General features: G+C 46.7%; 4 protein-coding genes across 4 annotated transcripts in view; 3 read left to right on the forward strand and 1 right to left on the reverse strand.

Annotated features, from left to right (window-relative positions):
• Positions 1–5,367: 5,367 nt before the first annotated feature.
• LOC311122995 (retinol dehydrogenase 10-A) lies at positions 5,368–25,770 on the reverse strand. Its single transcript, XM_084197291.1, has 6 exons — positions 25,380–25,770; positions 24,205–24,440; positions 9,388–9,486; positions 6,658–6,803; positions 5,877–6,008; positions 5,368–5,745 (listed from the first exon to the last, which is right to left on the reverse strand). Exons 1-6 carry the CDS (start codon positions 25,678–25,680, stop codon positions 5,622–5,624), a joined length of 1,038 nt encoding a protein of 345 aa, XP_084053417.1. The 5' UTR covers positions 25,681–25,770; the 3' UTR covers positions 5,368–5,621.
• A 1,311-nt stretch (positions 25,771–27,081) lies between these two features.
• LOC311122998 (large ribosomal subunit protein uL30-like) lies at positions 27,082–31,845 on the forward strand. The gene is made up of 7 exons (XM_084197296.1): positions 27,082–27,133; positions 27,668–27,767; positions 28,195–28,361; positions 28,914–29,051; positions 29,748–29,857; positions 30,611–30,829; positions 31,793–31,845. The coding sequence occupies exons 1-6, from the start codon at positions 27,120–27,122 to the stop codon at positions 30,817–30,819; spliced, it is 738 nt and encodes a 245-aa protein (XP_084053422.1). The 5' UTR covers positions 27,082–27,119; the 3' UTR covers positions 30,820–30,829; positions 31,793–31,845.
• Positions 31,846–35,318: 3,473 nt separating this feature from the next.
• Positions 35,319–58,482, forward strand: LOC311122991 (serine/threonine-protein phosphatase 6 regulatory ankyrin repeat subunit A-like; the record flags this gene model as incomplete). The annotated part of the gene is made up of 10 exons (XM_084197287.1): positions 35,319–35,385; positions 55,633–55,720; positions 55,943–56,060; positions 56,362–56,581; positions 57,005–57,176; positions 57,380–57,525; positions 57,651–57,733; positions 57,828–57,910; positions 58,036–58,127; positions 58,333–58,482. 10 exons carry the CDS (start codon positions 35,319–35,321, stop codon positions 58,458–58,460), a joined length of 1,197 nt encoding a protein of 398 aa, XP_084053413.1. The 3' UTR covers positions 58,461–58,482.
• An 11,762-nt stretch (positions 58,483–70,244) lies between these two features.
• Positions 70,245–71,696, forward strand: part of LOC311122992 (uncharacterized protein) — a gene marked incomplete at its 3' end in the record, with an annotated part of 2,747 nt that continues 1,295 nt past the window's right edge. The window contains exons 1-2 of the mRNA XM_084197288.1: positions 70,245–71,004; positions 71,254–71,462. Coding sequence (XP_084053414.1) covers positions 70,332–71,004; positions 71,254–71,462 — 882 coding nt within the window. The 5' untranslated portion in view covers positions 70,245–70,331. The remainder of the gene's footprint in view (positions 71,005–71,253; positions 71,463–71,696) is intronic.

A 71,696-nucleotide genomic window follows, 5' to 3' on the forward strand; every position in this document is an offset into this window, starting at 1 on the left:
CCCCAGGGCAGCTGTCTAGGCCCCTTACTGTTTTCCATCTTTACTAACGACATGCCACTGGCTTTGAGTAAAGCCAGTGTGTCTATGTATGCGGATGACTCAACACTATACACATCAGCTACTACAGCAACTGAAATAACTGCAACACTTAACAAAGAGTTGCAGTTAGTTTCGGAATGGGTGGCAAGGAATAAGTTAGTCCTAAATATTTCCAAAACTAAAAGCATTGTATTTGGGTCAAATCATTCACTAAACCCTAAACCTCAAATCAAATCAAATCAAATCAAATTTTATTGGTCACATGCGCCGAATACAACAGGTGCAGACATTACAGTGAAATGCTTACTTACAGCCCTTAACCAACAGTGCATTTATTTTTAACAAAAAAAGTAAAAATAAAACAACAACAAAAAAAGTGTTGAGAAAAAAAAAAGCAGAAGTAAAATAAAGTGACAGTAGGGAGGCTATATATACAGGGGGGTACCGTTGCAGAGTCAATGTGCGGGGGCACCGGCTAGTTGAGGTAGTTGAGGTAATATGTACATGTGGGTAGAGTTAAAGTGACTATGCATAAATAATTAACAGAGTAGCAAAAGCGTAAAAAGGATGGGGTGGGGGGGCAGTGCAAATAGTCCGGGTAGCCATGATTAGCTGTTCAGGAGTCTTATGGCTTGGGGGTAGAAGCTGTTGAGAAGTTTTTTGGACCTAGACTTGGCACTCCGGTACCGCTTGCCGTGCGGTAGCAGAGAGAACAGTCTATGACTAGGGTGGCGGGAGTCTTTGACAATTTTGAGGGCCTTCCTCTGACACCGCCTGGTATAGAGGTCCTGGATGGCAGGAAGCTTGGCCCCAGTGATGTACTGGGCCGTACGCACTACCCTCTGTAGTGCCTTGCGGTCGGAGGCCAAGCAGTTGCCATACCAGGCGGTGATGCAACCAGTCAGGATGTTCTCGATGGTGCAGCTGTAGAATTTTTTGAGGATCTGAGGACCCATGCCAAATCTTTTCAGTCTCCTGAGGGGGAATAGGCTTTGTCGTGCCCTCTTCACGACTGTCTTGGTGTGTTTGGACCATGATAGTTCGTTGGTGATGTGGACACCAAGGAACTTGAAGCTCTCAACCTGTTCCACTACAGCCCCGTCGATGAGAATGGGGGCGTGCTCAGTCCTCTTTTTTTTCCTGTAGTCCACATTCCTCAACTACATCTCGTAATGAATAATGTGGAAATTGAGTAAGTTGAGGAGACTAAACTGCTTGGAGTAACCCTGGATTGTAAACTGTCATGGTTAAAGCATATTGATACAACAGTAGCTAAGATGAGAAGAAAGTATGTCCATAATTAAGTGCTGCTCTGCCTTCTTAACAACACTATCAACAAGGCAGGTCCTACAGGCCCTAGTTTTGTTGCACCTAGACTACTGTTCAGAAGTGTGGTCAGGTGCCACAAAGAGAGACTTGGGAAAATTGCAGTTGGCTCAGAACAGGGCAGCACGGCCAGCCCTTAAAAGTACACAGAGAGCTAACATTAATTACATGCATGTCAGTCTCTCCTGGCTTAGAGTGGAAGAGAGATTGACTTCATCACTGCTTGTTTTTGTAAGAGGTGTTGACAAGCTGAATGTACCGAGCTGTCTGTTTGGAATACTGCCACACAGCTCGGACACCCATGCATACCCCACAAGACATGCCACCAGAGGTCTCTTCACAGTCCCCAAGTCCAGAACAGACTATGGGAGGCGCACAGTACTACATAGAGCCATGACTACATGTAACTCTATTCCACATCAGGTAACTGATGCAAGCAGTAGAATCAGATTTTAAAAAACAGGTAAAAATACACCTTATGGAACAACGGGGACTGTGAAGAGACGCACACAAAAGTATAGACACATGCATACACACACGTTGTGACATTGTTGTATGGTGGTATTAAACATTTTGTATTGTAGATAGGTAGTGGTTTAATAATGTTATATGATGTACTGTTTTATATTTTGTTTTATATGTAATGTAAGTGTTTTAATATGTTTGGACCCCAGGAAGAGTTGCTGCTGCCTTGGCAGCAGCTAATGGGGATCCCTAATAAATACAAATATCCTGAGATACAGAATTAATGATTTAATGACAAACTTGTTTTTTTATTGATCATTATTAAGGTAGGTAACAAGACAAACTTGAAAGAGAATCGTTACTGGACACCGTGTTTATTTCGAACATTTGACAAGACAATACTAACTTTTTTGTCTTAAGATGTTGGCAAAGTGGCCAAAGTAGCTGATTTGTGTCAAAAGTTGCATTTGAATGGAATGGTGGAATTGATGGTGTCACAAATTATAAAAGATAACAAAAAATTGTATACGAGCAACTTAATCCAGACCTGTTTAAACATTTTAAAGTTTGAATGACGTTTCTAGCTTAAACGGTGTAAGAGGATTAGCGTTCCAAATAATAATCGCAGGTCGCAGTTGTAAATGAGAACTTGTTCTCAACTGGCTTACCTGGTTAAATAAAGGTGAAATAAAATAAAATAAAATATTTATAATAACTATAAGTCAGATGTATGTTGCAGATTTAAAGTGGGGACTCTTGCTTCGCAAGCCACATTAATTACTTTTTTGCCATGTAGCAGTAGAGCTAACTACTGGAATTACACTACTTCTTTTCCAAAAATAAAATAATATGGGTGAAATAGGCAATCATTTCCTTTATTTTTAGGCATCAGACCTGCCTAATTCTCACTTGAAACCAGTTGTTTGTGTGTAATAGGCTAAATTACACATATGACCCAAAAGGGATCCGTCTTGCAATTTGTAGTGTATGACATTTCAGATTTACAGATTATTTTTCGAAGTAATTTGGATGTAGCTAACTACTTTTTCAAAGTAACTTTAGTTAAGTAAACTATATTTTTCTTAGGGGTAGCTTAAATTCTTTGTGTGAAGTAATTGGTAGCTTGTAAACTCTTTTCAGAGTAGCTTTCCCCAACACTGGTTATCAATAGCATCATAGACTTGCTGTGACGATAGAATGGTGTTAACTATCAAAGTCCAACTAAGGCCGGGATTCAATCCGATCACGCTTTGTCGGCTATGCTCCTTTTAAAAGGCAATGTCCACGCACTTGCCAAGACCACATTCATGGTAAAACGCTGCATATGTCAGCTCAATCAAAAATGACCTTTAAAAAAAAATGTCAAGCGCGCTTTAACGTGGATCTACTGCTGATCGGATTGAATCCCGGTGTAAATCAAACTAAGAAATCAGGTCAGGTTAGATTAAAATGAGCCAAAAGGAAACACACACCACATAATAATCTAAATCACTTTATTAATTTAAGTTAGGTACAGACACTAAACAATGGAACCACATTTGCTCCACTAAAGAGCAGTCTTTAAGAAAAAAAATACAAAAAGAGGCTTATGTCGTACTGTTAACTAAGAGGTAGAGAATTAAGGTTCATCGCTGGAGGAATGTAGTTGTAATAAAATACATACAACTCTGCAGTCGTGTTCTTCCCTAAAATAGATCAAATATCCAAACAAATATCAAATACAGTGGAGACTAGGGTTGCAAAATTACAGTAACTTTCCTAAAATTCCCAGAAATCCTGGTTGGAGGATTCAGGATTTCCTGCCCCCCCCCCCATCTTGATTCCTGGAATCTTTTAACCAGGATTTCTGGAGAGAAAAAAAATCTGGGAATTTTAGGAAAGTTACCGGAAATGTTCAATCCTAGTGAAAAGTCATTTCCATGGAGGGAATTGTGGGTAATGTAGTACTGTACTCACAAACAGCTCAACCAACGTTTACATTTTCACTGTCACTGGACGCAAGTAGTGGAGGACGATGGAGAGAGGGAGACTACTGGAGGTCTGAACTAAGATGTGAAAACAGACGGTGGTGTTTCTAGATCAGCTAGCTACAGTTTCTCCGCTCACAGATCATTCACTGATAGATAAAGGGCTGGTCATTGGTTGGATTGGAAGTATGTCTTATGATGGAGAAAATGATAAAGTAATCACTATATATTCCAATCAATCAATCCTCATATCAGAGTACAGCAGGGTATTGATCCTGCAGGCTGATTGATCCCATCACTCAGACTTCAACCAGAGGAACTGAGGTTGCAAAATTCCAGTACCTTTCCGCAGGTTGAAGTTTGTCATGAATCTTGCCCTGGAGGCAGAACTGAGCCAATTTCGCTAGATGTGGCAAGTTAGCGTATTTTGTCATGAATCTTGTTCTGGAGGCAGATCTGCAGAGTGGTCACTATCTGGCACAGCCACAAAATCTGATTTTAACCCTAACCATAAAACCAAAAAGCACATTTTTATTTTCATGAATGTTTACAATATAGCCAATTTTGACTTTGCAGCTGGCCCATCTAGCGGAAATTGCTCAGTTCTGCCTCAAGGACAAGACACATCCCAATAAACGTCAACTTGCCTAGATGGGCCAGCTGCAAAGTCAAAATTTGCTATATTGTAAACATTCACGAAAACAAAAATGTGCTTTTTGGTCTAATTTAAGGTTAGGCATTAGGGTTATCAGTATGGTCAAGGTTAGAAATCTGATTTTATGACTTTGTGGCTGATTCATGACATAGAAACCTGTGATTCCAGGAATCTTCCAACCAGGGTTTCTGGAAAACCTGGGAATTTTGCAAAATTACTGGAATTTGGCAACCCTAACTTGAACTCAGACGGGAGGATACATACAACTGACTTGGCTGACTTCCATATGCCTTATATTTACATTACATCTGGACGTTCTGAAATGTGTCACCCAATTGGATAAGCCTCAGGTAGGCCAGCCAATATTCTAACTGATTTTCTGTACCACTATTCTAACAGGAGGGAAATAGAGCATTCAGCTGGAAAGCCAAATATAAATATTCTCTAAAAAAAAGCATTACATGATCTACAATTCAGTGATTTGCTGTTTGGATTTTCCATGGTGACAAAAAAAGTCAATAAAAAAACGGAATGTTGTAAACTTAGGATAACGTTACGAGGAACAGTTTGAAATAAATGGAATATCTTCAAATGATCTGCGGAATTAAAATACATCAGGCAAGCTAAGATCGCTACAGTATGATTGGATAACCATTAGGGGCATCATCATGTTGTGATTGGGGTTGCCGGGTAGTGTAATTCTGGAAATGCCATGTTGAACCGTAGTTTCGACACAGAGACTTGGCCATGTAGAGAAAGTCAGTTATTACAGTGCATGTCTACAAATTTAAAAAAAACTAAAAGTGACAAGATTTTACTGTACAGTAACATACTGTATATTTCCACAAAGACACTAAATAAAAAGCTGGTGACTACATTATGTAAATAGTTAATTATTGAATACCTTTTTTTTTTCTCCATATGATTTCAAAAAAACTATTGACACAGTATATAGATGGTTGGTTTCTTTAAAACAAACCTTAGAAAGAAAACAAATTCAAAAAGAAAGAAATCCTTTGTGTAGAACACAGCTGTCATCGTCCCAGAGGAACAATATGGTCAGCATTTGTATCTGCCTAATGCAAGTGCACCAGTCTAGATTCAGTCTTTTAGTTTTCTTCATCCATGCACCCTGTGGTCATGTGCCCTCCCGGTGCCGACAGCGCCCCCTAGATGTCCTCCTTGGCCTCGTTGTTGTTCATCAGCTCCTTCCTCTGGGCTAGGAAGGGGTACATGCACTTATCAGCACCCAGGAACCGGTACATACACACGATGGCCTCGAAGGGCAGGATGCTGCAGAGAGGAGAGAGAGAGAGAGAGAACAAAAAAGGTCAGGGGTCAGAGTTTAGATCCGCACAGCTCATTCCCAACACGCTGTAGAAAGGAGAGACGTGAGTTCATTCACAGAAAGGAGGAGGACTGACCTTTTCATGATGTTGACCATGTATACGATGCGTGGCGTGCAGATCATAGCCTGATCGGTGAGAATGGCCCTCATAGACTGTGTCACACAGAACTCTGGCTTCAGGGGAGGCAGGAAGGGCTCAATCTCTTTCCTGTAGAGACAGGAAGTGACATAACAGTTAGAGACAAACCCGAACAAGGGCAGATCAGAATACACACTCACACGGGGGAAAAGATATCCAGGGTGCTATTCGGTGGCGCGCAACGTACAGCGTTTAGGTTGTAAACAACAGACAATCGTGTCTGATCATTTCTTTCCATAGAAGCTCCTGGAATAGGGAGGGGGGGGGGGGGGGGGGGGGGGGGGCATTGAAACTGAAGAGGGGAGCAGCATCCAGGGTGCACCTGTTAGCGGAGGGAGGGTATTCCTTGTGAAAGTGGAGCTCTGTGAAGCTCTCATTGTTTAGCTGAAACACTGACATTAGCATACAGTCCAGGCACTAGTCAATGCAATAGAACAGTACGCCACTAACCTAAAGGGCAGCTCTCTCGCTGTAGAGGACAGTCCCATTACGCAACGGGGTGGACATTGAATAAAAATGCTGCACTGTTAGTTGTAGATTCCCTGCTGCATTTGATTTAAATTATTAACCTAAGTATATTTGAATAGCAATTTAACGCTAACGGATCATGTCGGGATTGATTGGTTGGTGGACGGATTGGAAATATATTGGATCATGATTGATTTGATTGAAAACGTCAATGGATCATGGTCTGATTGATTGATTGATGATGTCTCACCTTATCCTGCAGCCTTTGAACATGCCTGTATCCACCAGGTAGGGACACACCAGCGTCATCTTAATGCCGTCCTTATCAGAAGCCTTGATCTCGTGGCTCAGCGACTCGTGGAAGCCGATGGCCCCAAACTTACTGGCGCAGTAATCCTATAGGGGTCATGAGAGAAAAAAGGGTGTCCCTGTTAAATCCTGTGTAGCGACCATACTGGAGTAATGACACAACCATAGAATTACACTGAATAGAATGGGCGTCACCATTTTAGGTCAATGACGCCATAATTGGTGGACTGGCAGCCATTCTGAGTGTCCATATGGGTTTACTAGTCAAATTGCCATGGTCAGAGGTTCCAAGCATGTTCTCATTCCATCTCTATGGACACACCAGGTACCCCCTTTTAAAACCCTGCAGCAACAGCTTGGCTTCCATTGGTGGTGCAAGTGGATGTCTGGCTAGGTTCTTCCCATTTGGCACAAACTGGTTGAATCAACGTTGTTTCCATGTCATTTCAACCAACCCCCCCCCCAAAAAAAAAAATCTACGACGACGTTGAATCAACGTGGAAAACTGATTGGCTTTGAAAGAAAAGTAATCGACGTAAGGGCATTTCATCTTTTTTTTCTTCTCACCAAACTTTAACCTAAATCCAATAACATGGTGAATGTTTTGTTGATTTCACGTTGAATTCACGTTAGTTGACAACTCAACCAAATGCTAATCAAAACTAGACGTTGAACTGACGTCTGTGGCCAATGGGTTATAGCACCACAGGTGACTCTGGTTTTAACACAGTGTGTGTTTATCCTCCTACACCTGGCCGCAGTAATGACAGAACAGGTATCCTTGTTAAAAAGTTTAACATTATCACCGCCTCCCTCGCAGGCTGGGTTCTACTTCCTGTTAGCTACACGGATATGTCCCAAATGGCACCCTAGTCCCTATATAGGGCACTACTTTTGACCAGAGACCTATTGGACTCCCTATGGGCCCTAGTCAAAAGTAGTGCACTATATAAGAAATAGAATGCCATTTGAGACACACCACAAAAACCCTCCCTGCGGGCGCTGGGCTGGGAAGGTTTGATGTGGTTCACCCAGGAATTAATCTTCAAAAAGCAGCTTGGGCCAACACAGATGCATGTGGAGAAACACAGAGAGGATAAAGGAGATGTGACTGGAGAAACAGAGAGGATAAAGGAGATGGTACTGGAGAAACACAGAGAGGATAAAGGAGATGGTACTGGAGAAACACAGAGAGGATAAAGGAGATGTGACTGGAGAAACACAGAGAGGATAAAGGAGATGTGACTGGAGAAACACAGAGAGGATAAAGGACATGTGACTGGAGAAACACAGAGAGGATAAAGGACATGTGACTGGAGAAACACAGAGAGGATAAAGGACATGTGACTGGAGAAACACAGAGAGGATAAAGGACATGTGACTGGAGAAACACAGAGAGGATAAAGGACATGTGACTGGAGAAACAGAGAGGATAAAGGAGATGTGACTGGAGAAACACAGAGAGGATAAAGGAGATGTGACTGGAGAAACACAGAGAGGATAAAGGAGATGTGACTGGAGAAACACAGAGAGGATAAAGGAGATGTGACTGGAGAAACACAGAGAGGATAAAGGACATGTGACTGGAGAAACACAGAGAGGATAAAAGACATGTGACTGGAGAAACACAGAGAGGATAAAGGAGATGTGACTGGAGAAACACAGAGAGGATAAAGGACATGTGACTGGAGAAACACAGAGAGGATAAAGGACATGTGACTGTGCCCACGTGACAAGCCTGCCAGACTATGGTTCCTAAATGAATACTCCCTCCTGCCCCAAAATCACATTCAAGACATTTACAGGAAGTATAATAGGGTAGCAAGAACCTGGACTGTGTTCCAGTCCATTTGAAGAAAGACTTAATCGTTAAGGATGAGTTCCCGCCCCCGTGCGTGCGCACACAACAGCTAAACGCACAGCCATAAAAACAAAAGGCAATGGGGTAGGGTGCCTAAAGACATCCTGAAAATGACATCACTCTGGAATGGAGAGACGGGGGGGGGGGGGGTCTGTGTTCTAGAATATTAAATAACTTCTCTGGAACCCACAACAGAGAGTGACAGCCACTCTTCCTATTGTCCCCAGGACAAATGACCACATAAAATCCTTTTAACACTGACTCAGATAACACACAAAAAGAAACGGTGAGGGGGCTGGACGAATGAAGACCCCCCCCCAAAAAAAGAAAACAAAATCACCTCCATTTCCAGTGAATTGACGTGAATACTGAGAGAGCTGCGATGGTTTCACAAAGAGCCTGATGAAGATGTCTCTCTCCCGCGGAGACCTGTCAGCCTGTTCGTGACCCAGAGCCTAGGGCCCGATGAAGGGCCGGCCCAGACCCCCGCAGCTACAGACAGAGGGCCCCGTAACAGGCCCCCCAACCTCATCTGTTCCTTTATTTTCCGGAGTTGGGGGGTGGGGGGAATGCTACAAGAAAAGCAAATCTCCCTGTGAGTGAGTGTGTGTGTGTGTGAGTGTCAGTGTGAGCGTTTGCGCACGTAAGTGAATCTTCCCGCAAAACTGTGCTAGCCAGGATACGGAGAGTCTCTAAAAGTGCGTGTGTGTGTTTTCCACCCAGGCCCCTGGGTTGTGTAGACTAGAGCAATACTGTAGATGGTACTAAATAGTGCCACTAACCGCAGAGAGAGAGAGAGAAGTAACTCACCTCCACGCCAGCTGTGCTGAATAGCCCCAGAGAGCTGGCAACCGTCACGATGTGGCCGTGGTTCAGCTCCAACATCTTGGGAAGGAATGCCTTGGTGGTCTGCAGCGAGGAGAGGGGAGGAGGGGGGGAGGAGAGGGGAGGAAGGGAAGAGGGGAAGGTTAGTTTACTGGTGCAGTTTGTCTCTGCCAAAGCCCTTTGATCCTCACCCTCTTTCCGTTTCTCTCTCTCTCCCTCTTCTCCATGGTGATGCAGAGAAAGAGTGGGACTTTTTTTTAAAAATGTACTTTCATAACCGACGTTAGTGGAGGTGTAACTTTTGTGAGTTTGGGTATTAACGGCTTCCCTGTGAATTGAATGTAGAAAGATAAACAGATATTCAACGACAAGAAGAGGAAAACAGGAGAGAAAGAGATCACACACACACACACACACACAGAGAGATGAGAGATCACACACACACACACACACACACACACACACACACACACACACAGAGAGAGAAGAGAGAGACACACGAGAAGAGAGATGGTTTACTGTACGAGTCTGTTCTTTTCCCACACAGATCCAGTGCCCAACGCTGTGCCCAGCTCTAAAGATTCGCTGACAGAACCAATCACAGGCCCCCGTTCACTCACCAAGGACCACAATGCAATTCAACCTCTGTCCACCCACTGCGCTGCCCAAGCAGCGGTCCGGGGAAACAATACTCAGAGCGATAGGGGAGCGAGACTAGACTATGCCACGTGGGGGTCTCAGTGGGTACACCAGCTAATTCAACGACAGTCAGTGAGGTGCTGAGAATAATAATAATAATAATAATAATAATAATAATAATAATATGCCATTTAGCAGACGCTTTTATCCAAAGCGACTTACAGTCATGTGTGCATGGGTGGTCCCGGGGATCGAACCCACTACCTTGGCGTTACAAGAGCCGTGCTCTACCAGCTGAGCTACAGAGGACCACAGAAGGGGAGTAGGATGAAGTTGCCCCCTAGACGCTGATCTCAGGTCAGTTTCGAGACTTCCCTCTAATGTCTAAGGTTAGGATTTAAGGATTAAACTGATCCTAGATCTGTGCCTTAGTGGAACTTCTATCTGGAGCAGTGAGAAACTTAACACTAGAGGAGACTGAGTCCCATATAGCACCCTATTCTTTTAATAGCCCAATGGGCCCTGATCAAAAGTAGTGCACTATATAGGGAGTAGGGTGCCATTTGGGATGACGCCTAAAAGGACTAACACTTGATGGAGATTGAAGACTAACACCGTCGGAGGGAGATTGAAGACTAACACCGTCGGAGGGAGATTGAAGACTAACACCGTCGGAGGGAGATTGAAGACTAACACCGTCGGAGGGAGATTGAAGACTAACACCGTCGGAGGGAGATTGAAGACTAACACCGTCGGAGGGAGATTGAAGACTAACACCGTCGGAGGGAGATTGAAGACTAACACCGTCGGAGGGAGATTGAAGACTAACACCGTCGGAGGGAGATTGAAGACTAACACCGTCGGAGGGAGATTGAAGACTAACACCGTCGGAGGGAGATTGAAGACTAACACCGTCGGAGGGAGATTGAAGACTAACACCGTCGGAGGGAGATTGAAGACTAACACCGTCGGAGGGAGATTGAAGACTAACACCGTCGGAGGGAGATTGAAGACTAACACCGTCGGAGGGAGATTGAAGACTAACACCGTCGGAGGGAGATTGAAGACTAACACCGTCGGAGGGAGATTGAAGACTAACACCGTCGGAGGGAGATTGAAGACTAACACCGTCGGAGGGAGATTGAAGACTAACACCGTCGGAGGGAGATTGAAGACTAACACCGTCGGAGGGAGATTGAAGACTAACACCGTCGGAGGGAGATTGAAGACTAACACCGTCGGAGGGAGATTGAAGACTAACACCGTCGGAGGGAGATTGAAGACTAACACCGTCGGAGGGAGATTGAAGACTAACACCGTCGGAGGGAGATTGATAGTGCAGCGAGAGATTGAAGAAGGGTTTCAGAAAGGCAAGAGTGATATCCATTTCTCACCCACCCTGTCGGCTGGTCGACTTTGGAGTTGGCATGTTTCACACTGTTGGTCAATCAGCAGGCATGATAACACACACGTGACAACAGCACCGATAGGTCTAGGGTTAGGACCATCAAATTCAAATCCAATATGGTTTAACGGCATGAACGACAAGGTCAATGTTGTGATACACAACCATTAAACCAGTGATACGCAACCATTAAACCAGTGATACACAACCACTAAACCAGTGATACACAACCATTAAACCAGTGATACACAACCATTAAACCAGTGATACACAACCATTAAGAAAAACAACAGCAACAAGAAGAGTAGCTGTGGTAGAACCATCATCACCATGTCCTCAGCAGGGCTCTAACATTCAGCAGGCCTTTTGGTGCCACAGGGATGGCCTAAAGCTGGGTTCTTCAATTCCGGTCCTGGAGGGCCGAAACACCTCTATTTTTCATCCTCTCCTTCTAATCAGGGGCTAATTCAGACCTGGGACACCAGGTGAGTGCAATTAACTACCAGGTAGAAATAAAAAAACAGAAGTGTTTCGGCCCTCCAGGACCGGAATTGAAGAACCCTGGCCTAAAGGCTTCCGCATGCCTCAGTTTGGCTGGCGCCTAGCTGAACTAGGCTGGGTGAACCGAACGAGTGTGCTCGCATACTCCCTTAAAAAAGACCTTCACTTGAAAAATAAGGGGGGGGAAAAAAGCGTCAATAGTACTGTTTGTCCATCTTGAGACGCCGTAGCCAGTATACACTTCCTCAACATAGTCAGAATTAACATAAGAGAACTTAAGAACTCTTGTCATTTATTTTGACGTTTTGCGGAGATCTTAAAATCGTGAAATTTGACATTTAACTAAGATGTTTGGTGCAGTATTTCCAAAAAATTTGAATAAAAAGGAGTTGTCTATCGTTGAATGACAACAAACAAACACATCATTGAGGAATCCCTACTGTTGACCAATGACCTGCGTGGGACGTAGACTTTGGCTTTTGTTTTTTACAAAAACGTCACAAAATGCCCAAACTGTTCCGGATGGGAAGCATGTAGGTGCTAACTTCATTTAGACCCGAGGTGTCGGCTACAAGGTCCTAACGGTGCTAACTTCATTTAGACCCGAGGTGTCTGTGTCGAGGGGGAACAGCTATCTGGCCCCACATCTCCTCATTACCATCTCTAGAAGTACTGGTGATAGAACTGACAGAAATACTATTATAATTGTGCTTTTAACACATGCTAAAAAAAGAGAATAAATTACAGTATAATATTGATTGTTGATCATTCAACGTTTCAATTGCACCTATCCCCATTACCCTCAAATACAATTAGAATCACTAAGAACGACGACTTTGTTGGTTGAGTATTTTCCATGTTGCAGCATTTGGTGCCCGCAGCCTGGAAAGAGGTACAAGAAGCCAAGAGAAACGGAGACAGTTCTAGATGACGTCACTGAGTTCTAAAGACACAGACAGTTCTAGATGACGTCACTGAGTTCTAAAGACACAGACAGTTCTAGATGACGTCACTGAGTTCTAAAGACACAGACAGTTCTAGATGACGTCACTGAGTTCTAAAGACACAGACAGTTCTAGATGACGTCACTGAGTTCTAAAGACACAGACAGTTCTAGATGACGTCACTGAGTTCTAAAGACACAGACAGTTCTAGATGACGTCACTGAGTTCTAAAGACACAGACAGTTCTAGATGACGTCACTGAGTTCTAAAGACACAGACAGTTCTAGATGACGTCACTGAGTTCTAAAGACACAGACAGTTCTAGATGACGTCACTGAGTTCTAAAGACACAGACAGTTCTAGATGACGTCACTGAGTTCTAAAGACACAGACAGTTCTAGATGACGTCACTGAGTTCTAAAGACACAGACAGTTCTAGATGACGTCACTGAGTTCTAAAGACACAGACAGTTCTAGATGACGTCACTGAGTTCTAAAGACACAGACAGTTCTAGATGACGTCACTGAGTTCTAAACATGCCCTGATGGAATGCAGTTCAGAGAGAGAAGGAGAGTAAGAGAGAGAGAGAAAGACAGAGCAGCAGAGAGATCCAGTGAGTGATTGAGTGAGTAATTGAGTAAGTGAGTGAGTGGTACCAGGCGTTCAGCTATGAGGAGGAACCACACCTCGTTAAAAACGTGCTTCTGAGAGAGCAGACCGGTCAGACACTGAGTGCATCCCAAATGGCACCCTATATACTGCACTACCCTTTGGCCAAAAGTAGTGCACTACATAGGGAATAGGGTGCCATTCTCTGGTCTAAAGTAGTGCACTACATAGGGAGTAGGGTGCCATTCTCTGGTCTAAAGTAGTGCACTATATAGGGAATAGGGTGCCATTCTCTGGTCTAAAGTAGTGCACTATATAGGGAATAGGGGGCCATTCTCTGGTCTAAAGTAGTGCACTACATAGGGAATAGGGTGCCATTCTCTGGTCTAAAGTAGTGCACTATATAGGGAATAGGGTGCCATTCTCTGGTCTAAAGTAGTGCACTATATAGGGAATAGGGTGCCATTCTCTGGTCTAAAGTAGTGCACTATATAGGGAATAGGGTGCCATTCTCTGGTCTAAAGTAGTGCACTATATAGGGAAGAGGGTGCCATTTGGGATGTATCCATACATTTATGGTACCGTGATCTCTGTGTATCTGTCTGATAACCAGACTGGTGTAGATATCTCTTCTGTCTGATAACCAGACTGGTGTAGATATCTCTTCTGTCTGATAACCAGACTGGTGTAGATATCTCTTCTGTCTGATAACCAGACTGGTGTAGATATCTCTTCTGTCTGATAACCAGACTGGTGTAGATATCTCTTCTGTCTGATAACCAGACTGGTGTAGATATCTCTTCTGTCTGATAACCAGACTGGTGTAGATATCTCTTCTGTCTGATAACCAGACTGGTGTAGATATCTCTTCTGTCTGATAACCAGACTGGTGTAGATATCTCTTCTGTCTGATAACCAGACTGGTGTAGATATCTCTTCTGTCTGATAACCAGACTGGTGTAGATATCTCTTCTGTCTGATAACCAGACTGGTGTAGATATCTCTTGTCTGATAACCAGACTGGTGTAGATATCTCTTCTGTCTGATAACCAGACTGGTGTAGATATCTCTTCTGTCTGATAACCAGACTGGTGTAGATATCTCTTCTGTCTGATAACCAGACTGGTGTAGATATCTCTTCTGTCTGATAACCAGACTGGTGTAGATATCTCTTCTGTCTGATAACCAGACTGGTGTAGATATCCCTTCTGTCTGTTTGTTATGTGAGTAGCTAGAGGTATCATTAATCACTTCCAGCCATCTTTCTTTATGGACTATGGATGGGGGAAGCGATGTTTAAAGAACTGGCAGACAGACGTAATGTAGGAGGGTCTGTTTTGTTCTGCTGTTGCTGTTAAAGCACATTCTACGGCCAGGTAGGTTACTGGAAGAAGATCTGATGCAGGCAGAGCCAACCAGCTGCACTTTTCCAGGGCATTAAAATCTGAAATTGCTGCAATATTCAGATCATTGAGTGATGGTGCCTTGGGTGAGCGGAGGGGAGGGGAGGGGAGGAGTGGACTGAAGGAATATCAGGACTGGGCAAGGAGCATAGACAAGGTTCTCTGTGCCAAGATGGCGGTGGGTGGGTGGGTGGGTGGGATCGTGAGTAGGGCTATACGTGCAAATGGAGCATTACCGGAGATATACCTATACCTGGTACAGCCAACTCACTCAACCCAGAACCCACTCCCACTCCGCACCGTTACATACAGGGGGAAGGGAGGGTCGTTTTGATTTGGCCCAGCAGAACAATGACTGGGCCTGCCTGTCATCAGGACAGGAAAATAAGACATGACTGGGCCTGCCTGTCATCAGGACAGGAAAATAAGACATGACTGGGCCTGCCTGTCATCTCGTTAGGTTAAATGGGCAGGATGGAAATGGTCCTGGCCCTACATATAGCAGGCAAACAGTGACCCCTCCGCTCTCCACCCAAACCCCCAGCCCTCCCATGATGCCCTGCTTCTCATGCGTGTCGGCCGCGACCTCCATCGACCTCTGACACGAAACGTGTGAAAGCGACCAGGGGCTCATGTCTTACATCAGAGCGGTCTGTAATTGGGCCTCAACGCTCTCAGTTCCGCTTAATTACCCCCCCCCCAACAGAGCCACTCGGCCTCCCGGGCCCCTTTGGGGGGTTGTCCTGCCCGCTGCCTGCCTCTAATTGCTGCGTACCCCTAAGACAATCTCACCCACACAAAGCTGCTCGCGGCTGGGGTGTCAGAGCGTATTAGTGCCAGCGCCTGACCAACAGGAATATGAACACATACTGTTGTTAGAGAAGGTCCAGATGGTCATTTAATTAGAAGGACCCCAACACTGACCGGAGGCCGGAGACAGAGAGAGAACCACAATGTCCTTGGTCAAAACACCCACAAGGACATTTGTTTTGATTGCTGTATTGATTGAGGCTTGAGGGAGTGGAGGGTTTGTGTAGTCATAGCGACAGAAGTGGATTCTTGAGGAGGTTGCTAGGAGAGGACTCAGTCATGTGTGTCTATAGTGTGGGATCATAGGGATGTGCATTATTAAAAAGGTTCATCCAAAAGGGAATCATCCTTCATTTGCTTCAGTATGAAATCATTTATGCATAGAAAACTCACAAAACCCCTAGTAGTGAACTCAATAATCCGTGATATTCGCAATTCTCTTTCCCAAAAACCTCAAGGCAACTTCCCTTCCAGCACCCCCCACCCCCCTGAATAGAGCAACAGTACTCTTCCCTTCCAGCACCCCCCCCCCCCTGAATAGAGCAACAGTACTCTTCCCTTCCAGCACACCCCCCCTCCTGAATAGGGCAACAGTACTCTTCCCTTCCAGCACCCCCCCCCCCCCCTGAATAGGGCAACAGTACTCTTCCCTTCCAGCACACCCCCCCCTGAATAGAGCAACAGTACTCTTCCCTTCCAGCACACCCCCCCCCCCCGAATAGAGCAACAGTACTCTTCCCTTCCATCACACACACCCCCTGAATAGAGCAACAGTACTCTTCCCTTCCAGCCCACCCCCCACCCCTGAATAGAGCAACAGTACTCTTCCCTTCCAGCCCACCCCCCACCCCTGAATAGAGCAACAGTACTCTTCCCTTCCAGCCCACCCCCCACCCCTGAATAGGGCAACAGTACTCTTCCCTTCCAGCACCCCCCCCCCCCTGAATAGGGCAACAGTACTCTTCCCTTCCAGCACCCCCCCCCCCCCCCCCCCCCTGAATAGAGCAACAGTACTCTTCCCTTCCAGCACCCCCCCCCCCCCCCCCCCTTGAATAGGGCAACAGTACTCTTCCCTTCCAGCACCCCCCCCCCCCTGAATAGGGCAACAGTACTCTTCCCTTCCAGCACCCCCCCCCCCCTGAATAGGGCAACAGTACTCTTCCCTTCCATCACACACCCCCCTGAATAGAGCAACAGTACTCTTCCCTTCCATCACACACCCCCCTGAATAGAGCAACAGTACTCTTCCCTTCCAGCACACCCCCCCCTGAATAGAGCAACAGTACTCTTCCCTTCCAGCACACCCCCCCCTGAATAGGGCAACAGTGGTCAGACTTTTCCCAGACTCATTAAACAGAATAGAAACTCTTCCATGTGAGCTGTAGCAGCGACACTAGCACACAGACAGACACTCCTCGAACCCTAATCGCTACCTCCCTCCATCCACATCCAGCCAGCCCAGCCTACAGGTGCACTGAGCCCAGGGAGGGCACATATAAAACCAGTCAAGTACGACCCTTCTGCCTGGCTGCCTCCTTTCTCTGGGCCGGGCAGGAATGCGGGGGGGGGGGGGGGGGGACTTGGCTCCTGTCGCTTGGCATCACGTCAAGCCCATGATCCACAGACAAGAAACCAATTGTCACATAAGTGGTTCAGACAGCAGCTGACCATTACCCTCTCATCTAATCTAGCCTGCAGGAAGTGACGGGACAGGAAGTGACGGGACAGCCTTCCTTCTTTTCCTATCCCACTCCCTTTTGTTTCCCGCCACGCCACTCTCCAGGGAGCCACGCCACTCTCCAGGGAGCCACGCCACTCTCCTGGGATCCACGCCACTCTCCTGGGATCCACGCCACTCTCCAGGGAGCCACGCCACTCTCCAGGGAGCCACGCCACTCTCCTGGGATCCACGCCACTCTCCTGGGATCCACGCCACTCTCCAGGGATCCACGCCACTCTCCAGGGAGCCACGCCACTCTCCAGGGAGCCACGTCACTCTCCAGGGAGCCACGCCACTCTCCAGGGATCCACGCCACTCTCCTGGGATCCACGCAACTCTCCAGGGAGATAGGAAAGGAACACTGCATCACTCACACACACACACCTGTAGAATACCCTGATCAAGATCGTGATAAGGGACTTATCTATAGTTATTTCCACTACTTAAACCTAATTCACAAGAGGAATGAATCAAGCCTGAAACCTCTACCTTCTCTCTGTACTCTAGCCAGAACGATCCATATCCATTTACTCTCATTTTCTTAACACTACCAGGGCCAGCTGTTGAGTTATCAGGCATCATCAAGTCAATTAAAAAGTAACCCCCCCAGGTCCCCACCCCTCCACCTCCCTTAAAAAAAACGCCAGGGATCTGAGTCAGTGCCGGCTGATCCGTGACCGAATGGTCAGAGCTGGACCCGGTGACTCCCATCCTGGACCGGGCACTCTGAATAAGGCATTGGGGATCAGGTGCCACCAGGGGCCACCAGGGGCCACCAGGGACCCATGGAGGAGAGCACTGTGTTTTAACAGTCTGGCAGGACTCATGCTTAAATAACCACCCACTTCCTGCTCACGTCTCCATCGGAGCTCCATTCCCACAACACACTCAGGCAAACCCTCCCACTCAGACACTCTCCTTCTCCCATCTGGACTTTTCTTTCCCCTTAGTCTCCCTCCAGTTTCCACACAACGTTGGAGCGTTTTAGATGGAGTCAGTGCAGTGAACCACCTGCCAGGTGGCGTTGGATCTCAGACAGGGGGGAGGAAGAGAAGAGAAGAGGGGGGAGGAGACGGGAGGCTGGTGCTGGTTGAGTGGAAGACTTCAAACTTCACTCTTAAGGGCCAGACTTAAGCGTCATTCAGAGTGCAAAGATGCAGAGATGTGATAGCTATGTCACAAGGGGAGGCCAGACTACGTTATTTCGGGGCAGCACTTTATCTCATAATCATCCGCAACTGTTACCCTGGGTGGGCAAAGCTACTGCCAGCCTGCAGGATATTAGTTGATGTAATAACAAGCTAATGCTAGACAAGCTGTGGAAAGAAAATATGCAGAATGGAGGCTATTTTCCTCCTCAGGAAAACATTAGAACAGACAACAGGCTGTGTATGACCAAGCAGAGAGATGACAGGCTTGAGAAAGCAGCAGAGCTGGGAAGGACTCGAGCAGCAATCTCCCACAATCCCTCAACAACAAGAACTGAACCACTCTCTCCCCTGATTTGAATCTGTTCTTTTTGACAAAACACCGGAAGAAATAAAAACACCACTTTGAGTTTAAAGTTTTAAAAGCGCCAAACTAGTTTTAACGTCCTAATCAACTATATATGACTAGCCCGAAATCACATTAATGGTTAGTTGTTGCGTATTGGTATGGATGACTACTATATACCTGTAGCCTACCAACCCAACACATAGGAAAGCTGCAGCCTACCAACCCAACACATAGGAAAGCTGCAGCCTACCAACCCAACACATAGGAAAGCTGCAGCCTACCAACCCAACAACATAGGAAAGCTGCAGCCTACCAACCCAACAACATAGGAAAGCTGCAGCCTACCAACCCAACACATAGGAAAGCTGCAGCCTACCAACCCAACACATAGGAAAGCTGCAGCCTACCAACCCAACACATAGGAAAGCTGCAGCCTACCAACCCAACACATAGGAAAGCTTTGTGTGATCGCTCCCTCCATGCAGGTGTTCTACGGCAGCAGCAGCAGCTTGCATGCGTTTGTGTAAGAGAAGAGAGGACGGTCGCGTCCCAAATTGAACCATATTCCCTACTGTTGATCAGAGCCCTGTGGTACACTATATAGAGAGTAGGGTGCCGTTTGGGACTCGGCCAGACAGGTCCAAGTTCTATTCATCCGGCTGGCATCTTTAATGAACCACAGCCTCCATTCTGACATGCTGGTTTGTCCATATTCATTAGGCCCTGCTTTCATCACACACCACACACACACACACACACACACACACACACCTCAAAGAACAAGAGAAAACAGAAGCAGGAGAAGCCCTAATGAGAATACAGACTACTACACCGCTGGATCCAAATGGCGCCCTATTCCCTATATAGTGCACTATTTCTTACTGGGTGCAATTTTTATAGGGAATATGGTGCAATTTGAGACATAACCTAACAGTAACAGAGCTGAGGAGGAGTGGGGCTGGGGAGAGGGAATCTATAACCTGTCTCCTACGTGGAGGAGTGGAGCTGGGGAGAGGGAATCTATAACCTGTCTCCTACGTGGAGGAGTGGAGCTGGGGAGAGGGAATCTATAACCTGTCTCCTACATGGAGGAGTGGAGCTGGGGAGAGGGAATCTATAACCTGTCTCCTACATGGAGGAGTGGAGCTGGGGAGAGGGAATCTATAACCTGTCTCCTACATGGAGGAGTGGAGCTGGGGAGAGGGAATCTATAACCTGTCTCCTACATGGAGGAGTGGAGCTGGGGAGAGGGAATCTATAACCTGTCTCCTACATGGAGGAGTGGAGCTGGGGAGAGGGAATCTATAACCTGTCTCCTACATGGAGGAGTGGAGCTGGGGAGAGGGAATCTATAACCCGTCTCCTACATGGAGGAGTGGAGCTGGGGAGAGGGAATCTATAACCTGTCTCCTACATGGAGGAGTGGAGCTGGGGAGAGGGAATCTATAACCTGTCTCCTACATGGCACATTGGACAGACAAGAGACTGTTCATGCTCAATTTATAGAATCACATCCTATGGTGTCATGGAGAATGAAACAGACAGTGTCTCTCCACTCAAAGCCCTGTGGCATCAGGGAGCAGTAAACAAACACCCACTCCGATCAATCAACGCATCCTTCATCACCACCACATCAAACAAACACCCACTCCGATCAGTCAACGCATCCTTCATCACCACCACATCAAACAAACACCCACTCCGATCAGTCAACGCATCCTTCATCACCACCACATCAAACAAACACCCACTCCGATCAGTCAACGCATCCTTCATCACCACCACATGAAACAAACACCCACTCCGATCAGTCAACGCATCCTTCATCACCACCACATCAAACAAACAAACACCCACTCCGATCAGTCAACGCATCCTTCATCACCACCACATCAAACAAACAAACAAATATGTCTGATTGTGATTGTAACGCAACGTAGCCAAGCTGTGCTATAAAAAGCCTCCTGGTTCTTCAGAGTGAGTTGGCTCTCTGCAGGTTTCTGACCCACCCCCCACATCACAACTGCCTCACCACAGGGGTGGTCATCTCCTCAACATGAGCTTAATTAGAGGGGGGGGGTCATGGGGCCTAATACAAACAAGCGACCCCCCTCACATCCCCCCCCCCACAGACAGGATGTGCCCTTTCAATGGGCTTTTAATTAACTACTCTGGCCAAGCAGTTTGTGTGTGTTTGCACCACAGGAGCCGTCGCTCAGGCCAAGTTGTTTAGACGGTGCAGATAGTTTGCCTGCGAACCTTTTCTAAAATATCCCCATCATCATCATCATCATCATCATCATCATCATCCTCGCCACTACAACTAGGACAGAGATGTGCACATTCTCCGTCCTCGCCGAGGCACATCTAGTCTTGAAGATAAATATTCATGTTGGCAGGGCGAGGAAGAGGGAAAACAAATGTAAAAGTGCATGCGTCCTACATGGTACCCTATTCCCTACCTAGTGCACTACCTTTGACTAGGGCCCATAGAGCTCTGGTCTAAAGTAGTGCACTATGTAGGGAATAGGGTATCATTTGAGACACAACCGCTCTTTTTCTGCCTGCCAAACAGCTGCCTTCAGTTGTAACATCAAACCAAACCCAGCTCTCTCTCTCTCTCTCTCTCTCTCTCTGAGGCTGGGAGAGGAGAGCTGTCTGCGCAGACTGAAGATAGAGGAACTGTTTATGGTTATCATTTACTTTCCACACATAGGAAGACCAGACATGCACCCCTAAATTAACAAGCACCCCTAAATTAACAAGCACCCCTAAATTAACAAGCACCCCTAAATTAACAAGCACCCCTAAATTAACAAGCACCCCTAAATTAACAAGCACACCTAAATTAACAAACACACCTAAATTAACCAGAGTTTGGCACACACATTATGAAGAGGCATTCATATAAAGCTGGCAGAGCAGTAAACATCAGGATAAAGTGGTCATCACTGATCATGGACAGAGACCAGGTTAGGTGTAGGTGTGGGTGCAGAGGTGTGGGTGTGGGTGTAGAGGTGTGGGTGTGGGTGTGGGTGTAGGTGTGGGTGTAGGGTGTGGGTGTGAGTGTGGGTGTAGGTGTGGGTGTGGGTGAAGGTGTGGGTGTGGGTGTGTGATGGAGATGAGCTTAGGGGAGAGCTTCTAAAGAACAGATGATGTCACTTTGTTATTACAGACTGGAGTAGATTTAGTAGTAAATACTTTAGATGAATAAATGGATGTTTAAACTATGCGGGTCCTTATACTCGACAAACATGGCCAAGTTATTTCAATGAATCATACAGCGATCAGGTGAATTACCTCTTACCACCCACTGGTGACAAACGGACTTTAAACACCCTCATAAAATGTCAACGTTTGTTGATCAAGTCTACTTTTGGTGGGCGCACTAAAGAGTGAACCTGAGGTCTAGGCTGTGGCAGGAGTACGCTTACAGGGACAGGGGACAGGGGACTGGGGACAGGGGACTGGGGACAGGGGACTGGGAACAGGGAAAGGGGACAGGGGACAGGGGACTGGGGACTGGGGACAGGGGACTGGGAACAGGGGACAGGGGACAGGGGACAGGGGACTGGGAACAGGGGACAGGGGACAGGGGACAGGGGACAGGGGACAGGGGACAGGGGACAGGGGACTGGGGACTGGGGACTGGGGACTGGGGACTGGGAACAGGGGACAGGGGACAGGGGACAGGGGACTGGGGACTGGGGACAGGGGACAGGGGACAGGGGACAGGGGACAGGGGACTGTACATACTGAATGTGGAATATGTGTAAATTCCATGTCTGTACATTCTGCTTGCATATTCTGTTCATTATGAACAGCACCATTTCAACAGGTCAAATTCATGGTTCATGTAAATGTACTTGGGGAATAAAGGTGATTCAGATCAGAGTAGGTATTGGGGACAGGGATGACAGTCCAGTAGGTATGGGGACAGGGATGACAGTCCAGTAGGTATGGGGACAGGGATGACAGTACAGTAGGTATGGGGACAGGGATGACAGTACAGTAGGTATGGGGACAGGGATGACAGTACAGTAGGTATGGGGGACAGGGATGACAGTACAGTAGGTATGGGGGACAGGGATGACAGTATAGTAGGTATGGGGACAGGGATGACAGTATAGTAGGTATGGGGACAGGGATGACAATATAGTAGGTATGGGGGACAGGGATGACAATATAGTAGGTATGGGGGACAGGGATGACAGTACAGTAGGTATGGGGACAGGGATGACAGTATAGTAGGTATGGGGGACAGGGATGACAATATAGTAGGTATGGGGGACAGGGATGACAGTACAGTAGGTATGGGGACAGGGATGACAGTATAGTAGGTATGGGGGACAGGGATGACAGTACAGTAGGTATGGGGGACAGGAGACAGGGATGACAGTACAGTAGGTATGGGGGACAGGGATGACAGTATAGTAGGTATGGGGGACAGGGATGACAGTATAGTAGGTATGGGGACAGGGATGACAGTACAGTAGGTATGGGGGACAGGGATGACAGTACAGTAGGTATGGGGACAGGGATGACAGTACAGTAGGTATGGGGGACAGGGATGACAGTACAGTAGGTATGGGGACAGGGAAGACAGTACAGTAGGTATGGGGGACAGGGATGACAGTACAGTAGGTATGGGGGACAGGGATGACAATACAGTAGGTATGTGGGACAGGGATGACAGTACAATAGGTATGTGGGACAGGGATGACAGTACAGCAGGTATGGGGACAGGGATGACAGTACAGTAGGTATGGGGACATGGAAGACAGTACAGCAGGTATGGGGGACAGGGATGACAGTCCAGTAGGTATGGGGACAGGGATGACAGTACAGTAGGTATGTGGGACAGGGATGACAGTACAGCAGGTATGGGGACAGGGATGACAGTACAGCAGGTATGGGGACATGGAAGACAGTACAGCAGGTATGGGGGACAGGGATGACAGTCCAGTAGGTATGGGGGACAGGGATGACAGTACAGTAGGTATGGGGGACAGGGATGACAGTACAGTAGGTATGGAGGACAGGAGAGAGGGATGACAGTACAGTAGGTATGAGAGACAGGGATGACAGTACAGTAGGTATGGAGGACAGGAGAGAGGGATGACAGTACAGTAGGTATGGGAGACAGGGATGACAGTACAGTAGGATGGGGTCAGGGATGATAGTACAGTAGGTAAGGGGGACAGGGATGACAGTACAGTAGGTGTCGGGAACAGGAGACAGGGATGACAGTACAGTAGGTGTGGAGGACTCACCCAGAAGTGTGCGTGGCAGTTGACCAGCATGGTGCGTTCGATCAGCTCGTCAGGACACTCCAGGAGATGGTGACCGGAGACCACGCCGGCGTTGTTTATCAACATGTCCACGTTTCCCACCTCCCGACGCACCTTCTCCGCCGTGGAGTACACACTCTCCCGCTTGCCCACGTCACACACATACGTGTACACCTGCGGCTGGAAGGGAAGAACCTCTTCTGGTCCTCCAACTGCTCCTGGAGAGAGGGAGGGGAGAGGGAGAGTGAGAATGGACCACACCACAGCATGGGAGCAGAGCAGCTCTGGAGTGCAGACAGACAGTCAAAGCAGTTGAAATCAGAGCAAAGTAATAAAACATTTCAAATCAAGCCATCGAAAAATAACTTTAAGGCTAAAATATGACCCTATACATTTTCTCCCCTTAGGCAATGTCAGGATACCCGTGTAGGCCATTGGGGATGTGTGAAACTTACTCAGCCTGAAGTGTCCCCACATGCGCCAGTGACTAGCTAACTTTTCGCGTGGCGCGGACTGGTAAGGCGCTTCAGGAGGGCGGTAACGCGTTAGCAAGGCGGCGGTGTTGGGTTCGAGCGTGCTTCTGTCTGAGCCGAATCAGGAGGAAGTGGTACTCGCTAAGCAAGCACCATGACGTCCTTTACACTAGTACCGCATAGACCCACACAGAGAGAGAGAGAGAGATAGGTGGTCCTCTGTAGCTCAATTGGTAGAGCATGGTGCTTGTAATGCCAGGGTGGTGGGTTCGATCCCCGGGACCACCCATATGTAAAAATGTATGCATACATGACTGTAAGTCGCTTTGGATAAAAGCGTCTGCTAAATGGCATATTATTATTATTATTATTAGATAACGATGGACTTTAGCAGGGAGCTGTTGGACCTTAGAGCCAGAGCAGGCTACTGATCCAAGTTAAGTTCTCCGCAGCAATGTGCTATTATAAAGTCGACAGTAAATAGTTGGCTTAAAAACATTCATGTTTAAACAAGATACAATCTTGTAAGTACAGTGTTGCGATCAATAGAATAAACAATGTCATCTAGGGTGACCCTGACCAGACACGATTTTATCAAGCTGACGAGCTCTATACAGTAGCCTACAGGAGAAAAATCAGCGCTGCAAGGATCGGATGACAGATATTTTCAGGCAACGAACTCACCATCTTTGGACATCGGGGTTTCACTGTCCAGCTCCCGGTAGATTTCCCGTACCAACTCCGCCGTCTCCTCGTTGCTTTTGCTGTTGATGTCCCACAGCACCAATACTGCCCGTCTCCGAGCGAACTCCTTAGCGAACAGCCGCCCCAGACCGCTACCAGCCCCGGTGATAACACACACCTGTCCCGCTACACTCTTCTCCTTCGGCCGCACCACCCATTTCGACCCGGCGGTAACAAAAGCCCAGAGCACTTTCAAGATGACCACGAAGAACTCTGCAAGAATGACCATAGCATTCATCATCTTGAATTCGATGGCAATGAGCAAGATAATTAAATTAAAAACGGAGATACAATTGTATAGAATGAGCACGCACAGTTTTTCTTTAGCCTAGGGTGGTTTGAATGACAAGTCAGTTATAGCAGCCAAAGTTGTGATAAATAGGCCATCTACCGATCTGACTTGCACACGAATTAAACTAATATTGCCAGTGTTGTTTATGAAACAAACAGTCTGAATACTGTCAATTCAAAACGCCCTAAATAGAATAGAGGTCTATTATACTTATTTTTCTTCAATAAATTATCCCAAGACTGAAAGAGAAAGCGGACAATAATTGAATCAATGAACGCAAACCTAAAAAAAAAAAAAAATGTTGGCTAGTTGCTTTTCTAAAGTTCCTTCTCGACCGCGCAGAGTCCCAGTTTTCACAAGTCTGCAAAGATTCAGTGAGGACGGAGTTGCGAATAGACACACTGTCACTGTGTTGCGTCCTTCCCTCTGTTGCACTGACAGCGCTTCACCCGTCTCATGACACAACAGCGGCTGAAGCGCTTTTTAACCAGTCTGCCCGTCAATGGACCCCTATACGACCGGGGGCCGGGGCGCCTGACACAAATACAACGCGTCACAAAGCGTCAGATCATCAGGGAGATTAAAGCAAAAAGGCGCGTAGTGGAAACTGGAGGATGATTAGCGCTCTTGTGCCACCTGTGGGAAATGTTGCATAAGTGTTGTCAGATGAATGAAAGTAGAGGGAAAACGTTGTAGCAAAATTTGTTGTTCAACAATTAGCCATTGTTTTATAATTTTTTTCATTTAATTTTAGTTTTTAAAAAATAAAATAAAATAACATTCAGACTTTTTAAAGATTACCTAACTGTAAATGTGGCACCTGTACAAGAGCTTGTATCACTGATGAAGATTGTATTGATTTTGATGCCAGTTTGATTTAAAGTTATGAAACTCTATAATTAAATTCAAATTTCATCCAAAATCTTGTAAAACCAGTTATAATTCTATTCTATAAGTATATATTTCTGGTAAATGAATATTGTTTAAACATTTTTTTAAATAATATATATATATTTTTTTACATCAATTTTGGGTGCCACCTTCAAATCTCAGAAGTACAGTACAACACCAAATATACTGGAAGATATATTCAAAGATATGTATAACTAACCCTTCTATCTGTGATATATGCGGTCCTCTGTAGCTCAATTGGTAGAGCATGGCGCTTGTAACGCCAGGGTAGTGGGTTCGATCCCCGGGACGTTAAAAATGTATGCACGCATGATTGTAAGTCGCTTTGGATAAAAGCGTCTGCTAAATGGCATATTATATAGTGGATACGGTCTTGAGCAAATTCTGCTCAGGCAGTTTAATAGACACCGACCGTTGTCCTACAACCTTTAACTCACACATGCGCAAGAGGGAGAGTCTCTTTCTCGGTGGACACAATGGCGGACGCAGAGTGAGTGATTTGTGCTCTGCTGGAATCTATATCCATCTACTAGTTTAACGAACATCATAAGTTATTTGACATAAAATTGTGTATCTACTGTTAACAAACATGTTTGTCGTATCAGTAGTGTTGAGAATGTCGTTTTTATACTCTACGATATTTGTGTTCATTTGGTTGACTGGATGTGGGCAGAAAAAACATGTCCGGCTTGCGAATGCATATGCACGTTTCACGCTAACGGTATATATCCGTGGCTCTTGGTGTTACGGATATATCGTTGACGGGTAGCGAATGTTTTCGGACTATTTTGCTGTTTGGTCCACCACAATGTCACAAAATGCATTTGTCTCCGTCCGTTGTCTGACTACGTTAGCTAGTTAACGTTACCAAGTCAGGCTCACGTTTCAGAAATGGCTAGGTAGGGCTGACGTTGCTAGCAGCCTTGACATGAGTTTTCTCCGTTTTTATTTTATTTATTACACTGCCAGTCGCTACCAGATTTAAAAACGTTCCTCTAAACTAAGTGTTGGATCTGGGTTGCAGAAAAAAGGTTCCGGCGGTCCCGGAGAGCCTTTTGAAAAGGCGAAAGGCCTTCGCCACCATGAAGGCCATGCGCATCAAGAAGATGCTGGCCGAAAAAAAAGTAAGTTTGAACTCGTTAACTGGCTTCCACGTTGACAATGTTTTAGGATTTAGCCTGAAATGCAGTTGATGTACTTCGTAGAACTGACTGGCATTGGCTTTCTGCTGGTTGTGAGGGAAATAGCTAACCTTAGTAGTTTTTAAGGATGCCCCGAAATTCAATCTTCTATACAATGTGGTTAATGATGCTCAACTTTTTTCCCCATCTTATCGACTATGGTGAAACCAGTCTGAAAAATAAGCCAATTTGTCTGAAACCACATTGAAAGAAACTACTGACAATTATCCTAAATACGTCCCCCCCCCAGCTGTAAGATTTAGCTATCCACTATCAGATTAAACATTGCATAAAGCAACTTGTGAAATTTAACTAGACGTGTTACCCAGCTTTAGTGCTCTGACTCACACTTGGTTTGTATCCCCCTCAGACTCGCAAGGTGACCAGGAAACTGATCTACAAGAGGGCTGAGAAGTACCACAAGGAGTACAGGGAGATGTACAGGCGTGAGATCCGCATGGGGCGGACGGCCCGCAAGGTTGGGAACTTCTACGTCCCAGCAGAGCCCAAGCTCGCCTTCGTCGTCAGGATCAGGGGGTACGTTTCTTTTGGATGAAAGCGTCTGCTAAATGGCATGTGTTGTCTGATTGGCCCGTATCTCAGTGGCTTGTACGCCATTTCACTCTGGTGTTGGGTAAAAAAAAAAGATGCATGTAATGTTAAATCTACCTTCACACTGATTTTATTCGTGAATGTCACCGTTACTGTCTTTATAACATCTAGACCCCTCAAACTCAACTCTGTACCTTGGAAGTCAGTTCCACTTCATTTGTTCCCCTCTAATCAGGGACTGATTTAGACCTGGGACACCAGGTGGGCGCAATTAATTATGAGATAGAACAGAAAACCAGCAGGCTCCGGACCTCGTAGGGTAATAGTGGAGTACCCCCATGTCTACACAATGTGGTTAATGATGCTCAACTTTTTTCCCCATCTTATCGACTCTGGTGAAAACAGTCTGAAAAAAAATAAGCCAATTTGTCTGAAACCACATTGAATGTAAACCAAAACTGACAGGAAATGAACTGACACGGGTGCTGAACACACTCGTAACTACTCTTCCTTTGCCCCCCTCTCGCTCTCTCCCAGTATCAACGGCGTCAGCCCCAAGGTGCGCAAGGTTCTCCAGCTCCTGCGTCTGCGTCAGATCTTCAACGGAGTGTTCGTCAAACTGAACAAGGCTTCCGTCAACATGCTGAGGATCGCCGAGCCCTACATCGCTTGGGGGTAAGGCTGCCGTGACCATCTGCTTTTAATGTGGACACCCAGTTCCAGGGGGTATCAAGGCCAGTGTCACTAATTTTTATTGTTCCCCTCTAATCAGGGACTAATTTAGACCTGGGACACCAGGTGGGTGCGATTTTTAGAACAGACCCAGAGGTACTCTGGACCTCCAGGCTTGTATTTGAATAACTAACCCCTATTCTGTGGGTTCTGTTTTCGTGTAGATTAATCTGACGGTGATTTTTAAGGTAGATGGGTACAATTTGAAACCGCTGTGATTGACTGGAAGTTTTACACAATGTGGTTAATGATGCTCAACTTTTTTCCCCATCTTATCGACTCTGGTGAAACCGGTCTGAATAAAAATAAGCCAATTTGTCTGAAACCACATTGAGATATTACTAACGGCGCTCACTAATTGCAGTAAACCAGTCACAGTTCTGTGGCGTGCCCAGTATAAATTACCCATTTCATGTTTTGGTTGGGTGTAGTAAGTTGTCACTGGTTTAATGAGACTACACAACCTACGCGGTGGCTAATAATACATTTAATTTAATGCTTTTCATTAGTCTATCTCAAAGCTATAATTTTTAAAAATATATATATAAAAACATGCATTTTAGAATGAAGGCAGTTAAAATAGCAACAATAAGCTAGGTGCTAGAGTACATAACTGACAGTGTTGTGCTCGTCTCCCAGGTACCCCAACCTGAAGTCGGTGCGCGAGCTGATCTACAAGCGCGGCCACGGCAGGATGACCAAGCAGCGCATCGCCCTCACAGACAACGCCCTGGTCGAGAAGGCCCTGGGTACGCTGTTACATTTATAGTCATTTAGCAGACGCTCTTATCCAGAGCCACTTACAGTTAGTGAGTGCATACATTTTTTAATTTATTTATTTATTATACTACTGTATGGCTGTTTTTACACACGGAGCCCAATTCTGATCTTTTGCCAATTATTGGCAAGAGCTCATCGGGTTGTTCAAAGGCCAATTAGTGGACAAAGATCAGAATTGGGCTGCCTGTTATATGGGACTGGAGATATGTATGAAGTGAAAGCCAGTTTCAAATACTACGCTAGGGAAGGATGCCCCCTCTCCCCTGTCATAGAAACTGTATATAATGTGGTTAATGATGCTCAACTTTTTTCCCCATCTTATCGACTCTGGTGAATCCAGTCTGAAAAATAAGCCAATTTGTCTGAAACCACATTGCAAATCGACTGCTACTTCAATCTGATATGGTAGAATAGGAAACTGCATTTGGATGATGCTTAATTTAATGGATGTAGATGTCCCATTTTTGTACAGATCTTTATCAATTTTTTAAAGGGGTAATCTGCAATTGCTACAGATCATGGTCATTATTGGTCTCATGGATGGTCAGTCCTTCCATACAAATGTCTATTAATTTGAGTTCTTACATTTCCCCATCCCTCAGCTGTTTACTAAAACAGTGGCGGGATAACAGCTTAGTTGCTTGAGCTGCAGATTGCCCCTTTTTTTTTTAAAGAATGGCGCAGTTTCTTCACTCTGGCCCTGTCCTGCTCCTCCCTTCCAGGTAAATACAGCATCATCTGTGTGGAGGACCTGATACACGAGATCTACACGGTCGGAAAGAACTTCAAGCCTGCCAACAACTTCCTGTGGCCCTTCAAGCTGTCCACACCCCGCGGTGGCATGAACAAGAAGACTACTCACTTTGTGGAGGGAGGCGATGCTGGAAACAGGGAGGACCAGATCAACAGACTCATCAGGAGAATGAACTAGAGAAGCTGTGGTGAGATAAGACATTTTTAGAAGTTGTAGGACTTGTGCCAGGGCTCTCAACCCCGTTCCTGGCGAGACACCGTCCTGTAGGTTTTCGCTCCAACCCTAGTTGTAACAAAAACCCGATTCAGCTTATCAACCAGCTAATTATTAAAATTATATAGTATTGGGATGCACCCCCCCGATGTCAGTAAACACAGGTTCTGGAGACACTTTTCGCCTTCAAGTTTTATTGGGTGTTATGGAATCGTCAAGATCTTGATTAGCTGAATCGGCCATGCTGTGTAACTCCAGCATCAGGACTGTCTTCTGGATCTGGGGGGGGGGGCGTTTCTCAGCTTGATCTAATTGAATCCAAAGTCATTTGAATGTCAAATGTTTCTAGGTGTCGTTTAAGTGTCCAGTTTCTAGTTTACAAAATGTGGTTAATGATGCTCAACTTTTTTCCCCATCTTATCGACTCTGGTGAAACCAGTCTGAAAAATAAGCCAATTTGTCTGAAACCACATCAGTAAACTACTGGCACTACAAATATTAAGTTAATTGAACGTGGTGTGGATTTTACAGTACACTGCCACAAAAGCTAGTAATTCTGGGCCATATTGTATTCCACTGAGATTCCTATTTCGTTGGGGAAATATTACGAATTCACTGGATTAAACGGCCATGCTCAGCGTTAAAGCTACCTTTTTTTTAGTTTCAGCAAAAAATGTGTAGTCCATCTGAAAGCAACTTGTTGTGCACTAGTGTAAGCATGCTGTTACCGAAGATGGATCAATGTCCTAAAAGTGAAACTTGGATTACAATGTTATTTTATTGCATGGCATCAAGGAAACCCTTGACTAGATTTCTGGAGTCGTAGTATTTTTATGGGTGTAAATCTGCCTACTCTCAAACAATTTGAAATGTTTATTTTGCTGTATGAAACTTGGATTGTTTTCTGGTGTTAATGTTGTGAATTTCTGTCTTTCAGGTTTTCCAGGGGATTCTGAGAAGTCTGTACAATAAAAAAAAAACTAATGTCAACTCTGGTCTGAAATCATTATTTTGTGGTGTGCTGCTGCCATCTAGTGTAGAATGTTGGAGCATCTGCTTTTTAAATTGTAAATCCACTTTGCTCTAAATGATTTTATCACATGTAATGAATGACTCAAGGCGCATGAGACATTTAGCAATATTTATCACTGGAGAATAGACTGGATGAGCTCCGTTCGAGACTGTCCTACCAACGGAACATTAAAAGCTGTAATATCTTATGTTTCACCAAGTCCTGGCTGAACGATGGCACAGATAATATCCAGTTGGCTGGGTTTTCCGTGCATCGGCAGGACAACAGCTACGTCCGGTAAGACGAGGGGTGGGGGTGTGTGTATTTGTCAATAACAGCTGGTGCGCGATGTCTAATATTAAGGTAGTCTCGAGGTATTGCTCGCCTGAGGTGGAGTATCTCATGATAAACTAGACCACACTATCTACCAAGAGAGTTGTCATCTATATTTTTCGTAGCCGTCTATTTTGTCTATGAGGGATTACCATTCAGTTATATATTTGTAACCCAACCCATGCTTAATCCACTAAAAATCTCTGAAGCTGGAGACTCTTATCTCCCTCCATAACTTTAAGCATCAGTTGTCAGAGCACCTTACCGATCACTGCACCTGTACACAGCCCATCTGAAATTAGCCCACCCAACTACCTCATCCCCATATTGTTATTTATTTTGCTCTTTTGCACCCCAGTATCTCTATTTGCACATAATCTCTTGCACATCTAGCATTCCAGTGTTAATACTATTGTAATTATTCTGCACTATAGCCTATTTATTGCCTTACCTCCATAACTTGCTACATTTGCACACACTGTATATATATTTTCTGTTGTATTTCTGACTATGTTTTTTACCCCATATGTAACTCTGTTGTTTTTTATTGCACTACTTTGCTTTATCTTGGCCAGGTCGCAGTTGTAAATGAGAACCTGTTCTCAACTGGTTTACCTGGTTAAATAAAGGTGAAATAAAAAATAAAAAAACATGTCACATTCAACGTAGAATGTCTTAACAGCCCGGTTAAGAGGAAAATAGTCTATACCTTAAGAAATAAAGGCTGACGTGTTCTTACAAGAAACACATCTTACAGCCAGTGAACACAATAAATTAAAGACGGAATGGGTAGGACAAGTTTTTGCGTCCTCTTTTAACTCCAAAGCAAGAGGACTAAGCAATTTAGATAAGTGGACACATCCCCTTCTGTGTTCCCTCAGGCAGGTTTGTTTTTGGTGCAAAATATTGAATAGTTATGCTCCTAACTTCGATGACCATCGGGATGGCTGCTGTTTTACTGTTTCTATTGGCCAACGTGCAATCACTGGAGAATAGACTGGATGAGCTCCGTTCGAAACTGTCCTACCAACGGGACATTAAAAACTAGTTATGCTCCTAACTTCGATGTTTATTCAGAATGTCTTCCTTCAGGCACCACCAGAATGGCTACTAGCCGGAGGAGATTTTTCTTTTTTGTTCAGATACAGTTCTTGATAGGTCCTCTGGATAAACCCTCCCCTCTAACCAAACGCCGCTAAGCTCACCATGTCATGCATGAAGGATCTCAATTGACTAGACGTCTGGAGACGGATGCACCCACAGGATAGGGACTACTCTTTTTATTCACACCCACGCATAGATAACGTTTTCAACCCAACTGTTTCATAGTGTTAGATTACCGATTATCTCCCCAGATTGCTTAGTGACCATTCTCCTCTGGTATTATCAATTTCCATTCCTACCAAGGTAAATGGAGCACATAGATGGAGACTAAATTCTACACTCCTGAAGCAACCTGAATTTTGTGCATTCATCAATGAGCAGATCAATATTTTTACTTTGAAAAACAAACCCTCCGCTCCTGACAGTTTCATTCTTTGGGACGCATTGAAAGCCTATCCGAGGGGAGAGATCATTGCCTATACTAAAGTGTTGAAGAGAAAACATGGTGCCGAACTAAATGTCCTTGAATCTGAAACCTCTGAGCGAGAGAAAACCTACCAGAGGCCCAATTAAAGACCCATACAGGCTTTTGATAAATAAAAAACTGAAATATTATACTCTGAACACGTATCAAGCTGAGAGGGCCATCACTAAATCAAAACAGCGTTACTACCAACTTGGAGAGAAAGCACACAAAGTATTGGCATGGCAACTGAAAGCAGAGGAAAATTAATGCTATAGAAACTCTTACTAACATTTTAGTCATTTAGCACACTCTCTTATCCAGAGCGACTTACAGTTAGTGAGCGCATAAATTTTTTCATACTGGTCCCCCGTGGGAATCGAACCCACAACCCTGGCATTGCAAGTGCCATGCTCTACCAACTGAGCTACACGGTACTAACAAGATGTCTTTCGACCCTACTGAAATTAATGATACTTTTAAGAAATACTACGAGGACCTCTATACTTCCCAATCAAGCGATGATCTACCAGAAATCAACTATTTTTTCTCCTGTCTCGACCTCCTGTGCCTGTCAGAGGAAGACAGAGAGCGCCTGAGTGAACAGGTCTCAGTCCCGGAATTGTTGGAGGCCATTAAATATTTACCTTCTAATACATCTCCTGTGGAGGATGGCTCCCCTCCAGAGTTCTATAAAGAATTTAAGGAGCTGTTGGTAGCCTACATTAAGGAGGTACTTAACAAAGCCGGGGAGGACAACCGCTTTCCAGAGTCTTTCTCTCAAGCTGTGATTACAGTAATTCACAAGAAAGGGGAAAAACCCGCTAAAGTGCGCCCCCTATAGACCAATCTCTCTCCTTAATAACAGAAAGTAAACTGGTCACCAAGGTGCTCTCTGAGATACTGGAGTTATTCCTCCCCCTGTTGGTCAACCCAGATCAGACTGGCTTCATAATTAATAGATAGTCCTCCAATAATCTCAGAAGGTTCTTTGATATAATTCACCTGGCTAACAAAAACAAAATACCTAGTGTCGCAGTCTCCCTCAACGCCGAAAAGGCCTTTGATAGGGTCGAATGGCCATATCTCTTTCGCGTTTTGGAAAAATTTGTGTTTGTAAACGTGATAAAATCACTCTACAAATCTCCTGAAGCTGGGATTGCTACCAATGAGATTATTACTTCCTCCTCTTTCCCTCTCTACAGGGGGGACAGACAGTGGTTGCCCAATTAGGCCCCACCTCTTCGCCCTCGCCATCGAACCATTGGCTGAGACCATTAGAACGTGCCCTGACATACAAGGCTTTGAGGTGGGCCCCCCATACCCATAAGTTATCACTTTTTGCGGACCACCTTATCTTATTTCTAACGGACCCAGAACATCCCCTCTCTCGCTTACAGAACCTACTACAGTATTATAGTTATTTCTCTGTATATAAGGTCCATTTTGATAAAAGCTAAATCTTACCGTTTGTCTGTCTTTGACCGTCATACCATCAAGCATAAGTTTCCTTTTAGATGGTCGCTTACAGGCGTCACATATTTGGGCATAATGGTGGATGGTAACCTGAGCAACCTCTATAAACTCAATCTGGCCGGCTTGTTGCGAAAGGTGGAGGGTGACCTGTGACCTGTGACCTGTGCAAATGGATGGACTTGCCTCTCACTCTACTGGGTAGAATGAATGTCATTAAAATGAATGTCCTGCCCAGATTTCTATATCTGGTTCAATCTCTCCCCATCCCTGTACCCGCAGCATTATTTTCCTCTCTCGACAAGCTGACCAGACGGTTTATCTGGCATGGCAAACCCCCCCAGGGATAGCCTGGACAAACTGACTGTCGATTACGGTCAAGGGGGCTTAAACCTCCCCAATTTCAGAATGTACTACTGGGCTGCGCAGTCTAGATTTCTGGCTCAGAGGTTTGACAGCGGTCCTTCTCCCTCGTGGTTGAACGTGGAAACGTTCGAGGTACATGAGGACACTGGGGCAGGAATTGTTTTACAAATGTGACATTAAATCTATAAAAACTATCACAGACAAACCTTTTAATTATACATTCTGTCCTGGCGTGGTGCAAACTGCATGAGCAGTTCAGACGAGAGGGATTTCTTTCCCCTAAAACCCCTCTATGGAACAATAGATTGATCCCTGTGTTTTTCCAGAATAGTACAATTAGATCGTGGTCTGAGAAGGGTATCACTCTTCTGGAACATTCTAATGTCCGTCGAACAGCTGAAACAGAAATACCACTTGTCTAACAAAGACTTCTTTAGTTACCTACAACTACGACATGTTTATTAGGGTGAATCTCAAGGGCCAATGGAACCTACCTAATATGTCACCTATTGAACAGCTCTGCCAACCACTGTTCAAGACCATTTCCCGTGTTTATGATGCCCTTATTTCAGGATTACCACTGCCTGAACTAGATAAACCTCGTCTTAGATGGGAAAAAGATCTGGGTATTAATCTTGATGCGGGACTATGGAGGGATGGGGTTACATCCACATTGGACTCCAGATACAGACTGATCCAGTTTAATTTCCTTCCATCAGCTCTATATCACCCCATCTAGATTACACAAAGTTCAACCCCTGATATCTCCTCGCTATGTTTTAGATGTGGCTCGGATGAAGGAACATATTCCTCCATTCCACTTGGCAGTGTTCAGAACTACACAGTTTCTGGCAAGGGGTATGCGATACCATATCCTCAATTCATGGGGCTACATTCCCTGTAGACCCGGAGGTCTGTCTACTGGTTAACTTTACTAATTCCAATCTTAGACAAAGCCATACTATAAAGCTAACATAAATATTGCTAGCGATTGCCAAGAAATGTATTGCCTTGAAATGGAAATCGGATTCCCCCCTGCCAGTTGCAATGTGGCTATCGGAAGTTAATAGTTGTATCCCACTGGAGAAAATTACTTACTGCTTGAGGAATACGTTAGAGACATTTTACAGAATTTGGCAACCTTTTATTGATTATATGGAGAATCTCCCCTCACATCACATTAATTGCATCTCTATATAGAACCAGAGTTCCTCTGTGGAGATGGGAGAACCTTCCAGAAGGACAATCATCTCTGCAGCACTCCACCAATCAGGCCTTTATGGTAGAGTGGCCAGACGGAAGCCACTCCTCAGTAAAAGGCACATGACAGCCAGCAGATTATTTGGAAAGGGTCGTCTTTCTGCTTTGTATGCGATAGCCTAACTATTGTATTAAAAACACATATTTGTCGCATTATTCATTCAGAATTCGCTGCTTCAAGTTAAGTAGTCTACCTCTCCGCTCCTAGTTGGGCGTGCGAGATCAAGTGTGCATAGTACAGTGCCTTGCAAAAGTATTAATTCCCCTTGGCGTTTTTCCTATTTTGTTGCATTCCAACCTGTAATTTAAATTGATTTTTATTGGATTTCATGTAATGGACATACACAAAATAGTCCAAACTGGTGAAGTGAAAAGAAAAAAATAACTTGTTAAAAAAAATTATAAAAAGATATTAACGTAAATGTGGTGCGTGCATATGTATTCACCCCCTTTGCTATGAATCCCCTAAATAAGATCTGGTGCAACCAATTACCTTCAGAAGTTACACAATTAGTTAAATAAAGTCCACCTGTGTGCAATCTAAGTGTCACATGATCTGTCACATGATCTCAGTATATATACACCTGTTCTGAAAGGCCACAGAGTCTGCAACACAACTAAGCAAGGGGCACCACCAAGCAAGCAGCACCATGAAGACCAAGGAGCTCTCCAAACAGGTCAGGGACAAAGTTGTGGAGAAGTACAGATCAGGGTTGGGTTATAAAAAAATATCAGAAACTTTGAACATCCCACGGAGCACCATTAAATCCATTATTAAAAAATGGAAAGAATATGGCATCACAACAAACCTGCCAAGAGAGGGCTGCCCACCAAAACTCACGGACCAGGCAAGGAGGACATTAATCAGAGAGGCAACAAAGAGACCAAAGATAACCCTGAAGGAGCTGCAAAGCTCCACAGCGGAGATTGGAGTATCTGTCCATAGGACCACTTTAAGCCGTACACGCCACAGAGCTGGGCTTTACGGAAGAGTGGCCAGAAAAAAAGCCATTGCTTAAAGAAAAAAAGAAGCAAACACATTTGGTGTTCGCCAAAAGGCATGTGGGAGACTCCCCAAACATATGGAAGAAGGTACTCTGGTCAGATGAGACTAAAATTGAGCTTTGTCTGGCGCAAACCCAACACCTCTCATCACCCCGAGAAAACCATCCCCACAGTGAAGCATGGTGGTGGCAGCATCATGCTGTGGGGATGTTTTTCATCGGCAGGGACTGGGAAACTGGTCAGAATTGAAGGAACGATGGATGGCGCTAAATACAGGGAAACTCCACAGAGCTTTATGGAAGAGTGACCAGTCTAGCCGCTCTACATACAACATTAAAACCTTATTTGAGGTTGGATCCAACAGCAAACGTTTTCATTACACGATTTGATTTACCCGTTACAAATGACTGTAAAGATCAATAGCTAAATTATACTGGCAATAAGAAAAAAACTATACGCTTTACTAGACTATAGGTGCTTTTGTTTGTGGGTAAAATGAAGAGAGAAGATTCAAGTTAATGCCAAGTGTATTAGGCTATACCATCAAGTTCTTAAAATAACTCCAGCACAAAGAGAGAAACAAGGTACAGAGAAACAGAAACATCACATTTAACAGAAAGATAGCTGATGCAGAGGGTGTTGATGACTATAGTTGGTTCGATAAAGATGGAATTAAGGTTTTACTACAGGCTAAGAGAAGTGAATATGTAATGAATATATTTACAAAAAAAGGTAACGTTTGAGTCCAGTCGACAATAGACAAAAAGGATGAAATGTCCAGATTAAGAGCAATATACCAAACGATATAGACAAAACTCCTGTAAACAGGCCTAGAGAACTCACACAACTGAGAATTCCTTTGAGAACATATATTTTCCAAGCAGTCCTATGGTCAAGAACGAGATGACACAGGCGCAAATTAGAAGAAAACATAAATATGGACTTTAAAACAGGCACATCAATAATCATTTTAGTCAAAGTACAATAGACAGAATTCAACACGATACGGGGTGAGGAGGAGGATTATTTAAAGATACTGTCTGAAGAGGTAGGGTTTCAGATGTTTTTGGAAGATGGGCAGGGACTCTGCTGTCCTAGCTTCAGGGAGAAGCTGGTTCCACCATTGGGGTGCCAGGACAGAGAAGAGCTTGGACTGGGCTGAGCGGGAGCTGCCCTCCCGTATGGGTGGGTGGGCCAGGAGACCAAAAGTGGCAGAACGGAGTGCTCGGGTTGGGGTGTAGGATTTGAGCATAGCCTGAAGGTAGGGAGAGACAGTTCCCCTTGCTGTTCCGTAGGTAAGCACCATGGTCTTGTAGTGGATGCGAGCTTCGACTGGAAGCCAGTGGAGTGTGCGGAGGAGCGGGGTGACATGAGAGAACTTGGGAAGGTTGAACACCAGATGGGCTGCAGCGTTCTGGATAAGTTGTAGGGGTTTAATGGCACAGGCAGGGAGCCCAGCCAACAGTGAGTTGCAGTAATCCAGACGGGAGAGGACAAGTGCCTGGATTAGAACCTGCGCCGCTTCCTGTGTGAGGTAGGGTCGCACTCTGCGAATGTTGTAGAGCATGAACCTGCAGGAGCGGGTCACTGCTTTGATGTTTGCAGAGAACGACAGGGTGTTGTCCAGGGTCACGCCAAGGTTCTTTGCACTCTGGAAGGGCGACACTGTGGAGTTGTCAACCGTGATGGAGAGGTCTTTGAGCGGGCAGGCCTTTCCCGGGGAGGAAGAGCAGATCAGTCTTGTCGAGGTTGAGCTTGAGGTGGTGGGCCGATATCCATGCTGAGATATCTGCCAGGCACGCAGAGATGCGTGTCGCCAGCTGGGTGTCAGAAGGGGGGAAGGAGAAAAGTAGTTGAGTGTCAACAACATAGCAATGATAGGAGAGACCATATGACAGAGCCGAGTGACTTGGTGTATAGAGAGAAGAGGAGAGGGCCTAGAACCGAGCCCTGGGGGACACCAGTAGTGAGAGGACGTGGTGCAGACACAGATCCTCTCCACGTCACCTGGTAGGAGCGGCCTGCCAGGTAGGATACAATCCAAGAGTGGGCAGAGCCTGAGATGCCCAGCCCTGAGAGGGTGGAGAGGAGGATCTGATGGTTCACGGTGTCGAAGGCAGCAGATAGATCTAGGAGGATGAGAACAGAGGAGAGAGAGTCAGCTTTGGCAGTGCGGAGAGCCTCCGTGACAAAGAGAAGAGCAGTCTTGGTTGAGTGACCCATCTTGAAGCCTGACTGTTAGGGTCAAGAAGATTGTTCTGAGAGAGATAACGAGAAAGTTGATCAGAGACAGCACGCTCAAGTGTTTTGGAAAGAAACGAAAGAAGGGATACAGGTCTATATATATATTTCATTTATTTTTTGGTACTTTTTCATTATATCCAATTGGTAGTTACAGGAGGGGAGCAACGGGCCATTTTGAAGTCAGACGCAGCCAGTGGTCAGGGATGAGTTGATGAGGGAAGTGAGGAGAGGACGTAACCAGTGGTCAGGCATGAGTTGATGAGGGAAGTGAGGAACGGGAGAAGGTCTCCAGAGATGGTCTGGAGAAGGGAGGAGGGGATGGGATCGAGCAGGCAGGTTGTCGGGCGGCCAGACCTCACTAGTCGCAGGATGTCATCTGGAGAGAGAGGGGAGAAAGAGGTCAAGGTGTAGGGTAGTTCTGTGTGAGTGAGACAATAGGCTGAGTGAATGAGTAGCAGATGTTGTCAACCTTTTTTTGAAAGTTGTTGACAAAGTCATCCGCAGAGAGGGAGGAGGGAGGGGGAGGGGAGGGGAAGGGGGTGGAGGATTAAGGAGGGAGGTGAAGGTGGAAAAGAGGCGGGGTTAGAGGCAGAAGCTTGAAATTTAGAGTGGTAGAAAGTGGCTTTAGCAGCGGATACAGAGGAAGAGAAGGTAGAGGGGAGGGAGTGAAAGGATGATAGGTCCTCCGGAAGTTCAGTTTGCAAGCTTGCAATGAGTCACTCAGCCCTGTTCTGTAAGCTTGCAATGAGTCACTCAGCCACAGAGCAGGAGGGGAGGGCCGAGCCGGCCGGGAGGAAAGGGGAGAGTGCGAGTCATAGAATGCGGAAAGTGAGGAGAGTAGGGTCGAAGAGGCAGAATCAGGAGACAGGAGGGAGAAGGATTTAGCAGAAGGGAGAGATGATAGGATAGAAGAGGAGAGAGTAGTGGGAGAGAGAGAGAGCGAAGAATGCGACGGCGCATGACCATCTGGGTAGGGGCTGAGTGGCTAGGGTTGGAGGAAAGAGACACAAAAGGAAACAAAGTAGTGATCAGAGACCTGGAGGGAGGCTGCAATGAGAGTAGTAGGTGAACAGCCTCTAGTAAAGATGAGGTCAAGCGTATTGCTTGCCTTGTGAGTTGGAGGGGATTGGGAAAGGGTGAGGTCAGAAGAGGCAAGGAGGGGAAAGAGAGAGTTGGAAAGAAATGTATCTAAGGCAGACGTCGGGAGGTTGAAGTTGCCAAGTACGAAGAGCGGTGAGCCATTGTCAGGAAATGAGCTTATCAAGTTTTCAAGCTCATTGAGAAACTCTCCAAGGGCACCTGGTGGGCGATAGATTACAATAATATCAAGCTTGAGTGGACAAGTGACAGTGACAGCATGGAATTCAAATGAGGAGATGGACAGGTGAGAGAGGGAGAAAAGAGAAAATCTCCACATAGGAGAAATGAGTAGCCCTGTGCCATCACCACGACGACCAGATGGTCTCGGACTATGAGAGAAAACGTAGTCAGATGAATAAAGAGCAGCTGGAGTAGCAGTGTTCTCTGGGGTGAGCCCGGACTTGAATCCGATCGAACATCTGTGGAGAGACCTGAAAATAGCTGTGCAGCAACGCTCCCCATCCAATCTGACAGAGCTTGAGAGGATATGCAGAGAAGAAATGTGAGAAACTCCCCAAATACAGGTGTGCCAAGCTTGTAGCGTCATACCCAAGAAGACTTGAGGCTGTAATCGCTGCCAAAGGTGCTTCAACAAAGTACTGAGTAAAGGATCTGAATACTTATGTAAATGTGATATTATAAATGTGTAAACATTTCTACAAACCAGTTTTTGCTTTGGCATTATGGGGTGTTGTGTGGTAAAAAAAAAAAAAAAAAATTTAGAATAAGGCTGTATCGTAACAAAATGTGGAAAAAGTCAAGGGATCTGAATACTTTCCGAATGCACTGTACATACCTAATACAAAAACAAACAAAAATATTGAATTCAGTAATCAGTTGGGAAGACTTGATTATACCACCTGGTACAGGTTAAGAGATCCAGAGACAGGATAGTGTGGAATGATACAATTATTTTCAGGTAACTACTCACTGTATTTTGGAAGGACAGATCAGGGCAGATCAGGAGAACTGGCTTTGGTAGACGGAGGCTGCAAGCACGGGTAAAGGTGAGATGCTGTGAGGAGGGCGAAACAGATCAAAGCAACAGATCAAAGCAAGAGGCTAAGAGATACTGGATGGACAAGAGGCGGAGTTATTAGAAGGGCAAGAGGCTGAGAGATGTTGTATGGGTGGGGTGGTGCAGGTGTGGACTCAAATGGTCAGTCGATGTGTATAGGTGGCACGGCGACAAATTGTCTTCCATGAGGTATTAGGAAAACCCTCCCTTCTACCAGTCCAACATTGCAGTAGTGTGTTGTGTCCAAGAGGCCATCTACTAAGTGTATACCAAATGGAAAGGAAGGCATTGTGGGTATTCAAAGAATGACTCTTAATGGCCTCCTCTTTCTCAACAATGATATTCCTGATCTTTATAGACCTTCTCCTGAATAAATACATGGCTGTTGGCTTGGTCTAGTTTGAAGGTGAAAAGCGGTGTCATATTTAGTGTACTGCCGTGCACGATGGAAGATTGGTGGCAGAGGCCCTGATGCATGTTCTCTTCTTGCACCCAAATGTTCCATTCTCACAGCTGCTTTCTCAGAAAGCCTCTTGACCTGACTGCAGGGAGCTCCGGGTTCTAACGAGCGTCTTTTATCTTTTGCGTACATTTTTCAAAACTTTAAGGCACTGAAGGAGTCCAGATTCTCAAGCATTCCCTGACGTGTTGTGCAAGATGCACAAGGTTGGTGACATTGTATGAAAAGGAACGTCTTGCCATACGGCTCTCCAAAGGGCTGAACAAACAACAAAAGAGCCTCATTCCCATAGTCTGTGTACTCCTCAAGCAGTGCCTTGTTTGACAGTATAAATGCCTAGTAGGACGGTGCATTTGTCATACTTCATAAAGAATGCGGGAGGGCAGGGTGGAGACAGTCTGCGGGAGAAGGCAGTGACACACACGGTCCGAAGAGGGTGGAGACAGTCTGCGGGAGATGGCAGTCTGCGGGACAGGGGAAGATGAACAAAAACTTTGCAAGTAAGCATTGAGAAGTTCCGATTAATGATGATGAGGACTTTATGGATTGTGAGTCATCTTTCGCTGAACCTGAGGAGTTCTGCTCTACCAGCACATACAGTGGGGAGAACAAGTATTTGATACACTGCCGATTTTGCAGGTTTTCCTACTTACAAAGCATGTAGAGGTCTGTAATTTTTATCATAGGTACACTTCAACTGTGAGAGACGGAATCTAAAAAAAAATCCAGAAAATCACATTGTATGATTTTTAAATATTTAATTTGCATTTTATTGCATGACATAAGTATTTGATCACCTACCAACCAGTAAGAATTCCGGCTCTCACAGACCTGTTAGTTTTTCTTTAAGAAGCCCTCCTGTTCTCCACTCATTACCTGTATTAACTGCACCTGTTTGAACTCGTTACCTGTATAAAAGAGAATTGTCCACACACTCAATCAAACAGACTCCAACCTCTCCACAATGGCCAAGACCCGAGAGCTGTGTAAGGACATCAGGGATAAAATTGTAGACCTGCACAAGGCTGGGATGGGCTACAGGACAATAGGCAAGCAGCTTGGTGAGAAGGCAACAACTGTTGGCGCAATTATTAGAAAATGGAAGAAGTTCAAGATGACGGTCAATCACCCTCGGTCTGGTGCTCCATGCAAGATCTCACCTCGTGGAGCATCAATGATCATGAGGAAGGTGAGGGATCAGCCCAGAACTAAACAGCAGGACCTGGTCAATGACCTGAAGAGAGCTGGGACCACAGTCTCAAAGAAAACCATTAGTAACACACTACGCCGTTATGGATTAAAATCCTGCAGCGCACGCAAGGTCCCCCTGCTCAAGCCAGCGCATGTCCAGGCCCGTCTGAAGTTTGCCAATGACCATCTGGATGATCCAGAGGAGGAATGGGAGAAGGTCATGTGGTCTGATGAGACAAAAATAGAGCTTTTTAGGTCTAAACTCCACTCGCCGTGTTTGGAGGAAGAAGAAGGATGAATACAACCCCAAGAACACCATCCCAACCGTGAAGCATGGAGGTGGAAACATCATTCTTTGGGGATGCTTTTCTGCAAAGAGGACAGGACGACTGCACCGTATTGAGGGGAGGATGGATGGGGCCATGTATCGCGAGATCTTGGCCAACAACCTCCTTCCCTCAGTAAGAGCATTGAAGATGGGTCGTGGCTGGGTCTTCCAGCATGACAACGACCCGAAACACACAGCCAGGGCAACTAAGGAATGGCTCCGTAAGAAGCATCTCAAGGTCCTGGAGTGGCCTAGCCAGTCTCCAGACCTGAACCCAATAGAAAATCTTTGGAGGGAGCTGAAAGTCCGTATTGCCCAGCGACAGCCCCGAAACCTGAAGGATCTGGAGAAGGTCTGTATGGAGGAGTGGGCCAAAATCCCTGCTGCAGTGTGTGCAAACCTGGTCAAGAACTACAGGAAACGTATGCTCTCTGTAATTGCAAACACAGGTTTATGTACCAAATATTAAGTTCACTTTCTGTCTCTCAATAACAGCTAATTACCAAGACAACCATCAGCTCTGTCTGTCAATAACAGCTAATTACCAAGACAACCATCAGCTCTGTCTGTCAATAACAGTTCATTACTAAGACAGCCAACACCTTAATTTGCAGCTGCTAGCAAGATACCACATTAGATATTTCAAGAAGTTTAGTAGCATGTGTACATGACGGTCTCAAAAACGAAGAAAAGTTTCAGATTATATTAAAAGTGTTTCAGGAGACAGCTGAATGATAGGCTGAGGCACAGACACCTGCATATATAGCCGGTGAGGCAACAGTCTTTATTACAGCTTTGAGCTCAGATCCTGTTATATAGAGTGGGACAAAGGCTTGACCCTCATCTGCCCTGCCTAAATCCATACTGTAGACAGCAACCCAACCCTATAGTCACACAGACCTGTCCTCTATTCGGTTTAATTATTTGCTTTTATTCACTGTGGAGACCATTTTGTTTTTACGAGAAGCTTAAAGCTTTTTTTTGGCCCAGTTAGTTTCACAATAAACATGACAACCCTGTTCAGTCAGTGAGTTACATGTTTCGTCAATAAAGCCCCTCCAGTCAATAAAGCCCCTCCAGTCAATAAAGCCCCTCCAGTTTTTGAGTTGTATGTTTTATCAGTAAAGCTGCACCACCTTTTGTGGTTAATGGTCTTTTATAGGGGTCCTTTACACAGAGATAGGGTTAGAGTTAGGATTAGAGATAGGATTAGAGTTAGGATTAGAGACAGGGTTAGAGTTAGGATTAGAGATAGTGTTAGAGTTAAGATTAGAGACAGGGTTAGAGTTAGGATTAGAGATAGTGTTAGAGTTAAGATTAGAGTTAGGGTTAGAGTTAGGGTTAGAGTTAGGATTAGAGACAGGGTTAGAGACAGGGTTAGAGTTAGGATTAGAGACAGGGTTAGAGTTAGGATTAGAGATAGTGTTAGAGTTAAGATTAGAGTTAGGGTTAGAGTTAGGATTAGAGACAGGGTTAGAGTTAGGATTAGAGATAGGGTTAGAGTTAGGGTTAGAGTTAGGATTAGAGACAGGGTTAGAGTTAGGATTAGAGACAGGTTTAGAGTTAGGATTAGAGATAGGGTTAGAGTTAGGGTTAGAGTTAGGGTTAGAGTTAGGATTAGAGACGGTTAGAGACAGGGTTAGAGTTAGGATTAGAGACAGGGTTAGAGTTAGGATTAGAGATAGTGTTAGAGTTAAGATTAGAGTTAGGGTTAGAGTTAGGATTAGAGACAGGGTTAGAGTTAGGATTAGAGACAGGGTTAGAGTTAGGATTAGAGACAGGGTTAGAGTTAGGATTAGAGACAGGGTTAGAGTTAGGATTAGAGATAGGGTTAGAGTTTTACATTTACATTTACGTCATTTAGCAGACGCTCTTATCCAGAGCGACTTACAAATTGGTGCATTCACCCTATAGCCAGTGGGATAACCACTTTACAATTATTATTATTTTTTTTGGGGGGGGGGTAGAAGGATTACTTTATCCTATCCCAGGTATTCCTTAAAGAGGTGGGGTTTCAAATGTCTCCGGAAGGTGGTGAGTGACTCCGCTGTCCTGGCGTCGTGAGGGAGCTTGTTCCACCATTGGGGTACCAGAGCAGCGAACAGTTTTGACTGGGCTGAGCGGGAACTATGCTTCCGCAGAGGAAGGGGAGCCAGCAGGCCAGAGGTGGATGAACGCAATGCCCTCGTTTGGGTGTAGGGACTGATCAGAGCCTGAAGGTACGGAGGTGCCGTTCCCCTCACTGCTCCATAGGCAAGCACCATGGTCTTGTAACGGATGCGAGCTTCAACTGGAAGCCAGTGGAGTGTGCGGAGGAGGGGGGTGACGTGAGAGAACTTGGGAAGGTTGAACACCAGACGGGCTGCGGCATTCTGGATGAGTTGTAGGGGTTTAATGGCACAGGCAGGGAGCCCAGCCAACAGCGAGTTGCAGTAATCCAGACGGGAGATGACAAGTGCCTGGATTAGGACCTGTGCCGCTTCCTGTGTAAGGCAGGGTCGTACTCTCCGAATGTTGTAGAGCATGAACCTGCAGGATCGGGTCACCGCCTTGATGTTAGCGGAGAACGACAGGGTGTTGTCCAGGGTCACGCCAAGGCTCTTCGCACTCTGGGAGGAGGACACAACGGAGTTGTCAACCGTGATGGCGAGATCATGGAACGGGCAGTCCTTCCCCGGGAGGAAGAGCAGCTCCGTCTTGCCAGGGTTCAGCTTGAGGTGGTGATCCGTCATCCATACTGATATGTCTGCCAGACATGCAGAGATGCGATTCGCCACCTGGTTATCAGAAGGGGGAAAGGAGAAGATTAGTTGTGTATCGTCAGCGTAGCAATGATAGGAGAGGCCATGTGAGGATATGACAGAGCCAAGTGACTTGGTGTATAGGGAGAAAAGGAGAGGGCCTAGAACTGAGCCCTGGGGGACACCAGTGGTGAGAGCACGTGGTGCGGAGACAGCTTCTCGCCACGCCACTTGGTAGGAGCGACCGGTCAGGTAGGACGCAATCCAGGAGTGAGCCGCGCCGGAGATGCCCAGCTCGGAGAGGGTGGAGAGGAGGATCTGATGGTTCACAGTATCAAAGGCAGCAGACAGGTCTAGAAGGACAAGAGCAGAGGAGAGAGAGTTAGCTTTAGCAGTGCGGAGAGCCTCCGTGACACAGAGAAGAGCAGTCTCAGTTGAATGACCAGTCCTGAAACCTGACTGGTTTGGATCAAGAAGGTCATTCTGAGAGAGATAGCAAGAGAGTTGGCTAAAGACGGCACGCTCAATAGTTTTGGAAAGAAAAGAAAGAAGGGATACTGGTCTGTAGTTGTTGACATCAGTGGGATCGAGTGTTGGTTTTTTGAGAAGGGGTGCAAGTCGCAGGATTTTATCTGGAGAGAGAGGGGATAAAGAAGTCAAAGCATAGGGTAGGGCAGTGTGAGTAGGACCAGCAGTGTCATTAGACTTAACAAACGAGGATCGGATGTCGTCAACCTTCTTTTCAAAGTGGTTGACGAAGTCATCCACAGAGAGAGAGGAGGGGAGGGGGGGGGGGGTGTATTCAGCAGGCAGGAGAATGTGGAAAAGAGCTTCCTAGGGTTAGAGGCAGATGCTTGGAATTTAGAGTGGTAGAAAGTGGCCTTAGCAGCAGAAGCAGATGAAGAAAACGTAGAGAGGAGGGAGTGAAAAGATGCCAGGTCGGCAGGGAGTTTAGTTTTCTTCCATTTCCGCTCCGCAGCCCGGAGCTCTGTTCTGTGAGCTCGCAATGAGTCATCAAGCCACGGAGCTGGAGGGGAGGACCGAGCCGGCCGGGAGGATAGGGGACACAGAGAGTCAAAGGATGCAGAAAGGGAGGAGAGGAGGGTTGAGGAGGCAGAATCAGGAGATTGTAGGGAGAAGGATTGAGCAGAGGGAAGAGATGATAGGATGGAAGAGGAGAGAGTAGTGGGAGAGAGAGAGCGAAGGTTGCGGCGGCGCATTACCATCTGTGTAGGGGCAGAGTGAGTAGTGTTGGAGGAGAGCGAGAGAGAAAAGGATACAAAGTAGTGGTCGGAGACATGGAGGGGAGTTGCAGTGAGATTAGTAGAAGAGCAGCATCTAGTAAAGATGAGGTCAAGCGTATTGCCTGCCTTGTGAGTAGGGGGGGACGGTGAGAGGGTGAGGTCAAAAGAGGAGAGGAGTGGAAAGAAGGAGGCAGAGAGAAATGAGTCAAATGTAGACGTAGGGAGGTTGAAATCCCCCAGAACTGTGAGGGGTGAGCCATCCTCAGGAAAGGAGCTCATCAAGGCGTCAAGCTCATTGATGAACTCTCCAAGGGAACCTGGAGGGCGATAGATGACAAGGATATTAAGCTTAAATGGGCTAGTGACTGTGACAGCATGGAATTCAAATGAGGAGATAGACAGATGGGTTAGGGGAAAAATTGAGAATGTCCACTTGGGAGAGATGAGGATTCCTGTGCCACCACCCCTCTGACCGGATTCTCTCGGGGTATGCGAGAACACATGGTCAGACGAGGAGAGAGCAGTAGGAGTAGCAGTGTTTTCAGTGGTAATCCATGTTTCCGTCAGGCATACCACTGGTCTACTATAGGACATTGATTATATTAGGCATACCACTGGTCTACTATAGGACATTGATTATATTAGGCATACCACTGGTCTACTATAGGACATTGATTATATTAGGCATACCACTGGTCTACTATAGGACATTGATTATATTAGGCATACCACTGGTCTACTATAGGACATTGATTATATTAGGCATACCACTGGTCTACTATAGGACATTGATTATATTAGGCATACCACTGGTCTACTATAGGACATTGATTATATTAGGAGTGTATATCTGTTCAGGCATACCACTGGACTTTGCTTCAGACTGTGTGTTTGTTTCCATTCAGGCGTACCACGGCCACCACCATGCTATGGAGGTCCTGGTTCAGTCTCTGCTGGATCTAGACGTGAGGAACAGCCAGGGGCGCACCCCTCTGGACCTGGCTGCCTTTAAAGGCCATGTGGAGTGTGTTGACGTCCTCATCAACCAGGGAGCCTCCATCCTGGTTAAAGACTTCACCCTGAAGAGGACCCCCATCCACGCTGCAGGTATGCATAGGATATCACGTAAGGCCTAGAGATTCTGTAATTCAAAAGTTTTCCTGACCAAGATGGAGATTTGTTTGGTCATGTTGCTACGACGCCAATGTCCACTCTAGGGATGTTTATATAGTATAGTGTGAAATGCCCACTACACACTGATCTAAGGACATTTTTTGTCATGTTCCCCACTAATGGTTGAGGATCTGGGGAGGGTAAGCTGATCCTAGATCAGTGCACAGGGGGACTTCTATCCAGAGCCAGGTACACAGCTAGCAGGTGACAGGCTTCGAGGGCCTCAGCCCCAAAATGATTTATTATCTGCTGTGTTAACATCATGTGTCATGGGCCTCTCACTCCACCGGGTTACCACCTTAATTTTCTTCCACTCTGCTCACCACTCTCTCTACTCAGCCTAACTAGCTCCACCTGTCCCTGCTCTGCTCTGCTCTAATTACTCTGCCAGCTGCGCTGCATTACCCACTACCTCTCCCAGTATTTAAGGCCCTGTCTTTCAGCTCTCCGGTGTCAGATCGTCTGCAAAGCTCACACCCGGAACCTGTTTGCTCGCGCTTCTGGCTCACCCTGGTTTTGTGACCCCGGACCTGCCTGTTTTTTGGATACTCTTCTGCCTCAGGAGATCCAGACCTGCTTCTGCCATTACGACTCCTGACTACTCTTCAATCCCGGTAACTCTGACCAGCCTTCTGCCTTGCTACTACGTATTTTGGATTTCCCTTGAACTGTACTGCTGCCTTGTTTCATTCCGCCCTGTTGTGTCTGTGTCTCCCCCCCCCAGGACTTCTGGACCACCCACCACCGGCTTCATAGGACGCATCGCTGCCACTGGGGGGGGCACAGACCCAGCACATTGGACGGGATCCCTGTTACCCCTGGAGCCTTCATTCACTCCCTACTTCCCTTTTCCCTTAAGTTTAATAAACTTTCTGGTGTGACGCAATTGTGGTCCTCTGGTCGTCTGTCTGAACCGTGACAGTACGATCTGACCATTATGGACTCAGCGCACACTTTCCCCGACATGGAAACCGATGAGCATGAGCAGCAGTTCCAGCAGCAGCAACAACAACTCGCCATGATCATTCAACTCCTCACCAACCTTACCCCAGCCAGTCTGCCCACCAGCCCTGCCCCCGAGTTACCTGCCCCGGTCATTGCAGCCGCTGCTCCGGAACCCAAGATTGGAAACCCCGAGCGGTTCAACGGCGATTCAACCCAGGTCCGGCCATTCCTGACTAGCTGCCGACTTCAGTTCTCCTTGCAGCCAAGGACCTTCGCCACGGAGGGGGCTAAAGTTGGGTATGCCATCACTCACCTGACGGGCCGAGCTCGACTCTGGGGAACAGCAGAGTTCGAACGTCAAACCCCCGCATGTGCGACCTTCGACCTGTTTGCTGAGGAGATGCTGAAGGTGTTTGACCTGGATTCACCCACCGCAGAGGCGTCTCGTGAACTGTTCAGTATTCGACAAGGCAGACGTACAGTCGCAGACCATTCCATCGACTTCCGAACCCTGGCTAGACGAAGTTCTTGGAACACACCATCGTTGGTGGACGCGTTCTTCCATAGTTTGGCTGACTATATCAAGGACGAGTTGGTCTCCCATGAACTGCCTTCCACTCTTGATGAAGCCATCGCACTGACTGTCAGGATCGACAGAAGGATACAGAACCGTCGTCGTGAGAGGGGGCGCCAAGGTCCACCTACTACCGGCATTCGGAGAGATCCGACTGGGCTCCTGTCATCTACTGCCACTCACCCAGGTCAGCTTGATCAGTCTGAGCCTATGGAGATTGGGCGAGCCTCTCTCACTCCTGCAGAGCGCCAGCGCCGCTTCACCTCAAACCTCTGCCTCTATTGTGGAGGTGATGGACATCGTGTGGTAACCTGCCCTTTAAAGGGCCGAAGCTCACCGGGCATAGGGGGAGTCCGGTTGAGTTCAATGACCATCCAGTCCTCCGACCGCAAACCCCTGCTGCAAGTTCACCTCCGCCTCTCTGACTCAACTCACACCCTGGCTGCTCTGGTGGATTCTGGCGCCGAAGCCAACATAATGGACATCAAGCTGGCACGCCAACTGGGACTGGAGAACCTCCGTTTGACACCTCCTATTCCTGCCCGGGCACTGGACGGACACTTACTCGGATCGGTCACTCATGTCACGGCCCCGGTCTCGATGGGTCTGTCCGGAAACCATCAAGAAACTATCCAGTTTCACCTGCTCCCCTCTCCAGGCCAACCCCTCATCCTGGGTTACCCATGGCTCCGCCGGCACAACCCTCAGCTCGACTGGGTGACCGGGGTGATCAGGGAGTGGGGAGAGGACTGCCACCGAACCTGCCTGCTTGCTGCCGCACTACCCCCTCGGCCAGTACCTACTAACTCCGCTCCTGACCTCTCCAATGTCCCAGAATGCTACCATGGTCTCAGAGAGGTGTTTAACAAAGCAAGAGCCACATCTCTGCCCCCTCACCGACCGTACGACTGTGCCATCGACCTCCTCCCTGGAACAGCTCCTCCAAAGGGTCGTCTTTATTCGTTGTCTGCTCCTGAAAGAAAGTCCATGGAGGACTACATCAATGGCTCTCTGTCTGCAGGATTAATCCGTTCATCTTCATCTCCTGCTGGTGCTGGCTTCTTCTTTGTGGGGAAGAGGGACGGATCTCTTCGCCCCTGCATCGACTACAGGGGACTCAACGACATCACAGTGAAGAACCGTTACCCTCTGCCTCTGCTCACCTCTGCTTTTGAGTTGCTCCAGGGAGCCACTGTTTTTACCAAGTTGGATCTCAGAAACGCTTACCACCTAGTGCGGATCCGGGAGGGAGATGAATGGAAAACCGCATTCAATACACCAACAGGCCACTACGAGTATCTGGTTATGCCTTTTGGCCTCACCAATGCTCCTGCTGTGTTCCAGGCTCTAGTGAATGATGTACTGCGGGACATGTTAAACAAGTTTGTCTTCGTTTACCTGGATGACATCTTAATCTACTCCAGAAACCTGTCTGAACACACCCGCCATGTCCAGCAAGTCCTTCATCGTCTTCTGGAGAATTCCCTCTACGCCAAGGCAGAGAAATGTGAGTTTCACGTCAAGACAGTGGCCTTCCTGGGGTACATAGTGGCAGAGGGAAGTATCCAAATGGATCCTGCCAAAGTATCAGCAGTCACTTCATGGCCAGTTCCGGAGAACAGAAAGAAGCTGCAACAGTTTCTGGGGTTTGCTAACTTCTATTGGAAGTTTATCCGGAACTACAGTACCGTTGCTGCCCCTCTCACTGCTCTAACCAGCACCAAGCAACCCTTCACCTGGACCCCAGCAGCCGACAAAGCCTTCAGTACCCTCAAGGTGAGGTTCACCTCCGCTCCCATCCTCCAGATGCCTGATGTGGACCGGCAATTCATTGTGGAGGTGGACGCATCGGATGTGGGAGTTGGTGCTGTGATTTCTCAGTGGGCTGCGGAGGATAGGAAGCTCCATCCCTGTGCCTTTTTCTCACGTCGGTTGTCCCCCTCTGAGTGCAATTACGACATAGGGAACCGTGAGCTGCTGGCTGTGAAGCTTGCCTTGGAGGAGTGGCGTCACTGGCTGGAGGGGTCCACCATTCCATTTCTCGTTTGGACCGATCATAAGAACTTGGAGTACATCCGCACGGCCAAACGGTTGAACTCCAGGCAGTCCCGCTGGGCCCTGTTCTTCACCAGGTTTAATTTCACTCTGTCATACCGGCCTGGATCACGCAACACCAAGCCAGACGCCCTCTCCCGTCAATTCCAGAAGGATGACACCCCCTCCAAGGACCCTGTGTCGATTCTGCCAAGTCCCTGCATCGTTGCAGCTCTGACCTGGGCTGTTGAGGAACAGGTGCTGGAGGCTCTCCGTAACCAGCCAGGTCCCAGCACTTGCCCAGCTGACCGCCTTTTTGTCCCCGAAGACCTGAGGTCCCAGGTCGTTCAGTGGGGACATGACTCCCGCCTAGCTTGTCACCCTGGCTCCACCCGCACTTACAACCTGCTCGCCCAGAGGTTCTGGTGGCCCTCTCTGAGGAAGGATGTACGGGAATTCGTCCAAGCCTGCCCCATCTGCAACCAACACAAGTCGTCCTGCCAGCCCCCAGCCGGATTGCTGCAGCCCCTGCCTGTGCCCAGACGTCCCTGGTCTCACATCGCCCTTGACTTTGTCACGGGGCTGCCCCCTTCAAGTGGCATGACCGTCATTCTCACCATCGTTGACCGTTTCAGCAAGATGGCACACTTCATTCCCCTCCCCAAGCTCCCAACCGCCAAGGAGACCGCCCAGGTGGTCCTGGAACACGTCTTCCGGATCCACGGACTGCCAAAGGATGTAGTTTCTGACCGTGGTCCACAATTCTCCTCCGCTTTTTGGAAGGAGTTCTGTCACCTGCTGGGAGCCACAGTCAGTCTGACTTCCGGATTCCATCCCCAATCCAATGGGCAGTCAGAGCGGGCTAATCAGGAGCTCGAGAAGGCACTGCGATGCATGACTTCACGCAACCCCCACTCCTGGTCGCAGCAATTGACATGGGTGGAGTACGCACACAATTCTCTGACCTGCTCTGCCATCGGTATGTCCCCTTTCCAATGTGTTTATGGATACCAGCCTCCTCTATTTGCCAGCCAGGAAGAGGAGGTTACTTGCCCATCTGCACTTGCTTTTGCCCGTCGATGTCGCCGCACCTGGTCACAAGCCCGAGCCACACTCCTCAGATCCGTTGCCAGCTACACTACCGGGGCCAACCGTCGGAGAATTCCTGCTCCCACCTACCATGTTGGTCAAAGGGTGTGGTTGTCATCGAAGAACCTGCCACTCAGGGTGGAGTCGCAGAAGCTGGCACCTCGGTTCATTGGCCCATTCCCTATCATAAGAGTGATTAGCCCAACTGCTGTCCGGCTCCAACTGCCTAATTCCCTGAGGGTGCACCCCACTTTCCATGTGTCTAAGATTAAGCCCATCCATGAGAGTCCGCTGGTCCCTGCTGCGCCTGGTCCTCCTCCTCCACGGCTCGTCGATGGTGGTCTGGTTTACACCGTCCGCCGCCTGCTTCGGTCCAGACGGAGGGGTAGGGGTCTCCAGTACCTCATTGACTGGGAGGGCTATGGACCTGAGGAAAGGACCTGGGTGCCAGCTAGTCGGATTGTGGATAGGACTCTCATCACCGCTTTCCACCAACGGCATCCTGATCAACCTGCAATCCGTAGGGGCCGCCCCAGAGGGGTCCCTAACCGTCCTGCCCGCTCGGCTTCCTGTCCTGTGCCTGATCCTGTCTCGGGACCTGTCCCATCTCCCGACCACGGCCCTCCGGCTTCCTCCGAGGATGAGGACGTTCACTCGGACCGTTCGGAGGAGTTCTAGCCCTCCTCCGGCTCCCCTCCTCCCGCCCGGCGTGGTGTTGCTCTTGGGACTTCTGGGGCCGTCCCTTGGGGGGGGGGTTCTGTCATGGGCCTCTCACTCCACCGGGTTACCACCTTAATTTTCTTCCACTCTGCTCACCACTCTCTCTACTCAGCCTAACTAGCTCCACCTGTCCCTGCTCTGCTCTGCTCTAATTACTCTGCCAGCTGCGCTGCATTACCCACTACCTCTCCCAGTATTTAAGGCCCTGTCTTTCAGCTCTCCGGTGTCAGATCGTCTGCAAAGCTCACACCCGGAACCTGTTTGCTCGCGCTTCTGGCTCACCCTGGTTTTGTGACCCCGGACCTGCCTGTTTTTTGGATACTCTTCTGCCTCAGGAGATCCAGACCTGCTTCTGCCATTACGACTCCTGACTACTCTTCAATCCCGGTAACTCTGACCAGCCTTCTGCCTTGCTACTACGTATTTTGGATTTCCCTTGAACTGTACTGCTGCCTTGTTTCATTCCGCCCTGTTGTGTCTGTGTCTCCCCCCCCCAGGACTTCTGGACCACCCACCACCGGCTTCATAGGACGCATCGCTGCCACTGGGGGGGGCACAGACCCAGCACATTGGACGGGATCCCTGTTACCCCTGGAGCCTTCATTCACTCCCTACTTCCCTTTTCCCTTAAGTTTAATAAACTTTCTGGTGTGACGCAATTGTGGTCCTCTGGTCGTCTGTCTGAACCGTGACATCATGAGGATGTCATCTACCAATACCACTGTTCTAGAAATCTGTCTGTTCATGTGAAGGTAATAGTCGTCCAGCAATCAGCTCATATCCTCTCTGTTTAGCCTCCTCTAGCTACCAACGGTCAATCATCTCACATTCTTCTATCCTCTGTATTTATCCTCCTCTAGCTACCAACGGTCATTCAGAGTGTTTGCGTTTGCTGATTGGAAATGCTGACCTCCAGAGTCCAGTGGACGTTCAAGACGGGAATGGACAGTAAGTCAATTGGGTTTTGGATACAATTCCTGAAATAAAGAGATTTTGACACTAGGTATACGTCCCAAATGGCACCCTATGCCCTACTTGGTGCACTACTTTAAACCAGAACCCTATGGGCTCAGGTCAAAGGTAGTGTACCATATAGGGAATAGGTTGCCATTTGGGACTCAGCCTGGTTATTACCAGTTTGTAATATGACCTTGTTGTCTTGTGTATCAGAACCCCTCTGATGCTGTCGGTGCTGAGCGGACACACAGACTGTGTGGACTCACTGCTCAACAAGGGAGCCAGCGTAGAAGCCAAAGACAAGTGGGGCAGAACAGCGCTACACAGAGGGGTGAGGAGGAGAGCTGGCTGTATACGCTCACACACAGAAAGAGACGGGGAGGCTTGTTCTGATCTAGGGATGGGGCCATTGAACTACTAGGGATGGCTTTGGGGTGGGATCTAGCATGGAATATAAGTTATGCCCAAATATACATATTATCTTCAGAAAAGTAGTTGTCCATGGGTAGTGGTGTATTCATCCCTGTAGGGACCTGCCTCCAGACATCATTTTAAATAATTGATGATTCATTATTATATCATTGATTATTAGTTATTCAAATCCATTCTTGTCTCCCCGCCCTTCCTCCCAGGCGGTGACGGGTCATGAGGAGTGTGTGGAGGCCCTGCTGCAGCACAGCGCAAGCTTCCTGGTTCGGGACTGTAAGGGGCGGACCCCTGTCCACCTGGCGGCGGCATCCGGACACATCGGGGTGCTGGGGGGGCTCCTACACGCCGCCCAGTCAGTGGAGACCCTCCCCGTCATCACAGACAACCAGGGCTACACGCCACTACACTGGGCCTGCTACAACGGTACGTACTGAACTAACGGAACACTAGATATTTTCTGATTTTCTCTCTTCAGCACTGTAAACATGTCCCTGAATTAGGTAGGCCATACAACGGTACGTACTGACTAACTGGACTGTAGCTCTGTTCTCTCCTCCATGAAGTGTACACTCATTCACTCCCTCTTGTGGCTTGAAAAGCATTCGATTGGTGTGGACGGAGCCATGTGGGGGAATGAACAAGACTACAACAGAATTAAGGGTTATGACTCTCAGTGGAGGACCTTACACTGAAACAGGACTTTGTCAGGGATTGTCAGATTTTTAGCTTTCTCGGAGAGTATTGTTGTGGTCTGCAGCGACGTCATCTTTTTCCTGTATGTAATGTTTCCTGCTGGAGCAACCTATTACTTTTAATTATAAATTAAATGAATCAATCTTCCACTAGGCCATGACACGTGTGTAGAGGTGCTGCTGGAACAGGAGGTTTTCCACAAGACTGAGGGCAACTCCTTCAGCCCCCTCCACTGTGCTGTGATCAATGACAACGAGGGGGCTGCAGAGATGCTGATTGACACTCTGGGGCCGGCCATTGTCAACGCCACTGACACCAAGAACCGGTAACTACAGCACATGACAAAGTCCTTTTCTTCTGGAGAATAATGTTGTTAAAATGACCTCTGGGGTTGGATGAGGGATTGTAGATTACTTTTAATACATCTATTAGTGATTTTATATTTCTATGGTATAAACAGGGTTAATTGAACAAACTTGTTTATAACAGTCCTACACGATATCGGTGAAATACGTTTCCTCTCTCCAGGACCCCCCTGCATGCAGCGGCCTTCACGGACCACGTGGAGTGTCTTCAGCTGCTGCTAGGCCACAACGCCCAGGTCAACTCCCCCGACGCCTCCGGGAAGACCTCCCTCATGATGGCTGCTGAGAACGGACAAACCAACGCCGTCGGTATGCAGCCCCCTCTCCTCCACTTTGCCTCGCCAGCCGGCTTAAGTTCAACCTGTCTGTTTTATATTTTAATAAGTCGCTTAATTTCCTCATTGAGTTTCTTTATGTTTCTCTGTCTGTGTCAGAGCTGTTGGTGAGCAGTGCCAAAGCAGAACTCACCCTGCAGGATGCAGTCAAGAACACTGCTCTTCATCTGGCCTGCAGTAAGGTGAGCATTCCCACATCAAGATGACGTTCATCTGAACAGTTGGCTCTCTCTGGTTTAAATTTTGGTCTGACATGTTTGACTCTGGTTTTTAAAGGGGCATGAAACCAGTGCCTTGTTGATATTGGAGAAGATTACAGACAGGAACCTCATCAACTCGACTAACGCAGCCTTACAGACGTACGTATGGTTCAGCTGTATTCATTGGGCCCTGGTCAGAAGAAGTGCACTATATAGGGAATAGTCTGGCATTTGGGAGGTATCCTCATTTTCTGCTGTCTAATCTGACGGTACTTTCTCCTCAGGCCGTTACACGTTGCAGCCAGAAATGGTCTGACGGTGGTGGTGCAGGAGCTACTAGCGAAGGGTGCTAGCGTGCTCGCAGTCGATGAGAATGGTAAGATCCATTACGCTAACACTGTTTTCTTCTGTACTTCTCTTCTCAATGTGTCCACAAATGTTTCTCTCTAATCCACTGCTTGGTTATTGTCTTAACTTTGTATCTCCTAGCCTGGTGTTATTTCATGTTTTTCACCAAAAGCGTTGTAGTAAACGGTGATGCTCCTGAAGTGACCCTCTGCTGTTCTGTTTGAACCCCTCAGGTTACACGCCTGCCTTGGCCTGCGCCCCCAAACAAAGACGTGGCGGACTGCCTGGCGTTGATCCTGGCCACCATGATGCCCGTGTCCCCCTGCAACCCGGCGCCCAGCCTGTCCTTCAGTGCCATTAACCACTACACCACCAGCCCCTCCAAGAGTGTGACCTTCGACAGCCTGCCCGTGCTGCGCAGCGAGCACAGCTCCTACTGCAGCTTCAACAACATCGGCCACCGCGACCACGATGGAGGCTTCTACAAGGATGAGGACCTCAACGACTCAGACTCAGAGATGTACTGAGGGTGGTGGTGGTCGCTGCCCAGGAGGGGAGCCAAGGGCAGGCGGATGGACAGTGAAGTGGGGCAGAGGCCACAAACAAATACACACATACACACCGTGTCTTAAATCACCACAGCCAGCTTTGGGAGGGCACGAGCCGAGACAGTCCGCACAGGAGCCTTAAGAGTCCCGCAGATGGAGAGAAAGAAATGGAGGGAGGGAGGGAGAGAGAGGGGGAGGCACAACAGGCTGGCTGGCCACACTCATCCTCTCGTACCACCAGGTGTCCTTCCAGCAGATACTGGACTTCAGAGGAACTGCTGCTGCTATACCCCACCTTTACCTTTACCCACAAAGGTCCTAAACGGTAGAAACTGTCCAGCCAACAGACAGACGGACACCTTATGACGGCAATAACCTGTAGTCCTAAGAGATAGTAGCACTTCACTGAGTGAAAAACAGACATGGACCAAAAGATGTGGAAGAAGCCTTTTCAAAACCTGTTTTGACAGTAGAAATGGGATTGAGCGTTTTGGGCTGAGAAAAAACATAAGGAGTGATGTTTCATTTAAGTTTTATGAGAGTGATGGTCATGTTTATCCGCACACTAAGACAGTCAACGTACCTAGCCTCTTGTCTGTAATCCATGTGGAAGGAGGGGAAATCATTTATTTTTTATGAACAAACATTTTATTAAAATCATTCATGTCTTAAGCTCCTGACCCTCTGTGGGAACCAAAAAATCGTAGTATTTGCTCTCATTAGTAATTTCAAATAAATTCCATCCCCAATGGCACCCTATTCCCTTTATAGTACACTACTTTTGACCTGGGCCCATAGGGTTCTGGTCAAAAGTAGTGTACTCTATAAAGAATAGGGTGCCATTTAGGATGTAGATTTTGCATACTGGTATGTGAGCAACAGGACTTTTTACATTTGCGTTATTAAACCTACCTAAAATATTTTAGAAAGTAAATGATTCATTCATGTATTCTTTCTTGTGATATTTATGTCATCATCATTTTGTGCCTTCTTTAGTTACTGAGTGGAGGTTAGGAGAGTAGGGGCAGCTGTATGAGCGAAAGCAATGATGCACACTAAGTATTACAACGTTTGTGAAAAGCACTGATACTATTCCGAGGCATACGAGGCGGAAAACATGCCTCCCTTGGAGAGGAGAAACACTGTAAACCAATGGTAGGACAGCAGCATTTAGATTTTCTTCTATATTATTTGTCTTGGTCTTATAATCAATGTATTTTGACAGGTTTTGCTTGCTTTAACTTCTTCAAAAAAATGAAACCACTCAATCCTTTTATGTGATGGCTTGTTCAAACCGCCGTTTTTTTGTCTCTTTTTGAAAATCATTTTAACTGGAAATATGTACAATACATATGCTATGTTAGTCAAATCAGGAACAGGAGGTTCACAGGTTTTTCGTGTCCTTTTTGTTCTTTAAAAGGATGAAACTAGCATGTACATATGAAATAGTGACTGAATTCGAAACTCCCATGAATTCTTTCAGTATCTGAAGATTGCTGTATATTTTATGAGTAATAAAATAAAGAAATGAGTTATGTTATTTAATAATGAACTATGGGTTATCTGTTTTATGTGACAACCGCAGTATCAATTTCTAGGTGTCAGGCAGTGACAGTGGTGCCAATCCCAAAAGAAAGGCTACAACGAGGAACAAGAAGTCTATTGGCAAAGTGATGAAAAAATGCATTTACTTTGGCCTAACGGTGTGGGTTATGTATTTTATTTGTTCATGGCGTCCTCAACATTACAGTTTTAAGGGCAACAATAGCCTACATTTGTTTCCAACTCGCAGGATTTCCATACGTGAGCTTTCAACAGCACAGAGCGTTGCATCAGCACGACATCGGAAGTGCGTCAAATCTTTACAGCATTGTTACGTCATCACTGATAAACGTCGAAACGGATCAGAAACCGCTGGAGCGGTTCAGTCTGATCCTCGCTAGTGCTGGAGGAATGCGTTCATTTTGGCAAGGAAATGTGCTGATTTTGCAAGGAGATGGAGAATAAAGAGTGCAAGGTAGGCATGTTATTTTTTTTTTTAAATCTTCAATTATAGTAATTACTGTGGATTAAATATTGTTTAACAAATGAAATAATGTGCTATTCATGCTGTAATATCAAACTAGAAAGCCTATGGCCGGGGAGTCATGAGAGTTGGCTAAAGGTACAGTAGAATCTGCTGTGGGTCAAATGGGGGTCAAAGGTTATGGCATCACCTTCATAAATACGTCCTAAATGGCACCCTATTCCCTATGTAGGCTAGTGCACTACTTTTGACCAAGAGCCATAGAAGGGTTGGCTGACGTCACGGTAAAATGATGCTCGCGCATCGATGGCTGGAAGTCGTGTATCTTGTTATGATTCTGAACCTCAGCTAACAACAAGCTGCCATGTGGGGAATCGTAGCTCTGTGGCATGTTTCAGCTCATTGTATGGTGTTATTGATACCATGTCTTGTTTTGAGGTGTTTTGACTGATATCATGTCTATGCAATGGCTAAAATTCGCTACCTAGCTAACCAACAACAACTGTAACAATGTATTTGAGACGAGTTCATTGTTCAAATGTATTTATGGTTGCAATAAACATTTAGAGACTAAATATAGTTTACATGTTGTCAACAGTCTAAGCAAACCCTGTCTATTTTGCCCCATAGTTGCATGCCAGTTTTGTTGCTAAACAACCAACCCCTCTATAGAGTCCCACAGTGGAGGTGTCATAATACCCATAAAACCTAGCGGTCAAACAGGGAAATGGTTCCAATCGTTTTTCCACCATTCATTTTTCCCATAGGCGATTTTCGAAATAAGGGCTGTATTTCGTGTAGGCTTACCCTGGCGTGACGTTTTTGTAACCATGTAAATCTCTCTCGGACAAGGTGACTTTTATCAGTATATTCGGCTCCATTTACTCTCAGATTCGAAAATGCTAATTAGCATCAAAGTAGACATCATGCAAAACTACAAATCCCTGCAAGCTCCTGCACGTCATCTCTAGCTGACACCTTTGCTAACAGGTATTGTGTCAATTTAAAACTTGCACTAGACAGTTCACAGAATTGTCAATTTAAAGAAATGCAGCCAATTTATTCATATACTACATTTAGCTAACATTAGATAGTTAATCCAGAGATTCTTACCTTTGCCTCGATCAGCATGATCATCATGGCATTTGTAGTTCTTTATGATAGCCACATTAGCAGCTAATAAGCATTACATTTTTGGGAGGTAAATACAAGAGAATATATTGATAAGTCACCTTGTCCTAGAGAGATTTACACGGTTATCAAAACGTCACACCAGGGTAAGCCTACACGAAACACAGACCTTATTTTAAGTGTTTCTAAAATCCCCAATGGGAAAAATGAATGGTGGAAAAACTCAATTGGTAGAGCATGGCGCTTGTAATGCCAGGGTAGTGGGTTCGATCCCCGGGACCACCCATACGTAAAAATGTATGCACGCATGACTGTAAGTGGCTTTGGATAAAAGCGTCTGCTAAATGGCATATTATTATTATTATTATTATTATTAAAACGATTGGAACCATTTCCCTGTTTGACCACTAGGTTTTATGGGTATTATGACTCATACTGTGGGACTCTATAGGGCTCCAGCCAAAATAAGTGCACTATATTGGAAATAGGTTTCCGACTTGGAATTCCTTTTTACATTTTGTGGTGGTAATTTTACCCCCTTTTCCTCCCCAATTTTTCGTGATATCCAATTGGTAGTTACGATCTTGTTACGATCTTGTCTCATCGCTGCAACTCCCCAGCGGGCTCGGGAGAGGCGAAGGTCGAGTCAGGCGTCCTCCAAAACATGACCCGCCAAGCCGCGCTGCTTCCGACTTGGAATTCCGAGTTGGATGACTGTTCAAAAAGATTTTTCCCAGTCGGAGCTTGTTTTTTTTCCCCGATTTTCCCAGTTGTCTTGAACGCACTGAAGTCGGAAGTCAGAGATTTCCCAGTTGTTTTGAACACGGCAAAAGGCGACACAGTAGGTGACATCTAAACATGACTTTGTGCTGTCTTTCAGAGGTCAGAGGTCAGTGGGAATGACCTCACCCTCATAGACCTGGATGACCCCATCAATGGTGCTGATGTTATGAAGGAAGTCAGGTAAGTGATTTACACTAATGACACATTTGTGACTGGTTACAGGATCACATAGGCCTAAAGATACAGATTCAGTAGTAGGTCAAAGGTCACCGCCTATGGAGAGGTAGGCCCAGAGCTATGTATTTATAGAGTTGGGACATTGAGATATAAACTCAGCAAAAAAAGAAACGTCCTCTCACTGTCAACTGCGTTTATTTTCAGCAAACTTAACGTGTAAATATTTGTATGAACATAACAAGATTCAACAACTGAGACATAAACTGAACAAGTTCCACAGACATGTGACTAACAGAAGAAAGGGGGGTCAAAATCAAAAGTAACAGTATTTGGTGTGGCCACCAGCTGCAATAAGTACTGCAGTGCATCTACTCCTCATGGACTGCACCAGATTTGCCAGTTCTTGCTGTGAGATGTTACCCCACTCTTCCACCAAGGCACTTGCAAGTTCCCAGACATTTCTGGGGGGAATGTACCCTAGCCCTCACCCTCCAATCCAACAGATACAGGCTCTTCGCTGACCATGGCAGAACACTGACATTCCTGTCTTGCAGGAAATCACGCACAGAACGAGCAGTATGGCTGGTGGCATTGTCATGCTGGAGGGTCATGTCAAGATGAGCCTGCAGGAAGGGTACCACATGAGGGAGGAGGATGTCTTCCCTGTAACGCACAGCGTTGAGATTTCCTGCAATGACAACAAGCTCAGTCCGATGATGCTGTGACACACCGCCCCAGACCATGATGGACCCTCCACCTCCAAATCGATCCCGCTCCAGAGTACAGGCCTCGGTGTAACGCTCATTCCTTTGACGATAAACGCGAATCCGACCATCACCCCTGGTGAGACAAAACCGCGACTCATCAGTGAAGAGCACTTTTTGCCAGTCCTGTCTGGTCCAGCGACGGTGGGTTTGTGCCCATAGGTGACGTTGTTGCCAGTGATGTCTGGTGAGGACCTGCCTTACAACAGGCCTACAAGCCCTCAGTCCAGCCTCTCTCAGCCCATTGCGGACAGTCTGAGCACTGATGGAGGGATTGTGCATTCCTGGTGTAACTCGGGGCAGTTGTTGTTGCCATCCTGTACCTGTCCCGCAGGTGTGATGTTCGGATGTACCGATCCTGTGCAGGTGTTGTTACACGTGGTCTGCCACTGCGAGGACGATCAGCTGTCCATCCCGTCTCCCTGTAGGGCTGTCTTAGGCATCTCACAGTACGGACATTGCAATTTATTGCCCTGGCCTCATCTGCGTGAACATGCCTTAGGCATGCTGCAAGGAGGCATGAGGACTGCAGATGTGGCCAGGGCTATAAATTGCAATGTCCGTACTGTGAGACGCCTAAGACAGCGCTACAGGGAGACATGACGGTGGCAGACCACATACGGGCATCTTCGCAGTGGCAGACCCTGGGCATCTTTCTTTTGGTCTTTTTCAGAGTCAGTAGAAAGGCCTCTTTAGTGTCCTAAGTTTTCATAACTACCGTCTGTAAGCTGTTTGTGTCTTAATGACCGTTCCACAGGTGCATGTTCATTAATTGTTTATGGTTCATTGAACAACATTTTACATTTTAGTCATTTAGCAGATTATCCAGAGCGACTTACAGTTAGTGAGTGCATACATTTTCATACTGGCCCCCCGTGGGAAACGAACCCACAACCCTGGCGTTGCAAGCGCCTTGCTCTACCAACTGAGCTACAGGGGACTAGCAAGGGAAACAGTGTTTAAACCCTTTACAATGAAGATCTGTGAAGTTATTTGGATTTTTAGGAATTATCTTTGAAAGATCCTGAAAAAGGGACGTTTCTTTTTTTGCTGAGTTTATGTATACATTACATGACACAGTAGATATCCATATGACAGCTGGCTCCCCATGGGCAATATTGACATTTTAAACAATGCTATGTAACTGAACATCTATAATTAGAATGTACTTATAATGAAAGGATAAATGAAAGGCTCCAAGGCGCTAACATGGAGTCCTTTTAAAAGTTGGCAGAATTCTCTAAATATTTGGCTCTGGATAGGCCGAGTCATCTCAAGAGTATTGGAGCCTATTCTATATATCTATTCTAATTCTAGAATGATTCATTCTAATTCTATGATTCTAATTCTATAATGGGAACACATCCTCGCACTCACATTATAGCAGTGACCTAAGAGAGATTCCTTTTTCTCTATCTAGATCCCATAAAGATCACAGAGAGGCTGAGAGACTGACCAAGTTGGACGAGGCTGTTCTAGAGACAGATACCCCAACTCAGTCACAGGAGGTTGAAGGAGAGAGTGAGTTGGACGAGGCTGTTGCCATCCCATCTCAGTCGCAGGAGGTTGAAGGAGAGAGTGAGTTGGACGAGGCTGTTGCCATCCCATCTCAGTCGCAGGAGGTTGAAGGAGAGAGTGAGTTGGACGAGGCTGTTGCCATCCCATCTCAGTCGCAGGAGGTTGAAGGAGAGAGTGAGTTGGACGAGGCTGTTGCCATCCCATCTCAGTCGCAGGAGGTTGAAGGAGAGATTGAGTTGGACGAGGCTGTTGCTATCCCATCTCAGTCGCAGGAGGTTGAAGGAGAGATTGAGTTGGACGAGGCTGTTGCCATCCCATCTCAGTCGCAGGAGGTTGAAGGAGAGAGTGAGATGGACGAGGCTGTTGCCATCCCATCTCAGTCGCAGGAGGTTGAAGGAGAGATTGAGATGGACGAGGCTGTTGCCATCCCATCTCAGTCGCAGGAGGTCGAAGGAGAGAGTGAGATGGACGAGGCTGTTGCCATCCCATCTCAGTCACAGGAGGTATGATGTATTTTTCTATTACATGTATGAAATTTCATTTAGATATTTTGTGTTTTAATGACGCAAAATTGAATTCCAGCCTAACTCTGCTTTCTGTTGTCGCCATCAGGCTGCAGTGGTGACCTTCACTACCGTGACCCACAAGGATGCAACCTCCCAGACCAGCCTCACCCTCAGCAGGGGAAAGAGAAGCTACCCAGACCTACACACCTTTGTGCAGGACATGAAGGACGAGTAAGTTGCTCTTTGGCTTCCCCATGCATCCCCTAGATATGTTCCCTGTCTCAATTGCATACTCCTCGTGTCCTCTCTTCTCGCCTCCTCAAAACCCATTGGATGAGAAAGCCAGAGGTCCCGCCCTTCTGACCTTCTCATCCAATGGGTTTTGAGAAGGAGGTGAGGAGATTGAGAGTCTCCTATAGTCTCGGGCCAATACAAAGGACTCAACGGACCAAATAACCAATCAGGGATGTCTGGGTGTGGCCTAGTTCCATAGAGGTCCATCCATAACGTAATCTAAGATAATAGAGGTAATTTCCATCCATAACGTAATCTAAGATAATAGAGGTAATGTCCATCCATAACGTAGTCTAAGAGAATAGAGGTAATGTAATTCATTGTGTACTTGCATTTATTTACTTTTCAGCCATTGGAATCTGCTGAGTGAGAATATGCGTGCCGGGGTGAGTTATAGTCACCTCTAAAGTAGTTAATGTTGGTAAAATGGACCAAACATTCATTTGTGGAAATCCTGCAGGACCTTTAATCCTGAACCACTGCTTTAATTGACAAGTTTGAGTAAATGGTTCTAAGTTTTATATCAGTGCAGCCCCTTTAACAAACTAACTCTGTATGGTCTTTTAACATTGCAGATGAGCAGACATGAGTTTAGTGCCAAGTGCATGGATATTGTAGCATGGGTGATGGAGTCTACATCCACTGTGGTTGTTCCCGCCCTTGACCTCACCATGCAGATAGAGCTCTCTGATTGGCCAAGCTCTTCTGGATCAGGAAGTAATGAGGCAGGAGAGGTGACCTCTCTTGGCCGCAGCGTCAGATTCAGCTGTAGTGGAGGACCCAGCAAGTGCACCAGCGCCAGAACCGCCTGCAGCACACGCACTCCCACGCCTTTCCCCTCCTCTCACAGGTACCTAGCCCTATCCACTCCTCTCACAGGTACCTAGCCCAATCCACTCCTCTCACAGGTACCTAGCCCTATCCACTCCTCTCACAGGTACCTAGCCCAATCCACTCCTCTCACAGGTACCTAGCCCAATTCCCTCCTCTCACAGGTACCTAGCCCTATCCCCTCCTCTCACAGGTACCTAGCCCTATCCACTCCTCTCACAGGTACCTAGCCCTATCCCCTCCTCTCACAGGTACCTAGCCCTATCCCCTCCTCTCACAGGTACCTAGCCCTATCCACTCCTCTCACAGGTACCTAGCCCTATCCACTCCTCTCACAGGTACCTAGCCCTATCCACTCCTCTCACAGGTACCTAGCCCTATCCACGCCTCTCACAGATACCTAGCTCTATCCCCTCCTCTTTTTGCAGGTCTTTCCTGTTATAGGTACAAATATCCATTCCAGATCCACTTAGTGAGAAATACTACTTAGATACTACACAACCACTCTAAAAAGTTTACTCTAAATGTTAATGTTTGGTCTGAGTGTGGTTTGAGATGGTTCACAATGCTTCCTTTGAATAACAATAACAAGGTTGAGTTTGTGTCCCAAAGTCTTGGATCATATTTTTTATTTTGTTACCATGTACTATTCATTTCTGTTGTGCATTCTGCAGGTCCATGACCTCTTTGCTGAGTGAGAACGAAGAGCGATATGTCTCCTCACTTGAGGGTAGCGATAGAGAGATGAGACACAGACTACACTCAGCACCACTGAGATCTGTGTTTGGAATCTCTGAGGACTCTGTCTTCGACATGGTCCAGAGCGGCCAGTCGCAGAGTGACATCGTACTGCCGCCGAAACGAAGTAGACAGGAGAAATACAGACTTAGCAAAATATCAACGGACGGCAAGTTAATGATGGGTATTGTCGAGTTGGTTATAAACCTTCTCACCTCCAGATTGGCTGAGCTAATGCGAAGTGTCAGTCAGGGAACTCTAGATCCGCTGACTGGAAGTATCTCAGCAAGTCAACAGTTTGTCCAAGAGATGCTAAGCATGGCGACTTCTAAGATGTATTCCCATGCCATAGAGCATATTGCGCTCGGCCACAAGTCTCCCCTTGAGTTAGAGAGGGAGCTTGAGGCCATCTTGGGTCCTCTGGCTGGACAGGTCATAGTCATCATCATAGATAGCATCACCAAGGCTAAAGCCAACGGAGGAAATGAGGGGAGAGCGACCAGCCCCTTGACCTATTTTCTAACTGCCATTTCGGCAGAAATACAAAGCCTAGTGGTTCACAGATCGGCTAGCAGACCATCCACCAGACTGTCCAACAACGACCCACTGCTGAACATTTCCAAGTCGAAGGTCTTAAGATCAGTTCTGCTCAAAATGGCAGAGCTCTTTGGCCAAGGTCAAAGTGAAACCTGTCTAGTTCCACTAGTCCAGAGTCAGTCCAACAACTCCATTTGCGACTGGACTGTGAATGCAGGCACCATTCATCCAAGTACATTTCTGTCTGACAACAGAATGACAGAAGTGTCATCCGATGTTGTGGATCTTGTACTTGAGGTTTTTTGGACAACAGGATTTTTGGATAACAGGAACCCGTCAAGGCCACAGAGTGCCTGCTCCCACAACTCAGCTAGTGGAGCAATAGATAAGAGAGCTCTTGCTGGGGACTTGGTCAGACAGGTGTCTGTCAAACTCAGCCCGTTTGTCTCTGAGAGTCAACTCTCCACCATGTCCATGACAGATCTGTCATCATCGTGTTCTGACTCCACCTTGAAGCAGTTGTGTTCTCGCTCTGTTGTTGCTCTGGCAACTGCCTGTCAAGCAATCAAAACAGAGCTCGAGAACCAGAGACCTACCAACCTGGCAGCCAGAGACCTACTATCGTCTCTGGTAGAGACCATTGAGGACATGGATATCTCTGACATCCTCCAGGGCCCGTCGGCCATTTTGGAGGAGGCTGCTGTGATAAAGCACCCAGAGATGTCCACCTCGACAATATACAGATCTCTGCTTCTCGACTCATCTCTCGCCTCCTCTAAGATGGTCACTGAGAGCATTATCTTCAACAACCCATGCCCATCAGAGGAGAATGTGAGTATTCAGAAGGAGCGCCCTGCTGATAAAGTTGACATCCTCCTTGGTCAGCCAGTGGAGGAGTATATTGTCAAAGCTGAGCAATGCATCACTCAGGTCATTCAGGATGCAGCTGTGACATATACTGCTGCGCTGGATAAAACCGACACTTGTGGGAAACTGTCGGAAATCCTATCTGTCCATGTTTCCTCAGAGAATATTGAGGAGGCATCCTCTGATCTCTTTGGTGGAATTATTTCCGACCTGCATGAGGTATATGAGGTCAATAAGGCCTCCAAGCGTACGAAACCAGGTCGCAAAATATTCTGGGTGGAAGTGAGTTCAGGTTCCCAGAAGATTTACACCAAAACCCTGGACAAACTAAGGAAGCTGTTCACCTCCAACCATCTCACTGAGGGAAAATATATTCCTGTGCAAATCGAGCTCTCTGCAACTGGACTACTTGTAACTGAGGCCACTGTGGAGGTATCTCCTGTAACTGAGGCCACTGTGGAGGAATCTCCTGTACAGAAGACAGACAGTAAGACCCCTTCTAAGTCCTCAGCCCACCAGCTCACCCTCGACACCTGCACTAAAGGGGTAATCAAACAGGTGATCTCGGTGCTGAGGGTGGACACTTCAAAGGAAGACTGCTCCGCTTCCGTTGGGGAGAGCAAGACAAATTCATCCTTCGACTTCAACCAGAAGTTGGACTCGATAATTTCGAAATTGGAGGACCTCACCATTTTGAGTGATGTGACGTCAGCCGAGATTCCCACACTCATGCGATCTCTTAGTGCAGCCAGCAGAACCTCTAACATTTCCATCCAGAGCTTTTACAGTACTGAGTTCCGAGCTAAGGCCAAACACATTGTGAGTGAGACCATTCTCAGAGCTGCTAGCAAAGCCAACCATTCTTTGCTACAGGGCATGCCTAGCACCACCTTTTCACACCATGTGGTTTCTACAGCCGAAGATATAGTAAATATTATCATGCAAGACCTTGAAAGTGTATCCCAGTACACTGTGGACGACGCAGACTCCTTCCCACTAGGAGAGAAAAAGCTGGAGTCCCAGCTCAAACCCAGAGTTGTCTTTGACAACTTATTGGATGCTGCTCAAACCATGTACCACAGAGTAAAGGATAGACTGAACATCTTTTTCTCTTTTCCACCAGTGTCAGTCACCACAGCCAAAGATGTGCTGGACTCCACCCCTGTGGAGACACTCAGACGCATTAAGTCCCCTGACACTGCTCTTGTTGAGGACAGGAGCCGCCATCCGTCTGTGAGAAGTGAGAAGCCTTTGTCAAAAGTCTGTTTGGCTAAAAGGTCTAAAGCCCTTGTGTCTTCAAGTGGCTCTTCAACAGACCACCATGTAATTGACACATGCAGTGAGGATGTCACTCTGCCCACCAGGAGTATGTCAGTTGTGAGCAACAACAGTTTGAAGAGAGCCTCTCCTCTCCACGGCAGTGGATTGAGTGAAAGTTGCAAACCTCTTGTGGCTCTAAAAGACGTAACAGTGGCAGTCAGCCAAGAAGGCTTTAGCAAAACTGCAAAGAAGATGCTCAGCTTGATCCTAAATGAGATCAAGTGTAGAGTGGCCAACTCTGAGAGTTCATCTGTTGGGCAGGAGTGTCTGATAGCCACTAACATGTTAGACTCTTTACTGGAGAGCCTTGACCAGTTGCCTGACATGAGCGCTGCCGATGAGATCACAAGGACAGAATCCCATACCTCTATCGCAATGGACGAGACAGGTTCACGGTCAACGCTTGTGAGCCAACAAGAAATAAACATATCTGACACCAATATCATAGTGAAAACTATAATGGACACATTGAAGACGGACGACCCAGAGATGACTTCAGCAGAAGAAAATCTGGATAGGCTCCTGTCAGTTGAAGCCCTTCAAGGTGCGTCTGACAACCTGATCGCAAAGGTCCACGGTCTCATTCTGGAGATAACCATAAGCCGCCAGCTTCAATCCATGGCTGGCCACAGAAGCCTCTCTCAACCAGCGCTGCCTAAGCCAGCCCTGAGGAAGCTGTCAAAGGACGATGCCTCAGAGCTCATTTACAACTTTGCCCAGACTTCTGTTAGGAGACTCCTGGGGCAGTGTATGGGAAGGCCTATGCCACCCTCGGCTGAAATGGTTTTGGATCAGGTCATCAAGTTGATGACAGACGTGGTGATGGACAGCCTGACTTATGGGTCCAAGTCTGCAATGGAGGATGGTAAGTGAAAGTATCTATTTTCATCTGCATAGGACTTAATTAAAATTCACTGGTTGTGTCCAGAATGGCACCTTATTCCATATTTAGTGCACTACTTTTGACCAGACCCTATGGGCCCTGGTCAAAAGTAGTGCACTATAAAGTGAAGAGAATGCCATTTGGGATGCAGTGACTAACTTCCATGGCTGCGTCCTCTTCTCCCAGTTATTGTACACAGGTCGGTCACACTAGCGTGCTCTTCTCACTCAGACACCAGCAATGCCGCAAGTGACATCATTCATGGTGTTGTAGCTGACCTTAATGCTACTGAGGAATTCCCTGCCAGGAGCCTTAGCCCGGCTGATGTAAAGGCTGACGGCATGGCCCGCCTTCCCTCTGCCAGAGGGGAAGAGACTAAGAAGAACAGGAAGTGGCATTTCCTACCGAAAATGCATACGTTTCCAAAGATCATGATTAAGGTAGGGTGCTCTGTGTTTTGAGATTACCTCTGTAAGGCAGGGCTGAAATTTACCCTACAGATTCACTACACACCTATTGTCTCTCAGCATTAGAACAATACTGTTGTCATTGTCTTGAGGAGGTTGAGTGAGGACGCTGTAATACAATCCTAATACACATGGGAGAGAGTCAATGGCTATGTCCCAAATGGCACCCTATTCCCTATATAGTGCACTACTTTTTACCAGAGCTCT

This window comes from Coregonus lavaretus, assembly GCF_964263955.1.
Source record: "Coregonus lavaretus genome assembly, contig: HAP1_SCAFFOLD_583, whole genome shotgun sequence".
Lineage (NCBI taxonomy): Eukaryota > Metazoa > Chordata > Actinopteri > Salmoniformes > Salmonidae > Coregonus > Coregonus lavaretus.

Excerpts from the sequence above, each read along its gene's own strand:
- LOC311122995 (XM_084197291.1), bottom strand. The coding sequence starts at position 25,680 with ATGATGAATGCTATGGTCATTCTTGCAGAGTTCTTCGTGGTCATCTTG. Across the intron at positions 6,804-9,387 it reads TCAGCACAGCTGGCGTGGAG|GATTACTGCGCCAGTAAGTT; the intron begins GTGAGTTACTTC and ends TGACCCCTATAG. Across the intron at positions 6,009-6,657 it reads TTCAAAGGCTGCAGGATAAG|GAAAGAGATTGAGCCCTTCC; the intron begins GTGAGACATCAT and ends CTGTCTCTACAG.
- LOC311122998 (XM_084197296.1), top strand. Across the intron at positions 28,362-28,913 it reads TTCGTCGTCAGGATCAGGGG|TATCAACGGCGTCAGCCCCA; the intron begins GTACGTTTCTTT and ends GCTCTCTCCCAG. Across the intron at positions 29,858-30,610 it reads CCTGGTCGAGAAGGCCCTGG|GTAAATACAGCATCATCTGT; the intron begins GTACGCTGTTAC and ends CCTCCCTTCCAG.